Source organism: Aegilops tauschii, chromosome 6, assembly GCF_002575655.3.
Source record: "Aegilops tauschii subsp. strangulata cultivar AL8/78 chromosome 6, Aet v6.0, whole genome shotgun sequence".
Taxonomy (NCBI): Eukaryota; Viridiplantae; Streptophyta; class Magnoliopsida; order Poales; family Poaceae; genus Aegilops; species Aegilops tauschii.
Window position 1 is genome coordinate 478,954,146 of NC_053040.3, and position 71,802 is coordinate 479,025,947.

Consider the following 71,802-nt stretch of genomic DNA (forward strand, 5'->3'; position numbering starts at 1 on the left):
GATTGGTAAGATATACGCAGTGATTCCTCCTGAAGACTGGACGGCAGAATATGGTGGCGGTGGATCCTAGAGCGTGCGTAGGCGGTGCACGTTATGGAACGCCTAGACCAGATGGTCTTCAGACCACTGGATTAGATTGTGTCTGTTATGCGGGCAAGGCACATACGTATACTTATAAGTGTACCGACTTTGTTCGTCTGGAAGGGGGCTTCAGGTTGATCCTTGTATTCATTTTGTCGGAATCTGGTAAATAATTAATAAATATGGCTGTGTGCATCATGAGAGTTTGTCCTCCTTTTTGAAAAAAAAAATAGTTTCAACTCGTTTCGCTTGAAAATTTTTTTTAAAGGAAATATATTAATACCAAGTCGATACCAATTACACCTAGTCTCTGCACCAACAAGATGCCTATAAACATTCAAGATGCACACAACAGAAAAAAGAAAAAGAAAACTTGCCCGATGATCAATCACCCGTAATAGCAGCACTCTAACCATCATCAAAGATAACACCCGGACTAGAAAGAAGGTTCTTCATGCAATGCATATTCAACTAATGCTTCGGTCAACGTATTCAAAACTCTTAATCGGTGAAAAGAGGCGAGCAATATATTTCAGCGATGCACACTTGAAAGTTGAAACTCGGCAAGGAATTGCAAAGGAGGGAGGAACTTACATTGCATAGTACGTACATGAAAACTCGGCGGGTTCTCCTCATAATGCAACTAGACCAAAGCAGGTTAGATGAAAATGGCCCGTCAAAGCGCCACAAGGCCACTTTACAGCCTTACCGAAAACAAAGCTTCCCGCTTGATGCCACTCTCACGTCTTTTCTCTGCCCCTTTTGTGCCCCGGTCCTCCCTACCCGCGGTCAACTTTTGCCTCCCCCCATTCATTCATGAATCCACAAAAGCCCAAGCCCGAAACAATGGAATGCACAAGTTTTCACACCACAAAAACAGCCCCACATGAATTGACGGAAACACTATTTCTCAACTGTTTATCATGCACGCATCTACACGATGAAACCCGGTAGCAACTCCGAAGACACTAGCGCGGGGCTCTCTCTGAGTTAGCTAGGGAGACAGGTTGTTGTTGAGCCGTCTACCGGCCATCAATGTCCGGTGATGATGGTGTCAGATACCCCAGAGATTACTGATGAGTGGTGCTGCTGATAGTACAGCTTTCAACCCTGCCTCCGTCTCCATGATATGGGGCGGCCGGGCGCGGTAAATAAGAGGAGGTGAAGCCACGCCCTGCTCCACCTCCATCCATGCCTTTTGCGCCCACATGCTCCCCTCGTTTCACCTGCGACCAGACCGGGTTTAGACAAAGCCAGTGAGCTAGTGAGAGTGTGTGTGTGAAGCTGTGAAATACTAGTCCCAAACCGGCTTTCGCTCACATGCCGCTACTGCCAGTCCCGTCGATGCACGCTAGCTAGCTTCCTCCCTGCTTCACACACATCCCTCCTTCCCTCCCTCACAGTGCAAGAGCTGCGAGGTGAGGAAGCTCAGTTCACACACACTGATTAGCTCTGGCCTGCTGCATTGCCGGCGCGGCGTTCATGGGCGTCGGTGGAGGCTCGTGAGATCCGGCGGCGACAAGCGAGGAAGGAAGGAAGGCAGGCGAGCTGCTCCTGTTGGTGGATTCTTGCATGGCAACAGCTCGATGCGCGGGAGGATGGAGTGCTCCTGCGCTGCCGCTGCTCCTCCTGTGCGCTCTCCTCTGCGCCATTGCGCTCGTCGCCGCGCCGCTCGCAGCGCCTCCAGGAGAGGGCACGGCGAGGCTGCCTCCTGCGGCGGCGTCGTCGTCGTTCCCGGTGGCGGCAGGTGGCCGGCGCGCTTTCGCGGGGCCGGGGAGGTCCCGTGCCCGGAGATGGAACTCGGCGGGGCTCGCCGACAGCAAGCATGAGGTCCCGAGCGGCCCGAATCCGGACTCCAATAGGTAGTAGATAGCTAGACTCTTCTCCTGCTCCGTGTTGCTCTGCTTCAGCAGTTCAGCTGCGCCTCCTGCTTTCAAGTTTCAATCATGTTTGGCAACGTACGTACGCTCCTCCTGTAACCTTTGCTAGCTCCTCGGCTACCATTTGCTGATCACATCTGATAAGAGAATGGATGGATGTACAAATAGATGAGCACTGGAGTAGTAGATTTTTTTCACTTCAGATTTCTTTGCTGCTGCTGCTGCTGCTCAATGACCATGCACCTTGCACCAGATATCATTGCTGTCAGGTCAGGTATGCATTTCTGCAGCATTCCCCAGCGAGTCCATTCATCAGTGTAAATAAAACCAGAAATATATTCTGCAAAAAAAGAAGGCCGGCCCAAGCAGATTGTTTTGCGCAGAGATTGATAGTATCGTGGGAGATATTCCTGCCGGTACACGACCACATCCACATCCACATCCACAGGTCGCATGCTAATAATTCTGGGCCTGGACCAGGCCATGCTGCGATGCGTGCCGTGCTAGGTGTGATGGAATGATGTGTTTTTACGTACGCGTCGTGTCCGCTTGTGTTTGGTCCGTGCGAGCGCATCATCAGTAACCAGTCTGGTCGCCCTGGCGCATCGCATGCAACCTGCGGCTAGCGGACAACCAGGTTATGACTCGCCACTGACCGACGGCACGTACCGTACCTGCAGCCGTTGGTCGTGCCTTTGCTGTCAAGCTGCAACCAACTCGAGTACTCCACTGCACCACATACGCGATACGCATACGCATGGCTGAAATTTAGCCGCAGATTGTACTCCATACTGAATGTCTGTCCCAATGTTAGTATTGTACAATGAGAATGGAGAGCTTTATCTCTCAAAAAAGAAAAGAATGGAGAGCTTTGGGTGATTTCAATCAAATCTGTCCTGCACATGAATAATAACAAAATAAATGTTAGTGGGCAGGGTATTCAACATTTTCGGGGCTGTCCTCTTCTCATGTGAGGTGAAGGAGATACCCTTACAAAACCGGAGATTCTCTTGAAGCAACGAAAGAACAAACCGTGCCTTTTGTAAGCTTGATTTTGTTTTTACAACAAATGGGACATGCACTACAGCCCGAACATCCTCCACGCCTTGTTTTCCTCCCTGCCACGCCATTGCCCACTCTTGCTTGCGGATGACCATGGACCGAGGAGGCCCGGTTCTTTTAAACTCAACAACTTTTGGACATCATTACCGGGCTTCGAAGAGGTGGTGCTCAATGCATGGAACGAGCACACGGAGCACACCAAGCCTTACCAAGCCCTATTCTACGAGCTCAAGAAGACCGGCAAGTGTCTTACCGAATGGAGTACACGTCTTTTCTCGAGGACCAAACTTCACCTCCATGTTGCCCTTTTGATCATCCTATGCCTTGACGTTGCTCAAGAAGATAGAGAGTTGTCTCCCGACGAACATGATCTTCGCGCTAGGCTTGAAAAGAGATCGGTTAGCTTGGCGGTATTGAATCGTGCTCGAAAGAAGCAATGCGCACGACTTGCTAACCTCAAGGAGGGGGAAGGGGGGCGAACACTAAGTTTTTCCATCGAAGAATCAATGCGGGAAGGAGAACGAATCATATACATCGGATTAGTCACAACCACGGTTGGGTGACCGACCATGCTCCAAAGGAGAGCATCACTCATGATCATTTCTCGGAAGCAATTGGGAGGGGTCACCATAGCACCAAAGGCTTCAATTGGGAGGAGATCAATATGCACACCCACGCCGGTCAAAGCCTTGATGATCCTTTCACTAGGATGAGGTGAAAGCGGCAAGCGACCAAATGCCTAGTTACAAGGCTTCGGGACCAGATGGATACACGTGTGCTTTCTTCAAACATTGTTGGTACATCATCAAGAACAACGTTATGTGTGACATCAGCCTATTCACGAGCCTCCATGCCACCAACCTTCATTGGCTCAACTCCCCCAACGTTGTGGTTTTGCGGAAAAAAAAGATGGGGTGGAGGGCATCTTCGATTATAGGCCAATTAGTTTCATCCATGTCATTGCAAAAATCATTGCGGAGGTTCTTACAGACCGGCATGGCCCACATATGGATGGGCTTGTCTCCAACATCGAAAGTGCCTTTATCAAAAGGCGAAGCATACGTGACAATTTTATGTATGTGCGCGACGTCGCGAGACGGACCCACAAAGAAAACCGTCGTCACTCCTCTTCAAGACCAACAACCCGCAAGGCATTTGACCCAATAAAATGGGATTGCATTCTTGATCTCCTACAACGGAAATGGTTCGCCCAAAACAATAATCATGAGTGGATCACCACTTTACTTGCTACATCTTCATCGAGAGGATTCTCCTCAATGGTGCGCCCCCCCCCCCCCCCATACACACACACATCAAGCATGGCCATGGGCTCTGGCAAGGCGGCCCACTCCTATTTTTCATCGCCATTGACCCCCTTTCAACATATCCTCGACTTGGCCACTCACCATGGCTTGCTTAAGAATATTAGAGGGTGTGGGACTACATTTCACACATCCCTTTTTGTGGATAACGCCACAATTTTTTGTGGCCCCTATCAAGGAGGACATCGACAATCTCTCTTGCATATTACACTGTTGTAGTGATGCCACGGGGATGTCCAACATTTCTTCAAGAGCTCTGTGGTTCCTATTCGGTGTGGGGCAACTTGACCTTATCCTAGCAAACTTCCCGGCTGCCCGAACGACTTTACCTATCAAATATTTTGTCCTTCCCCTTTTGATTTAGCAACTAAAGAGAGTGGATTGCCAATTCTTGAGGATAAATTCGCAGCAAGGCTCACAACATGGGATGGGAAATAAATTAGCATCATGGGCGCAGGGCCCTTGTCAAGTAGGTCCTTACTTCCCCAGCGGTGTACCACTACACCTGCTTGTCATTCTTCCGAGTGCCTCCCACAACCTAAACAAGATCAAGCGCGCCTTCCTATGGGCAAAACCGACAAAGTAGACCGGTGCCAAATGTAAAGTAAATTGGGAGGTCGTTTGCCACCCCCTCGGGCTAGGAGAGCTTGGTATCCTAAATCTCGAAAAGCTCTCTCGGGACCTTAGCTCTGTTGGCTATGGTACGAATGGAAGGATCCATGAAACTTATTGGCGGGAATGAAGAACCCATTTTATGAATCAGACCTCAATGTGTTTTATGCCTCAATAAACATCATTGTGCTAATGGTGATTGCACCCCATTTTGGGACTGGCCTTGGGTCCATGGGAGCAAACCAAAGGAGATCGCCCGGTTATTTTTTTCCTCCACGAGGAAAAGGTGTGGAGGAAAAGGTGGAAGGCTAGAGAGGAAATGAAAGATGATGCATGGAAACTTTTTCTACCACTTGGACTTTGGACTTCATCGGGGAATTTACCACCCTCTCAGTGTGCCTTCGCAACAACCCCTTCCACGAGGATGTTGATGATGACATTGTTTGGAAGCAAACTTCGAGTGGTCACTACTCCACGACCTCCGCCTACCATGTCCAATTCTTGGGACTGATCCACACGCCCAAGAAAACAACAATATGGAAGCTATGGCTGCCTTTGAAGGTCAAGTTTTTTTTCTTGTCTTGCAATCAAAGATAGGATTTGGACCTTCGACCACTTGTCCAATAACGAGTGGCCGCCTTGTGGACTTTGGACCATATGCAAAAGAGGAAACAAAACTGTGTCACACCTTTTCTACATGTGTCGCTTTGCCTTGAGGCTCTGGGGGCTTGTCAAGGATTGGCCTCGACCCTATGCAATCAACATTTCCAGGTGGGTGGTCGAGCGATCCATCAGGGAGTAGTGGATCTCAATCTCGGATTTACGCATACCACACCGCAAGCAACGGCATCGATCGTCGTGCTTGTTTTTCTTTGTTTCTTCACTGGTTTTCTTTGGGTTTTTAGTTTTTCAACATTTCTTCACCGGTTTTCTTTGATTTTTTTTTCCTTTTTAAACACATGTCTATTTTTTTCAGTACACATTTTACATTTTCAGTATCCATGTGGATCATTTTATTGATACACGTTGAACATTTCCCAAATACATGATGCATATTTTTTTCTAATACCTTATTAATATTTTTGAATACATGGTAAACATTTTCTAAAATAAGGTGCTTTTTTATAATGGAAGAATATTTTCAAAACCCCGTAATTTTTTATTTTAAATGTCACGTACATTCTTTTGCATGGTACTTAACACTTCTTTATACTACGAGAACATTTTATTTACATTTCTTAAAATGCCATGGTATATTTTTAAATGCATGAACATTTTTTTCAAAATATAGCATACATTTTTCGAATGGCTTGCAAAAATTTTTTAATATCACGAACATTTTTTGAATGTCACAAACATTTGATTTCAAATGGTATCAGCATTCATTGAATCTTCATTTTTTTAAATGATCACTTAACTTTTTAGGATTTCAATAAAACTATAAATAAATTTACTGTAATAAAACAAAAGAAAACTTGCGCTAGGTTCCCTCACGTGGTGGCCGGCTCATTTTTGTGAGACAAGTGGGCTGGCGAGGAGACAAGTGGGTTCTGATTTCTGAGGCCGTTGAAAAACATCTTGTTCGTGATAAGTGGGCTGGCAAGGAGACAAGTGGGCTGGCGCGCCCGAAGCTGATGGGCCGAAGAATCAGTCCCTGCGAGGCCGTTGAAAGACATCTTGTTCTTGTGCATTCTGATTTCTCTGAAGAAAACAGTAAACGCACCTGGCCACTGATTTCTCTCCAAAAAAGAACTTGTGCCAGTGACGAAGCAGTTCATCCCAAGTAGAAGTAGGAAATAATGTCCACGACAAGCAATCCACCTAAACTAGCCATCCTGAAATCAATCAAGGCAGGACACAGTTTTTCCAAATGCCATCCGAACTTCTTCAGATCTAACGAGGCGCTAGCTTCCTAGATAGGATTACCATTACCACTCCTGTCATTTCTTTTGTAAGTACACCCTCTGTCTCATTATATAAGAGAGTTTTTGACAGTACAAACGCTCTAATATTTTGTTACGGAGAGAGAATACAGGAGTCAATCGGATTGGTGCTACTAATCAATGCACTCACGTAGTAGTAGTAGTACTGTAGTGGGTCTGACCAGTACAGTACTGCACATGCTTAGTTTGACTACCCAGTAAGCACCCCCATGTGGCATAGTACTGTTCACCTTACTCGCACGGTGGGCTTAATTAGTACGTACAGTACTATGATGTTTTGTTAATCCTAAACTGTCGCCATCCTAAAGAAAATCTTACTGCCACTACCAGTGGATCGATCTAGGCAGATGGCGACCGGCGAGAAAGGGAGATGTGTGGCTTTAATTGGTCGCCGCAACGCAGTAACTTGGTCCTGGAGGCAACGTGCACGTCACTTATTCTGGACAAAATTTTGAAATTACCGGGCATATTCTGAAAAAACATGATCATTTTTTAAAATTTCGAATAATTTTTTTCTTAAAATGGAACTCTTTCGAAAATGAAAAAAGAAACCAAAGATAACCGGTTAAATGAACGCAGGAAAAAGAACTTGAAGCTGAACTGGTCAGGAACCTTTTCCTGAAACCGGTTAAAACCGGGCCGGGACCTTGTGAAAGTTCCTACAACAGGTATTGTGCAGATCCCTAAAAAAACCGGGCCAGCTGCTAAATGGGCCAGACTACTTGATGGATTGCGCGTTATTCGTCTTCTCAAGTGGGCGAGAGCCCGAAGCTGATGGGCCGAAGAACCAATCCCTGCGAGGCCGTTGGAAGACATCTTGTGCATTCTGATTTTTCAGAGAAAAAAAAAACAGAAACACACATGGCCACTGACGAAGCAGCTCGTCCCAAGTTGTAGTACGAATCGTAGCATCGAGGTGTTGATCTTGCGGAATGCTTTAACTGCCTCTTTCCTCATACAAGTAAGTTCTATGATCAACCCTGGTCTCGATCTTCTTTCCAGCTAAACCATTTTTCTTTCTGAACAATAATGCTTCTCTCATCACTGCTGCCCCTGCCACAGTTTTCGGCAAGAGCCAGCAATCCTGAAATCGATCAGGCCACATTCTTTTCCAAATGCGGTTCGAGCTTCTCAGATATAACGAGGCGCTAGCGCCTAGCAGGCAAGATCATCAGGCTAGCATCGAGTCAACCGGATTGGTGCTCCTAATCAATGCACTCCAAGAGTAGTTTTTCTCCGGCGAGACCAGTACAGTGCAGTCCTCCTGCTCAGCTTGACTGCCCAGTACGCACCCCCATGTGGCCATGTGTGTCTTAAACAAATTGCAAATTAGTAGTACTGCTAACACTAGAGTACTACCAACACTTGCGTCATTGCGTGCCGCGTGCCTCGGCTCAACCCAAGGAGTAAAAAAATTACTCCTACTAGTGAGCAGCGCCGCGCAAGCTGGTCCTCTCAGCATGCATGTGGAAGGGAAGGGGGAGGGCTGAAAGGGGCTTAATTAGTACGGTACTATGATGTTTTGTTAATCCTAATCTAATCTAATCTGTCGCCTTCCTCAGGAAAATCTTACTGCCACGACCAGTGGATCGGTGGATCGATCTAGGCAGACGGCGACCCGCGAGAAAGGGAGATGTCTGCCTTTAATTGGTCGCGGTAATCCGGTAACTTGGTCCTGGAGGCAACGTGCTCGGCACTTGAGTTGAATGCCGATGGTACGTGACCGAGCGCGACGGTGGCACCGGGTCACCGGGAGGCCTTCCCTTGGCGCGACCTGCACCGACGACGTCCATGAGATGAGATGGCCGGTCGGTTTGTTTGTTTCTTCACCGCTCGCGGTGCCGGTGGCCTCGTTGCTTGCTGGTTGCTAGATTACACCTGCCGGAGCACCACACGCCACCGATTGATCCGTGGTTTCACCGCGCCTGTCAAATCCCAAACCCTCTGCACGGGTAGACTGAAACACGATCTTACCACGCCTAGCACGTAAATTCACAGGTCAAAGCGTACATCGCAGTCGGAATTCCGGATACATACGCCTTTGCCGTCAGCAGCTATCGCCGGCTCCTCCTTTCGCCGGCCGGGAGAACATGTTCTGTGTCAAGCTAGGCCAGTCCACAATTCCCTTCACACGGGCGCACAGTCACACACGCGGGTACACGAGCGACACACGGCCGATCCTCATCTGCGGGCTGGTCTCCATCGGGCTCTCAACAGCGACGCCCCAAGGCCGGTGGGCACGCCGAGTATTTTCCACCCCTGCAACACATTCCTACAGCGACAGCCCTGGTTCGAAACAAAACAAAATTGGTGTCCCCTCTTACCTTGGACGATGTATCACCTAAATTCAATTTTAACGGACTTTTTTGAGAGTATCCGTGAAGTAAACGCTCCATAAAATTTTGGCCGGACCTAACCGATCCTCCATATTTAATGGAGTAAATTTTGTTTTCCTAAACTTTGTTATTCTGGTATAAATTACAACTACATATTAGCACACATATATAGAAACAAACCACATAACTTTGAATGTTCACGCAAATCACCAATATAGTTTGCAAATCGAATTCAAATCTTACAATTCGAATTATTCAAATTTAAACACGCCGTATGGTTCAAATGTAGCAAAGTAGCATGTAATAGAACAACTACGACTCGCTAAGACGCCGCCAGTGATGTTCAACTAGATCTTGTTGGAGCTGAGAATGAACTCGACGCTTCTCGATCTTGCGATGCTCCTCAAGGAATGCCAAGATCCTGTTTGTATCCTGGCTCAACCCGAGTCCCATTCGTGATGCACCGAAATTTCTCAGGCATTTCTCTCTCGTTTTCAACACATTCAAGTCATTGTGAGAGCCAGGCAAACCAAAAAACGAATGTCATACCCAAAGATCCTTCGATGCAACTGCGTCAAGAATGATCGTTGGATCGTTGCAGTGGCCTTTGTACTGGTCCTTCCACCCTGCAGGACAATTCTTCCATGTCCATTGCATACAATCAATTGATCCAAGCATCCCTGGCCTTCCTCTTGCTTCACTCTCAGTCATCAGTCTCTGGGTGTTTTCCTTGGTTGGTGCTCTCAAGTACTCCGGGCCAAAGATAGCGATCACTGCTTTAGTGAATCTTCGAACAGACTCCAAGATTATGTCTTCACCAATGCGGACATAGTCATCGATTGCATCAGCAGAACACCCATATGCCAAGACTCGAATACCCGCAATGCATTTCATCAGAGGGCTTGCACTTATCTCTCCACATGCATTTCTTTGAAGGTTGAACCAATCATCATATCTCTGAATGGTTTTTGCAATGCTGAGAAAAAGACATGTGTGCATCCGAAAGTGACGGCGAAGGTACTTTTCTAGATAGGTTGCCTTTGTGACAAAGTAGTCTCTCATGATCTTCGCCTGACCCTTTGCTCTATCACGATTGATGTGTATGGGGCTAAACTATGATCCTCTCCTCGGCTGCCGAAACATCATCATTGAAAATCATGCCTAAAACAGTGTCAAAGTCATCGTCATCTTCCTCTTCGGATGACAACGAGTCCTCGAAAGCCATCTCCCTCAACCTCTTCATCTACAATTCAAACAACTTGCTTTGATCCAAATGGCTCAGTTCACAAGGAAACGATAAGAAAAACTCACCTAGCCAATTCGTCGGACACTTGCGGTGTGGTGGTGGTGCACCGGTCGGCCGGTCTCATTCTGACCAAATAGGCAGGCGGCAACGAGAGGGAATGACCTACAACGTTGTGCAATCAACGTAAGAAGAAAAGAAGCAATCCGACGAATCAACACCAATGTCGACGGCAGCGGCAGTTCACCTAATTTCAACGACGGGGACGGGGCCCGAAAGAGTTGGACGTCGGGCAGAAGGGCGGCGGAGGGCAGGGGAGTTAACGAGGTACCGGCGGCGGGGCGGGGGGGGGGGGGGGAGGGGAGAGGGTCGCCAGGAGTCGCGTCGGTGAAAGTGCATGTGCAGGGGGTGACGCGAGGGAGTGGCGCGGCTTTTACTCAGTCGCCAATCGACGGAACAAATTTAGGGTGAAGATTTGAGAGAGTGAAATTTTACTCCCTTACGGCGGATAAGGGATTGGCTAAGTGCCGGTTAGAGGAGTAAAACAAAAATTTGACTCCTCTAAATGGTTATAAAGGATCGGTTAGAAACGCTATAACTTTGCACAAATATTTACCTTGGGTCTGAATGCATGGTTTATCTTTCTCTCTTCTCCTGTTCGTGCAACCCAAAAAGGTCGGTCTGAAATCGTTGGAGGCAAATTAGGAGCAGGTTTGGTAGGTGCATGCGCCATTACTCTTCACTACCTTCCAAACAGATTTTTTTAGCATCAGTATAGATACAAGCGTTCATATACACGCGCATACACTCACCCTTATGAACGCACACACGCATATCCTACCCCTATGAGCACCTCCGAGAGATTTACGAAGTCACCGTAGGCGCCTCGTCGTCGACGGGAACGTCTCCTCCCACTGAAAGCGCATCGCCGAAAATTCTAAAATAAATCCAGAAATAATGCGAGCATCGGGATTTGAACCTTGGTGGGTTGGGGATACCCAAACCAACTCAACCACAGGTTGATTCGCTTCCAAACAGAAATTTACTCTTCACTAATCACCGTACTCCTACTAAATTGGGTAAGCAAGATAGTATTTTTTTAGAGATATAGAACAGTGGGTCAGTGGTACTGCGGTGGTACTACTACGGCCCTCCCCATGGTCCATGGATGATGGATGATATGTGATTGACCAGGCTGCTGATAGGCCACCCCGGGTCCTCGGTGGATCGTGGCCACTCAGATAGGATCACACAATTCGTGCACGGCCCGCCCGGAGGGCCCACACTGTTCCTAGCCGACGACACGATGGCCCATTTGAGGATGACGGGATCAGTCCCCCTCCGCTGGATAAACGGAGTAATTGGGCTCGTTTTTTTTTTTGAATTATTATCACGCCGCAAACACGAGGCAAAATGAAAATGGGAAGCTGCAATTTTAATCAAAGCGAAAAAAAATGCTGGATGAACTCTCGAAACGCTCACCGGATAAACGCTCCGTCGGTCGGCGACTTGGCGTCACCGTTTTCCAATTTAAAAAAACGAAAACGGAAAGCATGATCACATATCCAACTTTAGAGGATTAGCACTAGCAAACTTCCGAAACACCTTACTTACTATAGTTGCGCAGCTAATGATGGCGCCGTCGTCACGGCATGAACAACCCCTTTCCTCCACGATTAAAAAGATGATTTGCATAACCTAATCTGACGGCGCTGCCACTTTCCAGCCAGATATGCGGCGTGGCAGTGGCAGAGGATACAATGCATCCATATGGATGGATAGATACAGGTGTTTTCCTGCCCTCCGGCGCCTTTAATCAGAAGGCTCCTAATCATTCTTTAATCCTCCTCCTAATGCATTGCTTAAACAAAGCGATTAACATGCCTCGGACGAACTAAACTAGCATTCTTCTCTGGCGAGTCTCATCCACAGAAACTACCAACAACCGGGCTTTGGTGCCTGCTAACTACCAACTGGCGCTCACATGGCCTCATGCATGTGTTGTTAGTTAATTTAGTTAGTAGTAGTGGTAGTAGGCTAGTGCAAATAATATGGTTACATGCATCTGGGTCAATACTAATCACATTAGTCAGTGAGGTCTGGCCACGCATGTGAAGCATCATTCTTTATCCAAGTATATATGAACTTGTACAATTTCTTTAGAATACTTCACCTGAATAGATATGGGATAGATTGGAGAGATCTATGAATTATTGAAAAGCTTGCAATACACCCGAAACTTCTCTCGCTGGCAACCAACTTGACTTGAGCATTTTTAAAGCCATTAAATTTTGCGTCACTTAGTAGAATCACAGTAAACATTCGTTATATAAGCATCGTGCAACTAATCATATCATTAGCTCGGTTGTTAGTATTATCCGCCGGCGGCTCTACAAAATAAACCCTAGCACAAGCCGGGGGTCCACGCGCTTCCATGAGCCCCATTATTTCAGGCGGGTCCCACATTTCAGCGTGCCAGCCAGCGTAGTTACTCATGGTATCCCAGGGTAGTGCCTTTCTGAGGGCACCCATTAGTGCGCCTAGCAAGCGAGCTTTATTATTATCAGCACAGTGTATGATGAACATTTAAGTATTGACGGGGTCACGGAGCAGCGAGTCGCGTCGTCGCCGGGCGCTCGGCGCCTTTGGCGGCCTCACGTTTGACGGCTGGTTTGGCCGCATGCGCCACCGCGCTGTGCCAGTAGCCTGCAAGATCCACCGTTGATCGCCAGGATGCAGGCGGTGAGTTTTGTCGCCGACGACGACGCGGATCCGGATCGGCAGTGCTCAGTGCTCACGGGAATTCGACAGCGGCAGTAACAAAGATCCGGCCGAGCGCGCCGGCCGGGGCCAGGCAGGCAGGCAGGCAGGCAGACAGGTGGGAGCCAGCGCCTGCGACGCACGATCGCCGTGGCGTGGCCCGGATTTTGACCAGGGGAATCGACTCGACCGGATCTCCTCCGGCGGCGACAGCGCGCCACTGCGGCGGACTGCCTAACACGTTGCCGGAATTAACTCCTCCTGCGCCTGCCCGCGCGGGCGCCGGCGTGGTCCATACCGATCGGCTGACTGCCCTACCTGCCTGCCGCGGCGGCACATGGAAGATCTGCCGCCGCTGCTGCCGGTGGTGGCGCCTCGTGGACGTGGACGTGGCGTCGTCGCGGCCTGCCAGATTTCTACCGCCGCGTGGAGTTACTGTGAGCGCGTTCCGGCCAGCGAGCGTGCGACGCGCCCACCACCACCAGCAGCAGAGAGCTGCCTGCGTGCGTTCATGGTCGTGTGGGTGTGGGTGTGGCCTGTCGGTTGGAACCGGAGCCGCCGTGGGTGCTCCGCCCACGGAAACGCACCGAGCGGGTCGGATCGCGGTGGCGCCAACGGCCAACTGTGTTCACGTAGGCCGAGAGAGATGATGAGCCACACGGTGGTGCAGCTGGCGGCTGGCGCGGCGGGCAGGGCCAAGACATGCATGGATGACGGAGAGCGTGGCGTCGCGTCGACTGTGCGGTGTGGCTCGGCGCCAGGGTGAGCGACGCGCGGCCCAGTTGTCAGCGTCGCGCACCGCGAGGCACGCACGGCACGGCAGCTCCGGAAAAGACAACTGGCCACCGCGAAACGGACGGGGAGATAGAAAAACGGTGCTACTTCAGTCTTCAGGACCGTCGCGAAATCGCTGCGGCCACCAAACTCCTGCCGCGCGCGTCCACGCCGGATCCGGTTACGCCGGGAGAGCGACCCCAGCTCCGATTTTTTAGGTATGGTCGTTGGTGACAAGGGTTTTATTATACTCTTGGATCTGGTGTACGGCTTACTCGCCCTGTTGTGTGAGGACTGAGGAGTCATCCCCTCTATTGTCCCGTCTCATGAATCCATGATTATCATCCTTCACCAAGATACTACGTGTCATTCCATTTTTTTTCCACCAATGATACCACCCATCACCAAAATTCTGTATGCCATTTTTCACAAAAATAAGAACTCTCTCTGTAAACAAATAGAATGTTTAGATCACTAAAGTAGTTATCTAAATGCTCGTATATTTCTTACTATGCTGACCGCTAACCTTCTTCCCTTTTCTTGCCGTCAATACGTCTTTCTAGAGGGAGCGGTGCCGAAAATCCAACTCGGTGACCGGGCTCATCTGCTCCCGAGCTACAGTAAATTCAAAAAAAAAAAACTGAATTTTTTTTAGTGCGTGATGTCCATGCAAAATTTCCTTCCGTTTGGACCTCTGAGGAGCTCGTAGCAAAAAGGAGAAAATTGGTCCAAACAGTGCGTGACACAGTAACCATACTCACAGAGACGAAATTTGTCTTTTTTGTCGCGCGCTCCTCGAATGTCCAAACTCTACCAATTTTTGCACGAAGATCACACACAAAAAAAATTCAAGATTTTATTTTTATTTTTAATGATTTTTTGATTTTGCTCGGGCTTATCTGAGCCCGGGAGCAGAAACGCCGCACTCGAGCGGTGCCCTTACTTGTGTAGATCATGCATTTTCTCTCAAGGGCCATGAACGCAATGCTTGTCATCGCATTTTACTTGATGATTGTTGAAATATATTACCCGCCTCTCCATCAAGTTGGACTTTTGGATGAGTTAGTTGGAGTATACGATATCCGAGTTAAGAGGTCTTGAGTTCAAGACCCTAGACGTGAGGGGGGAGGGTTGTCGAAATATATTGCCCGCCTCTCTCCATCAGTTCAGACTTTTGGATGAGTTGACTAGAGTATGAATTCAATAATGATGATGCTTGGATTTAATTTAATAATGATGATGCTTGGGAGGGGGGGCGTGTAAGCCCTCATGGCCAAAATTGCACACGTACCATCTACGAAATATTTACGAATAAATGCCTCATATACCTACATCCATGATCGATGAAGGTTTTGTGCCTTCTCGTCGACCCCTACTAAGCATAGTGTTCGTCGGAGGTCGTTGCAACAGTTCATTGTGTTATGATTCTCGTCGGTCGATGGTGGTATGGCGTGGTCCTCACCCTTGCCCTTACGCCTTTCGGGGGATGGACATTCATCAATGCATCAACGGACAATTATGTATAAGAATAATCTTCGACGACTCAAGCGACACATTTCACTTGGGGTGGACTTTCGGTAATGTCTCAACGATGTCATCCCATGTCATCAGACACAATCGACCGATAGAGGAGCACCAGTAACACAAGTAGCATCTGTAGAGATCATATTAGGGAATGACTATATCTAAACCTTTAGATCGATGCCCCCCTATGTGAAATCATACACCACTCGCATGAAGCACATCTATATGTCATTCTATTTTTCCACACTTGGACGCTCTCATATTCTTCTCCGGCTGTCTTTTACCGCAAACCGCCTATGGTACAAGAAGACCATTTTTTAGGGTGCACAATTCCTCCTCCTACTTATGTTGGTCATGCATTTTCTCACACAAAAACAACCATCATCTTCCCGTTTATTCGATAACAGACATTCATAATTAAATATTCAAAGGGTGGGGGGTGGCGGTGGGGAGGGCAGTTGGAGGTTGTTAGCCATAATTGGTGGTGCCCTCATACCCAAAATTGTTTGTGTACCATCCACATTTTCTTCATGAATAAATGCCTCCTATACCTACACCCGATAGATGAAGGATTTGTCCTACTCACCGATGCCTAATTTGCTCTCATGGTCATCGGAGGCCACTATAACATAATTCTTCGTGTTATGATCCTTGTGTGTCGATGGTGGTGTGTCAGCGTCCTCATCGTTGCCCGAGAGTATTCCACCAAATGGACGTTCATTGACGTTTTACGAAGTGCCATAATGTGATCCTAGGGTGAACAGTGCTTCGTTGGAGGACAAGCGTGGAGAATGCTGCAAGAACCAGAAAGTTTGAGCGCAAGGGTGCGAAACGTATTTCCCTGATGAAGACTTCCTAAGATCATAGTTAGGAAACCAACCATCGCAGATTTGGGCATCAACGGAACACCTTGTGAATAAGTATCTAAATATTCGACGACGTTTATAGGGAAAAACGTCGAGGGCTCGAGAGGCACATTTCACTCAGTAATATCCTGTTTTCTGTCCCATGATCACCATTCTTCACCAAAATACGACTATTTCATTCCAATTTTTTACCCATGATATCACCCATCATCAAAATTCTACATGCCGTCCAATTTTTTCACCGGCGACAGCTCTCATATCCTTCTCCATGTGGGGCGTAGCGCCTCATACTTATGTAGATCATGCATTTTCCTCTTAAGAAAATGCCACGAACGCAATGATCATCTTCACTTCTTACTTGATAATCTATATGTCATCCAATTTTTTCATGGGCCAACCCTCTCATATTCTTCTTCGGTCGTCTTTTTTTCTACCAGCGACCACTATCCTTCCCCGGTCGTTTAGCCGTCGGTACAACAAGCGCTTTCTTTAGGGGGCACAATGCATCTCATACCTATGTAGTCATGCATTTTGTCGCACGAGGGCATCCGTCGTCATCGCTTTTACTCGACGATAGATGCTCGTAAATATGGCTGGGGGGAGGGGGTTGCGGTAGGGAGGGCAGTTGGAGGTTTTTGGCCACAATTGGTGTCGCCCTCCTACCCAAAATTGTCCGCGTACCATCTGCAAAATCTTTACAAATAAATGCGTCCTATGCCCACACCCGTGACCGACGAAGGCTTTTGGCCTTTTTTATCACCGACGCCTGATTTGCCGCCGTGGTTGTTGGAGGTCACCATAACATAATCCATGGACGTCCGTCGATGTTTGAGTCGGCGAAACATCTTTGGAATAAGTATCTATGTATTAGGTGACCCTTATAGGGAAAAACATCGACGACTCGAGAGGCACATTTGACTCCGGGACAGCCGTTCGTTATACATGCCATCGGGCATAAGTGGTCGATAAAAGAGCGCGGCAACGCAAGTAGTATCAGTGGAGATCATATAGGAGTATGTTAGAGAACGGCAGTATATAGATCTCCCGATCAATACATAGCGTGCTGACCTAGAACTAAAATCAGATACTAGTCGCTTCTTTTCGCAAAAAAAGAAAGAAAGATACCAGTCGCTCGTAGCAAAACAACCATTTGTACCACCTCCACCAGGAGAAGAAAACCATCCCCACCCTAAACGCATCGCATCGCATCGCGCCGCCCCGCCCCACCCCACACGTCCAGGGTACACCCAGCATTTCCGATCCATCGGAGGAAAAAAAGGACGACACAAAAAGAAAAGAAAACGTAGAAACCGAAAAGCAGCGAAAAGTGGCAGCGCGGGCCCCACGGCACCAGCACACGCATTCGCGGCCGCGCCGCAGCGCAGCGCACAGCCGAGCGAGCGCCACCCCCATCCCAACTGTCGCCACGCATCTCCCGACGCAACGCAGCCGGGCCCACAGCCCAACTCCCCCGCCAGTCAACACGGGTGCCCCCCCAAAAGCGGGCCCGCTTCCAGAATCCCAGCCCCCCTAATCGCACCGCACCGCTAATCCCACCCGCATCCCTTATAACGCCTCCCCCCGCCCTCCACGCGCCCCATCCCCCCATCCATCCCCATCGCCGCCACCAACCCTAGGATCCCAGCCGCGCCGCGCCGCCATGGCCGACTCCGGCGACTCCTCCCCCCACTCCGCCGCCGACGACGCGCACCACCACCACCACCCCGACCCCACCACCAACGCCTCCCCGGAGACCATCGCTTCGCAGCCGGCGGCGGCCCCGGCGGTGTCGGCGCCGCCCCCGGTCCCGGCGGTGCCGGCCAAGGTGCGGCTGATGGTGAGCTACGGGGGCCGCATCCAGCCGCGGCCGCACGACAACCAGCTCTCCTACGTCAACGGCGACACCAAGATCCTCTCCATCGACCGCCCGCTCCGCTACCCCGACTTCTACGCGCGCCTCGCCTCCCTCGCCGCCGCCCGCGGCGACCTCTGCGTCAAGTACCAGCTCCCCGGCGAGGACCTCGACGCGCTCGTCTCCGTCACCAACGACGAGGACCTCGACCACCTTGTCATCGAGTACGACCGCCTCCACCTCTTCCGCGCCCCCGCCGCGCCGGGATCTGGCGGCGGGGGCTCGTCGCGGGGCGGCGGGTCCACGCCCAGGCTCCGCGTCTTCCTCTTCCCCGTCGCCCCGCCCCCGCGCCCGGCATCCCCGCCCAAGCAGCAGCAGCAGCAGGAGCTGCAGCGCGAGTGGTACCTCGACCTCAAGTCCGCCAGCCCGCCTCCGCTGCCGCAGGCCCTGCCCCCGCCGCCGCAGATGCAGAGCCAGCAGATGCAGCAGCCGCAGGTGGTGATGAAGCAGGAGGCGGCGCCCGTCCAGTCGCCCCCTCCCGCGGCGCCCATGGCCGTGCCCCAGTCGGTGGTGGTGGCGTCCAAGACCGGCCCCGACTACCTCTTCGGCTTCGACTACGGCTTCATGCCGCCGCCGGCGGTCAAGGTCAAGGACCCGGCCGGCGAGCCGCCCAAGATGAGGGAGAACGTCCCCGTCGAGATCCCGCCCAAAAATGAAGACCGACACCCCAACCCCGCCGCCGACAACAACAACAACGCCATGGTGTCTCCCGCCGTCTCGCCCGCCGAGTTCCCTCGCCAGATCCCGGACCTCGACAAGCTCCAGCTCGCCGACAACGCCACCCAGCAGCAGCAGCAGCCACCACCAGCTCCTGCTCCTGCTCCGGCTCCCCAGGCCGCCCCTGCTCCTGCTCCGGTCGTCCCCCCGGCTGCCCCTGTCCCAGCGCCCTTGTCCAGGAACGGCAGCGACGACTCCCTCACCCGCGCCTACCCTCCAGCCACCGCCACCCCGACCGCCGCTGCAGAGTACTATGTCACCAAGTTCCCGGAGAAGCCCCCAGTCCCGCCCCCTTCATCGGCTCCCCCTGCGGCGGCCTTCCTGCCGGTGCCGGGCAGGTATGGATCTGTTGCCCCTGGCTCTGGCGCTGACCCTGGCCCTTTCTTCTTCATCCCGGCGCCGCCCCACGGTTACTACACCAGCGCCAACCCCGGCGGCACCTCCTACTACGCCGTCCCGCACAACAACGGCAATGCCAACGGGAACGGCACCGCCCCCGCCGTGTCGAGCGCTCAGGGCTTCCCGCAGGTGGCGTACGACAGCAACGGCCGCGCCGTCTACTACACCGGCCTGCTCCCACAGTACCCTTCGGCCGTCAACGGCGGCGGCATGTCGGCTTCCTCGGCAGTGCTTGGCACGGAGCCGTCGAAGCCGGTGGCGGTGAAGCCGACCGTCTCGTGATCGATCGCCAGCCAGCTCAAGCCGCCTACCTAAATTCAGTATGGGTTAACAGAGTCTGTCTGCCAGCCAATTTTCGTTCGTTCGCTCGTTGGATCGTCCAAGTCAATATGGGTTAAATATGTCTAGTTGGAATTCGTTATTGTGTCTAGTAATTCACCTATAATTTTTGCCTTTTTGTTTAGAAGTTTTTGGTTTGGGGTTCGTTCGTTCTGTGATATGCAACTAGGAGTGTGTGCTGCTGCTTGGTGTGCTTAGATGTACATACAATCCTTTGTGGACATAATGGATATTATATTAGCATGTTGGAGAGTTATTTAATTAACTGCATTGTCTCTTGAGTTGCCACTGCTGCTTTGTTTTGTTTAATCCTCTTGAGGTGATTATGTTATTGCCAATGTCAATGTGGCTGAATTGGCCATGTGATCTTTTGTGTTGTTTCGAAGTTATGAATGGGGATGCAAATATCCCAGTGAAGCTCCCAGTACTTGTTTTGTTATTGCCAATGTCATTGTCAGCAGTGCAATGTGGCTAAATTGGCCATGTGATCTTTTGTGTTCTTTTCGAAGCAAGATATGAATTGAGGATGCAAATATCTCAATGAGGCTGGTACTGTATTTGTTAATGTGCATACCAACTAGTAGCTCTGCAGAATGGAAGCTCTCGTCTGATGAGGCACAGTGAGTGGCTTCCTGTGTTCTTCACGGGGAGCTAGGCTGCTGCATTTATGTATGTATATGAGCAGCCGTAAATGCCGGTTGTTGTGTTGGTGTAGCAGCACGGGAGATAACCATATGATTATCTATGTCGGCTGTGGTTTCTGAGTCTCTCAGATTATGAATTGCTGTTTCATCGTTTTTGGTTCATGATAACCATGATTATTCAGGCTGTTGCTTTTGGCTCTCTCATGTTATGAGATGTTGTTTCAGTCGTTTTTGTGAGTTTAGTGCTAGCTTTGGGCAGTGATTATGCTGAAACTTGGTGGAGAGCATATGAAGTGAGCAGAGCACGCTGTTTGTTTTACTGTTTTGCTGATCAAAAATGAATGGAGAAGCTGAGATTTGACGAAATGTCGGCCCATGACCGTGCGTGTTAACTTGTGTCAGGCTGTGTGCTTTAATAATCAGGCAGCTGCTTCTGCAGGTAACACAACATGTCTTGTCTCTGGGCCAGGCCTGATCTTCCTGATGATGCTGTATTATTAAGACACCTGAGCTGTGCAAGACAGTCTTTGTCTCTCTGAAACGAATTCTACCATGTTTTATCACTTGCTTCATCATCCATGTATATGTATGTATGTCCACTGGGACTGGGAGGCAGCATGGTTCTCAAAGCACTAGCTGCTGCCTCCCTGTGCTGGGCAGGGCTGGGCAAAGTGCATCTGCATATCTGAATTACTGGGACTGCTGCTGCATATCCTATTCCTCCTATCTATTCATCCTGTCCTCCACTGCTCCGGTGGAAGTGTGGGGAGGGAGACCGGAAAAACGCGGGAAGAAGCTGCATAGCAAAGAGGATCTTTCGTTCATTCTTTCGAGGTACCATTGGAGGCAGCATCAGTCCACCACCATCATCATCATGCTCATGCTGCTGATACATGCTCATGCCCCCTTTTGGCCAAAGATGTTTTGCTAGCGAGCGAGCGAGGTGGCTTTTTGACCAAAGTGCAGTGTAATCTAATGTGCCCCTGGGTCTGGGTCTATATATTATCTGCTGTTGCCGCTTTTGCTAACCTGGCTCCGGCTGTCTATCATCGGCAGCAGATGCAGATGCAGGGTAGGGGGCATCTCGAGTTGTGACCAGAGTACCAGACCTTGGTCTTGGTCCGGTGGTCGAGCCGGAATCACCTCCCGGCTGCCAGGCACGCTGGCTGCCGCAGCTGCACTGCTAGCTTGGACCTGAAGTTGCTAGCACCAGTATCCAGAGCAGAGGTGAACACCTCTCTAGCCTCCTTCCATGTGGCTTGTTGGCCGAGCAGTGGAAGAAGAGGAGCACTGTTTCCTCGAAGCCGATCGAGCAGCGTTCAGAGCCAGAGGCTGCACTGCTTCTGCATCTGCGTGCCATGGCGTGGCGGCACATGGAGGCTGGCATGGCATGGCATGGCTGCCCATGCCGCCGGCTTGGGGACGGACGGAGATGCCGGTGCTGGTTAGCCAGCGAGCGATAGCTTTCAATGCTCGTGTGCGTGGTTGCTGCGGGTTGCGCCGTATTAATCGTGTGGGCTGCTGGTGATGGTTTGCTCATGTGCATGGTGTGACTTGGCAGCAAACAAACTGACCCGATGGAGTGCGTGAGTGTTCACGGCATGGGTGACACCACACAAAGGTTTTGCCTGCAGGCGGTCGGGGGAGCTGCTACTCTCGCTCTCCGCTCGCTTCATCCGAAAGCGACCATGGCGTCGCGTGGGTGCTTTCGAGTACTGTTACTGTTCAGGTTTCAGCCTAAGTATTATTCAGATTGTTCCTCTGAGTATTATAGTTGGAAGCAAAAGCTCCCGGGCACTGATTAGGGCGGCCTACCACCTGACCTCACCTGGGGAAGGATTGTATTAAAGGAAAGCGTGGTCGCTTTTGAGCTGGTTTGGTTTGTTTTGCGTCTTCTCCTCGGCTTGCTTGTTTCGAATGGCATGATTGTTATCTTCTCCCGCCGGTTGGGTTGTCACCAATCATGGTTATCACCTGGACATGTAATCCTCTGCCTGACACTGCGAGCGTGCCATGTTGAGCACCATTCGCCCGCCCATGGGTTCCGCTCAGCCTGTTTTCGAGGTTGTTTTACTGTGCTAATGCAGCGTTCCAAGGTTGACCATGGCGCATGCTTTGGCCCAAAGGAAAAAGAGTGTTTAGGATTGAGATCGAGAAAGGAACGAGAGACAAACACCAAGATGTAAAAGTAAACTCTTGTTCTTATTGATGATGGGATTACACACATATATATAGCCCCTGAAGGGGTGCGACCGAAGGGATGTGAGGCAACTGCCTCGGTTAGAAAAGCAGGGATTAATAGGATTAATTAAATCCTAACACTCCCCCTAATCCATGCTTGTTAGTGTAAGTATCATCATCTTGAGAAGCTCCTCCAAAAACCCTGTGGGAAAAATACGAGGAGATAGGTGTTCCATATGTTGCTAAAACTCCTTCAAACCCAGTGAGAAAAATAAGGAGAAAATACGGCTCCCCCTAAGCCACCATACGGCTTATTGTTGTCGGTACATATGGTACAACCGACGTAGTGAGATCCTTGTACACAAGGATTACTCCTACAATGATGATTATCCATGTGTTGTGTGTCTGCAATGACGACACATGTAATCATCTAAGTGACGGACTTCAAAATGAAGGATTTGGGTAAACCAAAATACCGCTCGTTACTACAACTTGAGCACCTTCATTCATACATTATGGTATACTATGTTGTCTATATCCAAAATATATTGGAGAATTTCATTGTGGACAAATCTTATCTATCCATAACTCTCATGGTAGTTCATTCTTTAGACGTAGAGAAAGATCTATTAGACCGAGAGATGATGGAAATGAGATATTGGGACTCAACGTTCCATAATGCCATTGGATCCACCAAACACAGTTGGTTGGTACTCAAGAATATCTTTCGATATCTCCAAGGCATGAAACATCTTGTCCTGGTTTTTCAGTTTGTACGGCAGAATTCATGCGTACCATTTTCCACTACTCCCTCCTCCGATCAGGTTTAAAACACACTGCTTGTTTGTCCCAATTCAAACGTTTTTTGACTTTAATCAAATTTATCGAAAAAAAATGTGCGCAGAAGCGTGTTTGGTTGTGAGGCACAAATGAGCTCGTGAAACATCCATTCAGTCACAAATTCACAGTGAACGCGACCAAATTTACTGAGATAAACATCAAAACAGTAAGATGCTAGGGTACCATTTTTTCCTCCTCTGACCAAATTGTGGTGCACGGTCGTTACCATCTGACCCTGGAAATCTATTGGGGTGGATGTCAGGTGTCGCAGCCACGTGCATGTGCTGGTGGTGTCGATCGTGGGCGCCATCCTGGGGATATGGCTAGTTCTGGTTCTATGTTTGTTTTGTAGCCACGTCCAAAACAGTATGAACTCAACCATAAACTTGACTGAATTTATAATGGTCGTTCAGTTCTGGTCTCTGTGTTCTGTGGCCTTTGACAATGCATCGGCATGGTTCTTTAGAATGGTTATTAATATTTGGGTTCAAACTGTTTGTTCACTGAATTTTATGCCCGTTCAAAAAGCCGGAGGTTCACCGACTCTTGTGTTCAACTTACAAGTTCTTCTGGTTCAGACTGTTTGTTTACTCAACTTCTCATGTCTGTCGCATGTTTTTCCCTGCCAGGTCAAGTTGGTGAGCATTGTGACATACTCCTGGATAAGGTCAACAGTCTAAACTCAAGTTGGTCTGTCTGAGCGACAAGTATCTAGATGTATCTGTTCACCATTGTGTTTCTTTGCGTTGAAGCTACAAATTCTTCTGGCATGGTCGGAAACCATGAATACATGTGGGTTCATGACAGCTTGGGCCGATGCGCTCAGCTCGCTCTTCTCCGTTGCACGAATTACAGCGGTCAGACGCGGCAGAGCTGGAAACCTGCAGGTAAGCAATCACGCGCATAATAGACGCCCGTATTACAGTCTGCATTTTACATGGTGCCCTGACAGCCCAAAGCGCCTTCGAGTTCTTCTCGTCTTTAGAGCAAGTCCCAAGGCAAGGCATGGTGTCATATTCCATCTATCTTCCTTCAAAGCTGAAATTACAAATTTGCTTAATGTATGCAAACATAAGAGGGTGATTGAATGGAATAACAAAATACATCTGCTTAATGGAGGAATTCGTCCTTGACAATAGGTAGGTCAACTAAGCGGTAGCTTTCAAACAATATTTTGGGCGTAATGCGTCTTTTGGTGGCCTTTCCAAGTTTGATGTCAAATCCCAGGGCTCAACCCTGGACATGCCATGAAAACTACCAAGCTGGAGTACGGTATGGGTAGAGGAAATTTTAAGTGAAGCGGTGAAGTGCATTGGGATCGGATAGAGCACCAATGACGAAAGCACTCTGCTAGTCCTTTTGGGTTTCATTGACCAAATAGATACGACTTTGGGCTATGGTTAGCTCAGCTCCAATCAAGAATCCCAAGGACTATCGGGACGCGTACTTCGAGAAATGGTTTGCGAATGTTTGTTCCATTCGGCAGTTTTTTGTTCTATTTCTTGCGGAGTAAAAAACTTATCATCAGTAAGAGTCAAGTGAATGATCCCCTGGCCCTGCAATCCGTTGCCACCTCGTGCCTTGCTATCCACAAAGCCAAGGAGAGGAGCCACCACAATCACAATGCCAACCGCACAGTCCACCTCCTAGGGCTGCCATCCGGCATACCCAGAAAACCCTCCAACTACTCATCGATGACAAAATGCCAAGAAGCCACGAGCCAGAGGAGAAGCACACGCCTCCCCCACCCAGATAGTCTCCATCTCAACTTAGACTGGGATGGCCAAGCCAGATGGAAGAGGCCAGCCATGGGGAGGAGTGTAGCTGCTACACCGACGACCAACCGCGCCACCAGCCGCCTATCGGCCCGTGCCGCTGGAAAGAAGGGCATCGATGCCCCATCAGATCTGGTGTCTCCAAATCCAGAGCCCCCAATGGCATCCGGTAATTCCAACCGCCATGGATTTGCATCAACGCCAACCACAGATGTCTCTAGTTCCCCACGCGATCTCGACCACCACTACCCGCCATCGAAAGTCGTTGCCTTTCCCAAATCCCAAGTCCCATGCGTCCATAGATGTTCGAGAACGACCAGTCCCCGAGCGCCTGCACCACCCGACACTGCCAAAGGCCACACAACCAGACGCACTACCACCACCATCGAGAGCCACCGGTTGACCCCATGATGTCACCAACCACCACTGAACGGATCTAGGCAGGAAACCCCAGATCTGCCGCCACCATGCACCACCACACGCCTTAGAGCACATCGGGAGCTGCCATGCCACGGGGCCAATACCGCGCCAGTAGGACTACCATGACGTATGGGGAAGAAAGCCAAAGTCGGGAAAGGAGCACCGCCCCAAACCGTAGATAAGGAGAGCGAGCCCTGCACCGCACCATGCCTGCCAGGGAGGAAGAATGGCCGCACTGCCGCCACCACCACGTGGGCTTTGCCTGGCGGCGCTTGTCTGCCACGTCGAGGGGAGGAGGGGAGGGCCCTAGTCAATGGCGAGGTGAACTCTCCTAAGTCACCCGCGGGGAAGCGACACGGGAGTCCTATATAACATTTTATAGACTCCCGATGTTTACTTTTTAGACATGACACTACTAAAAACCCGTATAACACTGGCCCCTCACACTAACAGGCCATTGGCCAGGCATCACCGATGAATGTCACCACCGACAGGCCAGCGCGGGCGCGTTAGTGATAAGACTACGGTCCGTGCAAGACTATTAACACATATTACCTCCCTCCGAAAATACTTGTTATCAAAAGAAATAAAAGGGATGTATCTAGATGTATATTAGTTCTAGATACATCCTTTTTGTCCATTTTGATGACAAGTATTTTCGGACGAAGGGAGTACCAGTTAAAACTTGGCCAACAAGTGATGTTGTCCTCCTCAACCATTGGGAGGTCGAGCTCATCACAGATGGATGTAAATTTGGCCCATCAGTGCTGTTACCTCATTGACCCACCTTGTTAGTTGCCGGTCATTGTTCTCTATTCAAACTTTGGCCTCCTTTTCCTACGGTAACAAACATCTGGAACTGTTCACTGCTGGAAACGAAATGGCTCATTTGAATTCTGGGAAAGTTCCTTTGATAGTATATCTTCTGTTCTGGGAAAGTTCTATCCCTGGTTTATTTGTTTATTTGTCATCTTGTTCTAAACGACTCATTCATTATTTCTACTTGCCATACCCCCCCCCCCCCCCCCCCCCCCGCCCCCGCGAAAGGCATAGGCTGGCATCATGGCATCATGCACGGGCAACTGTTGATATAGCAGTATTGCTGAGATGATAAGCTGCATGTAGGATAAATAGAATAGTTGGGATGAGCCTCTATGTTCCAAACCCTTTGACCCTATAGTTTTTCCCTTAGATTTGGGACATGCTCATTAATTAGTACAAGACAAGTTTATGTTCCTTTTTTATTGAACACAGTACAGACGTAAGCGCTCATATACACACGCATACACTCACCCCTATGAACGCACACACGCACAGCCTACCCCTATGAGCACCTCCGAAAAACTGAGCCGACATATCATCTTGAACTTTACGAAGTCACCGTAGGCACCTCGTCGTCGACAGGAACGTCTCCTCCCACTCAATGTGCACCGCCGGAAATCCTGAAATAAATGCGAGCACCAAGATTTGAACCCTGGTGGGCTGGGGATACCACAGTCCCTCTAACCATCCAACGACAGGTTGGTTCGCAAGTTTATGTTCCTCTGATTTGACCAGATGGTCAAGAAATACAATCCACAACTAATTTTGAAATGGTGCTCGTGTTTTTAATATATTTCCCCTTTTAACTCTCTCTTCTTTTATCGCCACGCTTTAGCTTAGTGGAGGTACAATCTCTCTTATGTGTAGTTTCATGTCATGTAACAGGACCAGTCGCATGGATGGCATATTATTGGCATCATAATCCATAGTCGAATTTATTTCATGATTGCAATAGCACGTGGACTTATTTTTTTAATATAATATAAATGGTTGTGTGCATCGCTTGATACAGAGGAGGGGTTATCCCCTTTTCAAAAAACAAGTGCTCTTATTTTTGTAAAGGATTTGAAACAACGATTAATCTTCCCGCCTCTATTGTTGTTACTTTTTATTGGTAGGTTAGAGCATCTACAACCACATATGATAAATATATGGCCACTCAAACGCCCTGCGGACACGCTCGGGCGCGTCCGTAGGTAGTGACTGGGCACGCCTCAAATTTCATTTGGTGCATTCGGATATCTCATACTAGATTCTTAAATTCATACAAAGACATGCAAAAGGAAGTAGAACCTACGTACTACGTCGATCCTAGCTAATCCTTGTCGGAGATCACGACGATCTCCATTCCCGGCTTCGACAGCATGGGCTGCAACTGCAGCTCCGGCTGCTCCGCACCGGCCTCCTCCGCCTCTATCTCCGCGTCGAGTTCAGCGAAGAGCGCGTCGGACACCGCCTGCTCCCGTCGGAGGAACGCCCGGTTGGCCTCCACATAGGCCTCATCCTGGATGGACTCCAGGATGGCCTGCTGCTCCGCCATCTCGTCGGACTAGCACTACTAGGAAAAGGCCTACTATTGGCGCACCAATTTTGCCTACTAATGGCGCACTACTGGTGCGCCACTAGTACCACGCCACTAGTATTTTTTACTAACGGCGCACCACTGGTGCGCCATTAGTATCTGGTATACTAATGGCGCACCAGGCAGTGCGCCTTTAGTATAGGCCACGGTGCGCCATTAGTATGCCTCCCAGGGGGCCATATTTACCCATGTGCTTTCCCATACTAATGGCGCACTGCGGGGTGATGCGCCATTAATATCCTTTGGCATACTAATGGCGCACGTTGGTGTGATGCGCCATTAGTATGTATATTAGGGATTTTTTTTCCTGATATTTGCACAGATTACAAAATATATTATTGGACAGAATATAAACAGCACCACACAGCAACAGCAGATTCATCGAATACAATAGAAGATTAGTCTCCGAATACAATTCATCATATTAGTCTCCGAATTCAAAAGACCGAACAAAGATAGAACATTACAAGTCTCGAGACCGCGAGTAGCGAGTTTGTCGAAAGTAATACTAATCCTAACAAGTCCTACTAATCATCATCATACAACTTCTACTCGTTATTAATAACAAGTCATACGATCATCATCCTGATAGTCATCGAACCAACCCTACTTAATTGTTCTTAGCACATGATCATCAGTATTAGGCAGGACCTAAATACCCTATTTAAGGTAAAATAACATAAAACAATATAGACCCTGACTCTCCATTATGGAGAATGGAGATCATCCTGTCTCCAATTCTTGCGCGGCGCTTCCTTTTGCTTCCAAGAACCTCCTTACGACTGTCCATACATTTTTTTCATTCTCTGATTAGCATGTCTCCACTTCTTCTAGAAATCCGGTATGGACAGTTGAGATTCGTAGGATGACCTGGATATAAGTTCAAAACACGAAGGCTGCCATTCTGATACATCAAATGAGGCACACAATCCTCTGGGATTCTCTATTGAAAAACATAGTAATAACTTCATAGTTAGCAATGATGTACTAGTTTTAGAAGTATGCAAAAGATGCACGGATGTCGTAATAGTAAAAAATCTTACCAGGGTATCTCCATGGTAGTTACCGTAGTTTAACACGTGCACTAGTGGCACGTATTGACCATAATGTTGAGGAGTTTGATTGTAGATATTGTAATTCTCAAGATCAGTACAAAATCCGACCAGATGATTTTTCTCCTGATAAGTTAACTCGGAGCCATCGGTGTAGTGGGTTTTGTCTACCATGTTCCGCACATTTTTTGAACAATCAAAATAAGCTGTCAATGGAAATAAGTTGTCAACTATTTTGAAACAAACAATATAAATTAGTTAATAATTAACTATGTTTGAGAAACTCACATAGCGGTAGAACTGGAGGCGTATCAACAAGGACCCAAATGTCCATATTGTCTTGGTCGATGTCAGGATCACCAAGATCCATGGTGACAAGCATACCCTCATCAAAACCGTACATCTTGCAAAATGCTTCCCAATTTTTGCAACCAAAATGGGTTACGCTCTCAGCATTATACATATTTACTTCAAAATCCACATCATGATGTGTCCTTAGGTGAATTTTCTTCGTTTCAAAATTTTCATGATCTTCAAAATCCATCCTCTCCAAGACATAGCGTCTTGCATGGCATGGGATAAACTATACTTGAATTGTAAAAGATGAAATTACACGTTGAAATAGTTGAAGTCATGCTTAATTATGAAAAAAACACTTGTCGTTGTTGCGTACCGTTTCAACTTCGAAGGTCTCCTCGAGCTTAATGCTGAAGCGCCGATCATCGTCCAGGTGAGGCCTGTCGCACAGACCTCGACCGTCGTGGCACCAGTTGCACTCCCCCGGGAGACTTTCGTCGTCCGATGACGACATTTCCTATGTTCATAATTCAAAACTACATCATCTCTATTGGGTCCAATAAGATAATCCACAGTGTGGTGAAAACACGCCCTTCGAACTGGTTTGAGCAATTGGTGAATGGAGATGGTCTAAGATTTTCAGTAGTAAGAAGTGAAGTGGTAATTTTGAGAGCAAATGGTTAGGATGAGTGGTTCCTCTTTCCTGTTTAGCTTTACAATAGAATATTGTTAGTCATGCACACTTGTGCATTTTCAGCCAGGCCCAGTGGAGTTGGCCTAAAAACATTTCTTTCTTTAAGCCTGCTACATCCATCTCAAGTATTTATGGTAAAGGGTTAGCAGGGCCATCCAAATAGAATATGTGGTATGGGCTTTTTTAGTAGGTCATCCTACCAGATTAGGGTTTATCGATGACGAGCAACTGACATTAGTAATAACTATGAGTAGATATCACACTTCTATATGTATAACACAAGAGGCAGTTGATCCTACTTAATTAAGTACTAAGACCCCGGCCCATGCATTAGTCACAAGTACCCCATATGTCCTATTTTTAGCAAAGTCATGCTAAAATTCATGGAAAATTTCAGCATGACCTTTGCTGAAAATAGGACATATGGAGTACCCGAATTTGCCGGAACGGAAGTTAATCGACATTCCAGCAAACTCAAGGGCCTCTCGGGGGTACAGCAGCAGCATCACAAGTTGACAAAATTCCCAAGTAGTACAGTAGCAGCATCACAAGTAGTACCAATGAACATATAGTCCAGCACATTCTGAATTTCGATAAATGACAGCAAGTTAACTCATGCTGACAGCAACAAACTTATAACAACATAAATGAAATTGCAGTTGTACGATCATAAACTTATAACAACATAAACTCATGCTGACAGCAACAAATTGCAATGATCAAGCTATCTGAAAACAGAGTACTTGTTGATTAACTATCAAGCTATCTGAAAACAGAGTACTTGTTTATTAACTGGCAGGGTAGATAAGAGACTACAAATTAAATAGCCATATATCCATCTTCTGAGCTATGATCCATGGACCATCCACCCCATGAACTAGGAGTGTCATGCAGCATAAAAACTGCCAGTGGCCAGAAGAACTTCACCAAAGCAACTGGAGTTTTGCAACTATGTGATAGTGAACAACACAAGAGGTGTTGCTGCTCAGGGCTTCAATTTGAAATACTACTGGAAGATAACTAACTAAAAATATGTGGAAGTGGAGCATTACTACTCTACAGAAAGATAACGCAATGTAACAAAAAGTGGACATGTACAATAGGCTAGGAAAAGCAGGATGGGGAACTGGCAAAAGCCTGTCTACTGAGCAGGGTTACTTTATTAGGTGAGAACCTGCAGATTGTGTATTGGTCCTTGTTTGCTGACCTCTTGTTTGTTTCCTCTGTGCCAAAACTTACTGTCTGGTTCTGAAACTGATACAGTGACAAGGGAAAAAGAAAATGGGCATCAAAACCAAACAATGTGCTAATAGTAGTAGGAGTACTAACATGACTAAAGTCACTTCTGCAAAAAAAGGGAAAGGAGCTCTTGCCCCCATTGCCAAGAATCTTTGGTGCTTGAGGGGGAAGCTTGGTCACTTTACAAAACTAAACCCCCCACACCACCAGTAGAACACAACCATTCTTAAAGCTAAAGTTTTTATGCTTAAAACCTTCTTAAATAGCAGTGCTTAGAACAAGATAGTCCCAAGTCCATGCCACCTCCCCCTCCCTAGTTACACCACAACATCCATCCAGACTCAAGTATTCTGACAAAGCAAAATGTGATTTCAAGGTGGGGTAGAAGTAGGAGCGTGAGAGTAACTGTTTTCATTTTCTTCCTTTTTCGTGTTTGTTGTGTGTTGACACTTATCACAGTACCCAAGTGTGTATCAAAGAAGAGAATGCAGCTTGTGGAAAGGATGCCATTGCTTTCTTCAGTTTCAGTTCAGAAGGTTGGTTTCTATCTGAATCTGTGTGTTTCTTTTGCAGGCTCCCAATGCAATGGTGGATCAGATGGGGCTAACAGTGGTATCATCGGCATATGATTCGTGCAAGGGAAAATGAGCAGGGATTTTGATAAACAAAGAGAAGTGAATTTGGGTGGAGGGGTGAGACCTGGAGCACTGGAGGCCGGAGGGGGTCGAAGCAGAGGTTGAGTACGCGAAGCTTCGTCAGTTCCCGGAGACCCTCGACGTTGGCGATCTTGTTCCTGACAAACTGCACACACGCACGCATGAGATGCGGGAGACGAAGAAGAAAACTAGAAAGGGAAGAAGAGAAGGGGAAGATGGACAACTGCGGGGTGGTGCTGCTGGAGATGCTGCTGGGCGGCGGGCGCTGGACAAGAAGGAGGAAGGAGGAAGGAGGAGAGGGACCTGGGCGGGCGCGGCCGGTCGCCGGAGGGGTCGGGGTCGGGGTTGGGGTCGGGGTAAGCGGCGGCGGCGGCGTCGAAGGGATGGCTCGAGGGCGTCCGAGCTCGTCCGGGTCCTCGTAGTCGAAGAGGAAGACGACGGCGGTCCTCTTGGGCGCCTCGGTTGGTCGTGGGGAGGCCGGCGGCCACGTGCTTCGCGGGTCGGCGCGGGGGCGGCGACGCGGGGGAGCTGCAGTGGTGGGGGCGCGGGGGCGTGGGGGCGGCGGCGCGGGGGAGCTGCAGTGGTGGGGGGCGCGGGGGCGGCGGGGGTGGAGTCCGGCGGGGGTCGGGGAGTTACTGGCGAGGGAGAGGGACGAAGGGGATTTGGCGAGGGAGAGGGAGGAATTAGCTAGGGGGGAAACTTACTAATGGCGCACCCCGAAGCGGTGCGCCATTAGAATGTTTTTTTAGATAGCAATGGCGCACCCACGGTTGGTGCGCCATTAGTAATCTTTTTTTTATATAGCAATGGCGCACCGGCCAGAGGTGCGCCATTAGTAATCTTTTTTTATATAGCAATGGCGCACCAGCCAGAGGTGCGCCATAAGTAAATTTATTATTATTATTTTTTGTTGCATCTAATCATTTAAAAAAATGAATATGAATATGAATATGAAACAGTAATAATTTTTTATAAAAACAGTAATAATTTTTTATAAAAACTATAATAATTTTTTGTGACGGTGGAGCGGGCCGGGGAGGGTGCGGGGGAGGGTGCGGGGGGTCGTCGTCGGCGGTGGAGCGGGACGGGGAGGTGTTGGGGATCGTAGCAGAAATTTAAAATTTTCTACGTATCACCAAGATCAATCTATGGAGTCATCTAGCAACGAGAGAGAGGGGAGTGCATCTACATACCCTTGTAGATCGCGTGCGAAATCGTTCAAGAGAACGGGGTTGATGGAGTCGTACTCGTCGTGATCCAAATCACCGATGATCCTAGCGCCGAACGGACGGCACCTCCGCGTTCAACACACGTACAGAGCGGGGGCGTCTCCTCCTTCTTGATCCAGCAAGGGGGGAGGAGAAGTTGATGGAGATCCAGCAGCACGACGGCGTGGTGGTGGAAGTAGCGGGATCCCGGCAGGGCTTCGCCAAGCGCAAGCGGGGAGGAAGAGGTGTCACGGGAGGGAGGGAGGCGCCAGGGCTTGGGGTGCTGCTCCCATGCGCCTCCCCACTATATATAGGGGTGGAGGGGGCTGGTTTCTTGCCCTCCAAGTCCATTGGGGCGTTGGCAAAGGTGGGGGAAAGAAATCCCATCATTTCCCTTCCCCACCGATTGTTATCCCCCTTTTTAGGGATCTTGATCTTATCCCTTCGGGATATGATCTTATTCCTTCTAAGGTGGGATCTTGGTGCGCCTTGACCAGGGGTGTGGGGCCTTGCCCGCACTACCCACGTTCATGTGGGTCCCCCCATGCAGGTGGGCCCCACTTCGGAACCTTCTAGAACCTTTCCGGTACAATACCGAAAAATCCCGAACATTTTCCGGTGGCCAAAATAGGACTTCCCATATATAAATCTTTACCTCCGGACCATTCCGGAACTCCTCGTGACGTCCGGGATCTCATCCGGGACTCCGAACAACTTTCAGATTTCCGCATACTAATATCTCTACAACCCTAGCGTCACCGAACCTTAAGTGTGTAGACCCTACGGGTTCGGGAGACATGCAGACATGACCGAGACGACTCTCCGGTCAATAACCAACAGCGGGATCTGGATACCCATGTTGGCTCCCACATGTTTCACGATGATCTCATCGGATGAACCACGATGTTGAGGATTCAATCAATCCCGTATACAATTCCCTTTGTCAATCCGTACGTTACTTGCCCGAGACTCGATCGTCGGTATCCCAATACCTTGTTCCATCTCGTTACCGGCAAGTCACTTTACTCGTACCGTAATGCATGATCCCGTGACCAAACACTTGGTCACATTGAGCTCATTATGATGATGCATTACCGAGTGGGCCCGGAGATACCTCTCCGTCATACGGAGTGACAAATCCCAGTCTCGATTCATGACAACCCAATAGACACATTCAGAGATACCCGTAGTGCACCTTTATAGCCACCCAGTTACGTTGTGACGTTTGGCACACCCAAAGCACTCCTATGGTATCCGGGGGTTGCACAATCTCATAGTCTAAGGAAATGATACTTGACATTTGGAAAAGCTCTAGCAAACGAACTACACGATCTTGTGCTATGCTTAGGATTGGGTCTTGTCCATCACATCATTCTCCTAATGATGTGATCCCGTTATCAATGACATCCAATGTCCATAGTCAGGAAACCATGACTATCTGTTGATCAACGAGCTAGTCAACTAGAGGCTCACTAGGGACATGTTGTGGTCTATGTATTCACACATGTATTACGATTTCCGGATAACACAATTATAGCATGAACAATAGACAATTATCATGAACAAGGAAATATAATAATAACCATTTTATTATTGCCTCTAGGGCATATTTCCAACAGTCTCCCACTTGCACTAGAGTCAATAATCTAGTTACATTGTGATGAATCGAACACCCATAGAGTTCTGGTGTTGATCATGTTTTGCTCTAGGGAGAGGTTTAGTCAACGGATCTGCTACATTCAGGTCCGTATGTACTTTACAAATATCTATGTCTCCATTTTGAACATTTTCACGAATGGAGTTGAAGCGACGCTTGATATGCCTGGTCTTCTTGTGAAACCTGGGCTCCTTGGCAAGGGCAATAGCTCCAGTGTTGTCACAGAAGAGAGTCATCGGGCCCGACGCATTGGGAATAACTGCTAGGTCGGTAATGAACTCCTTCACCCAGGTTGCTTCTTGTGCTGCCTCTGAGGCCGCCATGTATTTCGCTTCACATGTAGATCCCGTCACAACGCTTTGCTTGCAACTGCATCAGCTTACTGCCCCACCATTCAAAATATACACGTATCCGGTTTGTGACTTAGAGTCATCCAGATCTGTGTCGAAACTAGCATCGACGTAACCCTTTACGACGAGCTCTTCGTCACCTCCATAAACGAGAAACATATCCTTAGTCCTCTTCAGGTACTTCAGGATATTCTTGACCGTTGTCCAGTGTTCCATGCCGGGATTACTTTGGTACCTTCCTACCAAACTTACGGCAAGGTTTACATCAGGTCTGGTACACAACATGGCATACATAATAGACCCTATGGCCGAGGCATAGGGGACGACACTCATCTTTTCTCTATCTTCTGCCGTGGTCGGGCATTGAGCCGTGCTCAATTTCACACCTTGCAATACAGGCAAGAACCCCTTCTTGGACTGATCCATATTGAACTTCTTCAATATCTTGTCAAGGTACGTACTTTGTGAAAGACCAATGAGGCGTCTTGATCTATCTCTATAGATCTTGATGCCTAATATATAAGCAGCTTCTCCAAGGTCCTTCATTGAAAAACACTTGTTCAAGTAGGCCTTTATGCTTCCCAAGAATCTATATCATTTCCCATCAACAGTATGTCATCCACATATAATATGAGAAATGCTAGAGAGCTCCCACTCACTTTCTTGTAAACACAGGCTTCTCCATAAGTCTGTGTAAACCCAAACGCTTTGATCATCTCATCAAATCGAATGTTCCAACTCCGAGATGCTTGCACCAGCCCATATATGGAGCGCTGGAGCTTGCATACCTTGTTAGCATTCTTAGGATCGACAAAACCTTCTGGCTGCATCATATACAATTCTTCCTTAAGAAAGCCGTTAAGGAATTCTGTTTTGACGTCCATTTGCCATATCTCATAATCATAGAATGCGGCAATTGCTAACATGATTTGGACGGACTTCAGCTTCGCTACGGGTGAGAAAGTCTCATCGTAGTCAACCCCTTGAACTTGTCGATAACCCTTAGCGACAAGTCGAGCCTTATAGATGGTCACATTACCATCCGCGTCTGTCTTCTTCTTAAAGATCCATTTATTTTCTATGGCTCGCCGATCATCGGGCAAGTCAGTCAAAGTCCATACTTCGTTTTCATCCAGGACAGGGTTGCCATACCACTCTGGTGCGGAACGTGTCCTTGTGGACCTACGAAGTTCAGTAGTAACTTGATCCGAAGTACCTTGATCATCATCATTAGCTTCCTCTCTAGTCAGTGCAGGCACCACATGAACATCTTCCTGAGCTGCGCTACTTTCCGGTTCAAGAGGTAGTACTTCATCAAGTTCCACTTTCCTCCCACTTACTTCTTTCGAGAGAAACTCTTTCTCCAGAAAGGACCCGTTCTTGGCAACAAAGATCTTGCCTTCGGATCTGAGGTAGAAGGTATACCCAATGTTTTCCTTAGGGTATCCTATGAAGACGCATTTTTCTGACTTGGGTTCGAGCTTTTTAGGTTGAACTTTCTTGACATAAGCATCGCATCCCCAAACTTTTAGAAACGACAGCTTAGGTTTCTTCCCAAACCATAATTCATACGGTGTCATCTCAACGGATTTCGATGGAGCCCTATTTAAAGTGAATGCGGCAGTCTCTAAAGCATAGCCCCAAAATGAGAGCGGTAGATCGGTAAGAGACATCATAGATCGCACCATATCCAATAGAGTGCGATTACGACGTTCGGACACACCATTTCGCTGAGGTGTTCCAGGCGGCGTGAGTTGTGAAACTATTCCATATTTCCTTAATTGTGTGACAAATTCGTGACTCAAATATTCCCCTCCACGATCTGATCGTAAGAATTTTATTTTCCTGTCACGTTGATTCTCAACCTCACTCTGAAATTCCTTGAACTTTTCAAAGGTCTCAGACTTGTGTTTCATTAGGTAGACATACCCATATCTACTCAAGTCATCAGTGAGAGTGAGAACATAACGATAGCCACCGCGAGCCTCAACACTCATTGGACCGCACACATCAGTATGTATGATTTCCAATAAGTTGGTTGCTCGCTCCATTGTTCCGGAGAACGGAGTCTTGGTCATCTTACCCATGAGGCATGGTTCGCACGTGTCAAATGATTCGTAATCAAGAGACTCTAAAAGTCCATCAACATGGAGCTTCTTCATGCGCTTGACACCAATGTGACCAAGACGGCAGTGCCACAAGTATGTGGGACTATCATTATCAACCTTACATCTTTTGGTACTCACACTATGAATATGTGTAACACTACGTTCGAGATTCATTAAGAATAAACCATTAACCAGCGGGGCATGACCATAAAACATATCTCTCATATAAATAGAACAACCATTATTCTCGGATTTAAATGAGTAGCCATCCCGAATTAAACGAGATCCTGATACAATGTTCATGCTCAAAGCTGGCACTAAATAACAATTATTGAGGTTTAAAACTAATCCCGTAGGTAAATGTAGAGGTAGCATGCCGACGGCGATCACATCGACCTTGGAACCATTCCCGACGCGCATCGTCACCTCGTCCTTTGCCAGTCTCCGTTTATTCCGCAGCTCCTGCTTTGAGTTACAAATATGAGCAACCGCACCGGTATCAAATACCCAGGAGCTACTACGAGTGCTGGTAAGGTACACATCAATAACATGTATATCACATATACCTTTGGTGTTGCCGGCCTTCTTGTCCGCTAAGTACTTGGGGCAGTTCCGCTTCCAGTGACCACTTCCCTTGCAATAAAAGCACTCAGTCTCAGGCTTGGGTCCATTCTTTCGCTTCTTCCCGGCAACTGGCTTACGAGGCGCGGCAACTCCCTTGCCGTCCTTCTTGAAGTTCTTCTTACCCTTGCCTTTCTTGAACTTAGTGGTTTTATTCACCATCAACACTTGATGTTCCTTTTTGATCTCCACCTCCGCTGATTTCAGCATTGAATATACCTCAGGAATGGTCTTTTCCATCCCCTGCATATTGAAGTTCATCACAAAGCTCTTGTAGCTTGGTGGAAGCGACTGAAGGATTCTGTCAATGACCGCGTCATCCGGGAGATTAACTCCCAGCCGAGTCAAGCGGTTGTGTAACCCAGACATTTTGAGTATGTGCTCACTGACAGAACTATTTTCCTTCATCTTACAACTGAAGAACTTGTCGGAGACTTCATATCTCTCGACCCGGGCATGAGCTTGGAAAACCATTTTCAGCTCTTCGAACATCTCATATGCTCCGTGTTGCTCAAAACGCTTTTGGAGCCCCGGTTCTAAGCTGTAAAGCATGCCGCACTGAACGAGGGAGTAATCATCAGCACGCTGCTGCCAAGCGTTCATAACGTCTTGGTTCTCTGGGATGGGTGCGTCACCTAGCGGTGCTTCTAGGACATAATCTTTCTTGGAAGCTATGAGGATGATCCACAGGTTCTGGACCCAGTCCGTATAGTTGCTGCCATCATCTTTCAGCTTGGTTTTCTCTAGGAACGCGTTGAAGTTGAGGGCAACATTAGCGTGGGCCATTTGATCTACAAGACATATTGTAAAGATTTTAGACTAAGTTCATGATAATTAAGTTCATCTAATCAAATTATTCAGTAAACTCCCACTCAGATAGACATCCCTCTAGTCATCTAAGTGAAACATGATCCGAGTCAACTAGGCCGTGTCCGATCATCACGTGAGACGGACTAGTCAACATCGGTGAACATCTTCATGTTGATCGTATCTTCTATACGACTCATGCTCGACCTTTCGGTCTTCCGTGTTCCGAGGCCATGTCTGTACATGCTAGGCTCGTCAATACCCGCTGTATGCGAACGTTAGAATCTATCACACCCGATCATCACGTGGTGCTTTGAAACAATGAACCTTCGCAACGGTGCACAGTTAGGGGGAACACTTTCTTGAAGTTATTGCGAGGGATCATCTTATTTAAGCTACCGTCGTTCTAAGCAAATAAGATGTAAAACATGATAAACATCACATGCAATCAAATAGTGACATGATATGGCCAATATCATTTTGCTCCTTTTGATCTCCATCTTCGGGGCGCCATGATCATCTTCGTCATCGGCATGACACCATGATCTCCATCATCATGATCTCCATCATCGTGTCTTCATGAAGTTGTCACGCCAACGATTACTTCTACTTCTATGGCTAACGTGTTTAGCAATAAAGTAAAGTAATTTACATGGCGTTATTCAATGACACGCAGGTCATACAAAAAATAAAGACAACTCCTATGGCTCCTGCCGGTTGTCATACTCATCGACATGCAAGTCGTGATTCCTATTACAAGAACGTGATCAATCTCATACATCACATATATCATTCATCACATCCTTTTGGCCATATCACATCACACGGCATATGCTGCAAAAACAAGTTAGACGTCCTCTAATTGTTGTTGCATGTTTTTACGTGGCTGCTATAGGTTTCTAGCAAGAACGTTTCTTACCTACGTAAAACCACAACGTGATATGCCAATTTATATTTACCTTTCATAAGGACCCTTTTCATCGAATCCGATCCGACTAAAGTGGGAGAGACAGACACCCGCTAGCCACCTTATGCAACTAGTGCATGTCAGTCGGTGGAACCTGTCTCACGTAAGCGTACGTGTAAGGTCGGTCCGGGCCGCTTCATCCCACGATGCCGCCGAAACAAGATAAGACTAGTAGTGGCAAGAAAATTGACAACATCTACGCCCACAACAAGTTTGTGTTCTACTCGTGCATAGAAACTACACATAGACCTAGCTTATGATGCCACTGTTGGGGATCGTAGCAGAAATTTAAAATTTTGTACGTATCACCAAGATCAATCTATGGAGTCATCTAGCAACGAGAGAGAGGGGAGTGTATCTACATACCCTTGTAGATCGCGCGCGGAAGCGTTCAAGAGAACGGGGTTGATGGAGTCGTACTCGTCGTGATCCAAATCACCGATGATCCTAGCGCCGAACGGACGGCACCTCCGCGTTCAACACACGTACGGAGCGGGGACGTCTCCTCCTTCTTGATCCAGCAAGGGGGGAGGAGAATTTGATGGAGATCCAGCAGCACGACGGCGTGGTGGTGGAAGTAGCGGGATCCCGGCAGGGCTTCGCCAAGCGCAAGCGGGGAGGAAGAGGTGTCACGGGAGGGAGGGAGGCGCCAGGGCTTGGGGTGCTGCTCCCATGCGCCTCCCCACTATATATAGGGGTGGAGGGGGCTGGTTTCTTGCCCTCCAAGTCCAATGGGGCGTTGGCAAAGGTGGGGGAAAGAAATCCCATCATTTCCCTTCCCCACCGATTGTTATCCCCCCTTTTTAGGGATCTTGATCTTATCCCTTCGGGATATGATCTTATTCCTTCTAAGGTGGGATCTTGGTGCGCCTTGACCAGGGTGTGGGGCCTTGCCCCCACTACCCACGTTCATGTGGGTCCCCCCATGCAGGTGGGCCCCACTTCGGAACCTTCTAGAACCTTTCCGGTACAATACCGAAAAATCCTGAACATTTTCCGGTGGCCAAAATAGGACTTCCCATATATAAATCTTTACCTCCGGACCATTCCGGAACTCCTCGTGACGTCCGGGATCTCATCCGGGACTCCGAACAACTTTCGGATTTCCGCATACTAATATCTCTACAACCCTAGCGTCACCGAACCTTAAGTGTGTAGACCCTACGGGTTCGGGAGACATGCAGACATGACCGAGACGACTCTCCGGTCAATAACCAACAGCGGGATCTGGATACCCATGTTGGCTCCCACATGTTCCACGATGATCTCATTGGATGAACCACGATGTCGAGGATTCAATCAATCCCGTATACAATTCCCTTTGTCAATCGGTACGTTACTTGCCCGAGATTCGATCGTCGGTATCCCAATACCTTGTTCCATCTCGTTACCGGCAAGTCACTTTACTCGTACCGTAATGCATGATCCCGTGACCAAACACTTGGTCACATTGAGCTCAATATGATGATGCATTACCGAGTGGGCCCAGAGATACCTCTCCCTCATACGGAGTGACAAATCCCAGTGTCGATTCGTGCCAACCCAACAGACACTTTCGGAGATACCCGTAGTGCACCTTTATAGCCACCCAGTTACGTTGTGACGTTTGGCACACCCAAAGCACTCCTATGGTATCCGGGAGTTGCACAATCTCATGGTCTAAGGAAATGATACTTGACATTTGGAAAAGCTCTAGCAAACGAACTACACGATCTTGTGCTATGCTTAGGATTGGGTCTTGTCCATCACATCATTCTCCTAATGATGTGATCCCGTTATCAATGACATCCAATGTCCATAGTCAGGAAACCATGACTATCTGTTGATCAACGAGCTAGTCAACTAGAGGCTCACTAGGGACATGTTGTGGTCTATGTATTCACACATGTATTACGATTTCCGGATAACACAATTATAGCATGAACAATAGACAATTATCATGAACAAGGAAATATAATAATAACCATTTTATTATTGCCTCTAGGGCATATTTCCAACAGTCTCCCACTTGCACTAGAGTCAATAATCTAGTTACATTGTGATGAATCGAACACCCATAGAGTTCTGGTGTTGATCATGTTTTGCTCTAGGGAGAGGTTTAGTCAACGGATCTGCTACATTCAGGTCCGTATGTACTTTACAAATATCTATGTCTCCATTTTGAACATTTTCACGAATGGAGTTGAAGCGACGCTTGATATGCCTGGTCTTCTTGTGAAACCTGGGCTCCTTGGCAAGGGCAATAGCTCCAGTGTTGTCACAGAAGAGAGTCATCGGGCCCGACGCATTGGGAATAACTGCTAGGTCGGTAATGAACTCCTTCACCCAGGTTGCTTCTTGTGCTGCCTCTGAGGCCGCCATGTATCTTGTGGAGGAGGGGAGGTCCTCCGCTCGATTTGGATGGGCAGGCCACGCAGCGGCGACGGCATGGGGTCCCTCACGAAGGTGTTCTCCTTGCAGCAGAGCTTCCATCTGAACTGCCTCACCAGGTGGTGCATCGTCACCAGCGTCTCGATCCGGGAAAACTCTATCCCGGGGCATATCCTGGGGCCGCCCCTGAAGGCGACGAAGGAGCACGGCGGCGCCGCCGACGCGGCCTGGTTCTCGAACCGGGACGGGTCGAACCTCGCCGGCTCGTGGAAGATGCTCGCGTCCATGTGCGTCACGTTCGCCGTCCAGAACACCTGAAAGCTTTCAGATCAGGTAATTTGTCGGCCTCCGACGACTGTGCTAGCTAGGCTTAGGCTCGTGGAGGTGAGTTGACTTGCAGCAAATGACCTGCCATCCTTTTGGGATGAGGTAGCCGTCGAACTCCACGTCCTCCAGCGCTCTTCTGAAGCTGCCGAAGATCGGAGGGACGACTCGTAGGATCTCCTGCGCGACTCGCCATGTGAGCTTCATCTTCGTCAGATCTTCCCAGGCGAGAGCCTCTCCGTCGCCTTTGCTCCTGGCGATCTCTTCATGCTCTGTGTCACGAAACAAAGCACACATCATGAGTGACCATGGCAGGTTGGAACGATTGATTCACTGGCCAGTGGCCACTTGCCTTGGACCATGGCGGCGAGGGTGGCGGACCATGAACGTCATGAGGATGGACGACGTGTCGTGGCCGGCGATGAGGGCGACCATGGCGTTGTCCACGATCTCCTCGTCCCTCAGCAGCCGCTCGCCATGGCCGTCCGTCAGGCCGAGCAGGCAGGTTATGAGGTCGTTGCTCCGCGACGGCGCCTTGCCGTGCTCCGGCTGGCACCGCCTGGCCTTCTTCTCCCGCGTGATCCCCGCGAGCACCCGACGGGCTCTGCCGCTGGCCTTGAGGCTCCGGCTGAACGCCGTGAACGGCAGGTTCGCCGGGACGGCCCACATGCCCTCGACCATGCGCGCGAAGTCGCCGGCCAGCGCGTCCCGCACGGCGCCCCTCTCGAGCCCGAAGAGCAGCGCCGAGATGATGTCGAACGTCAGCCGCTTCATCAGCGGCAGCACCGTCACGGTCCCGCGGCCGGCCCAGTTCTCCTCGACGTGGCGCCGCACCTCGGCGTCGATCCTGCCCACGTACATCTTGAGCATGTCCGGCTTGAGGAACTCGAGCAGAGCGCCGCGGACGCGCCCGTGGTCGGCGCCGTGGAGGCCCAGGATGCTGTTCTCTCCGAGTATCCGCTGCACGGACCGGGGCTGCCGCGTCGAGAGCGCGCTACTGAAGAAGAGGAACTTGTTGGCCGCCGCCCAAAATCCAAACTGAAAGCATGCTTAGCGAGGCTATGTGCCTCAAGATTGGTAACTCTACCTTCAAAGATGAAGGTGCAGTCATCGATGGTTCTTGCCGTCTCTACAATTTCCTTCACAATGCTTGCGTATATCCCTCCCTCCTGTTTGTGAATGTCCTTGACCACTTCTTGGCAATCAGAGGCGATGATCACATGTGATAAGGCTAGTTCCGTAGCCAGAGCAAGCGCTTCACGACATGCTAGGGCTTCCAGTGTTGGTGGATCAGTGATGCCCTTATTCTAATTGCTGAAGAACCCAAGTATAGCCCCGAGGCATCCCTGCACACCCCGCTGAAAGATCCTTCATTTTGATTTATGGAGACTGCCCCATCTACTCTTATCTTTACAGATCCGAGCAGAGGTGGGATCCATCTCGGAGATGCTTGTTGTTGGTTTTGTCCAGCAGGTGTTGAAACCCTCTTTGGCCTACACCCTTCCAGATCCCGTATATACCTTCGAATGAAGTGTTGTGTAGATACTGGACTTTGGAATATATCCTCATGCAATGCTTGTCTCCTCGAGAACCAGAGTGCCCAGAGAATAACTGCAACCTGAATAAATTATGTAGTCGACAGCATATCAATTACAGCAAACAACCATCTTTTGGCGCCAGGTTCTCTTATGTTGTTTAGGGCTTCGACCAGATCAACATCCTCTAAAGCCCAGACACACCGAGCCACCGTGTAGTGAAGCAGCGAGTGTTGCCACGAATCCTCAGCGCCGCACAAGCCACATGTCGAACTAGACATGTTCCGATGATGGCGCACATCGGCCGTTGGAATTGATTGATGTGCAAGTCTCCATAAGAAAATCTTAACTTTTGACGGCACCTCAACTTTCCATTATTTTGGTAATGATCCTAGCTAGAGTAATCTGTTTGATCGTTTATTTATTAGTGGATGCATGGGAAACACATATGGTTATTGGTTGGAAAGACGGGTGGAAAATGAGATGGAGAAAATGGTACTCCCTCCGTCTAGGTGTGTAAGTCATCTTACAAAATCAAATAATCCCAAAACACTTAGGCACGGTACATTAACTCCCTCCTTGTTTCTTGTTTCGTGACATATCAACCAATAAGAGACGTGGGCCGTACATGCTTTTAATGACTTGAGACTTTCAAACATGACATGCAGTGGTTAATTCATTGCATGCAATGCTATTAGCTTGCAAAAAAACATTAAGTTCTCTCGTTTTCCCCTCCGCCTTGGTCGCGATGCACAACCTAAAATGACTTATACACCTAGACGAAGGAAGTAGGGAAAATTAGATTTTATACAAGTCATTATTACTAGCTATGACTTCCTCTTTCATTACTTAATTCTTTCCATATCCCTCTCCCCTGTTCATCCGGCCAGGACAAAAAGCCTATGCAATTTTCTTTTTTACTCCACTAAGTTTAGGGGATCGGCTAGGTCGGCCATCTATAGAGGAGTAAAAATTTACTCCACTACAGCCGGATACTCCTCTGAAATAGGGGATCGGCTAGAGTTGCTCTAACGAGAGGATGTTGGAATAAATCTTGTTATTAGTGCAAAAAGTAGTTGATTAGATCATGTTTTATTCTGTAGTTGGGTCACACACTAGAGGTTGAGGCTGGGTACACATGTATAGACGTGTTCACGTGTGTGCATATGCAAAGCTTTTAGTGTGTGCATGCAAAATTGGCCAAGTCGTCGAATTGGTTAGTGGCCGGGAGAAATGGCCGTAGAGTTAGCCCATGCATTCGTTAGTTATTGGACTAGCTGTGCATGGTGGGCATGGCGTGAGTTTAGGATTGGTTGGTATAGTGAAGATGCTCTTGTTATGGCTATTTAAGTTGAGTGAGTAAATGAAAGCCATGAGGGCTGAGGTAAACATGTAGCTCTTGTGTCATCTGGTCTCCCTTGGTACATGTGTCATGTGTGTTTCTTCTTGTTTTATATGTTCTTGAGAGAAATCATGTGAGAAGATAGAGTTGTGAGGAAGAAGAGCGGCGCTAGGAGGAGGCGGGGGCTAACAGAGGACAATGTTAGAAGGGAATAGAGAGGATGGTCGGTGGAATTGTTGTTTATTGCTTGAGCCTCGTGGGCATATATACATGAGTACAATGACCAACTTGAAATACAAGACAAGGGGAACAAATCTAGTCCATCATATACTTCCTAATAATCATAATACTCAACACCCCCCCTCGCAGTCATAACGGTAGCGACATAGACGGTGAAATTGGAGAAGAATCCGAAGGTAAGCCGACGGACCCCCCCCCCCCCACCACCATAGTCGTTGCTGGAGTGGAAACCGACGAGGTTGTTCAAGCAAGGCGGTAGCCCTTTGTGCCGTTTGTCGAGGTAGCCAAGAGCGTGGGTGGTGTAGCCGTGGTCGAGGTGGAGGGGCGTGTTGTACTCGAGACAGTCTTCACGGGAACTTCGGAGCCACGCGCAACCGACGGGCTAGATCGGTCACACGTTGTAGATGAGGAGGAGCGCGGGCGGGCGGTGATCAATCCGATCGCGCGCGTTGGGGACGCCGCTCGGTGAAGGCGGCGTGGCGAGGAGTCCGAGATGAAGTCGGTGACGACGGCACAGCCGGCCCAAGGTAGCCGACAAGGCCGATGCAGCCGGCGAGCCCGAGGCATAGGAAGAGCGGCCGTATAGACGTTGTGAAGACGGGGGATGATGAAGAAGTCCCGGTTGAAGCAAGGCGGCGATGGCCGGCACAGGGCGATGGGCGGCAAACGCGCGAAGAGCACACCGGGAGGGCTGAGGTGTCGCGCGAGGCCGCCGGGTCGGAGTGGAGGCCGGTTAGACACGCCGATGTCGGAGTAGAGGCATGCGAGGGTTGACAGCGGGCGACGCAAACCGAACGCCGATCAAGACGACCGGCGAGAGAGAAAAAACCGAAGCAAGAGCTTGGGAAAAGACTCTTTAGGGCATCCGATCAACACGACCGATGGACGAACCCTAGGTACGGGCAGCACGGCCCCCGGCGGCGGTCATGGAGGCCGACCGTCCCAGAGGCGGCGCGCGGCGGCTAGGGTTTGGATCGGTTAGGATGATACCGAAGGGATTAGATAGGGATTGGTGCAAACTGAATTAAAAAAATGAACTTAAATCAAGAGTATTCCTTTTGTCTTCTACCGTGAGAGCATCTCAGCATTTTCAAGTTCGTGTGCAATGCAAAGATTCTTTCTTTCTTCTTTGATGAAATACCGGGCGCGTGATCTTGATTGTTTATTATACCTATGGCTGCGGATTCCCTGTCATTTAAGCGGGATCCTCTGCTTCAAGTAGTAGAATCATCATCGTCTTAACAACCATCATTCTCCAATGGATAATTTGGCCATAGTCGTGGCACTCGTTGTCGCCGCCTCGTCCATTGCCATCCACCTCCTCACCAGGGCCAGGAAAAGACGGCCGGCCAACGTGCCCCCGGGCTCCCTCGGCCTGCCGGTGATCGGCCAGAGCCTCGGCCTCCTCCGTGCCATGCGCGGCGGCGACGGCGGCAGCCGGTGGGTACAGGACCGGATCGACATGTACGGGCCCGTGTCGAAGCTGTCGCTGTTCGGCACGCCGACGGTGCTCCTGGCCGGACCGGCGGCCAACAAGTTCCTCTTCTTCAGCAGCGCGCTTTCGACGCGGCAGCCCCGGTCCGTGCAGCGTATACTCGGAGAGAACAGCATCCTGGACCTCCATGGTGCCGACCACCGGCGCGTCCGCGGCGCTCTACTCGAGTTCCTCAGGCCGGACATGCTCAAGAGGTACGTGGGCGGGATCGACGCCGAGGTGCGGCGCCACGTCGAGGAGAACTGGGCTGGCCGCGGGAGCGTGACGGTGCTGCCGCTGATGAAGCGGCTGACGTTCGACATCATCTCCGCGCTGCTCTTCGGCTTGGAGAGGGGCGCCGTGCGGGACGCGCTGGCCGGCGACTTCGCGCACATGATGAAGGGCATGTGGGCCATCCCGGTGAACCTGCCGTTCACGGCGTTCAGCCGGAGCCTCAAGGCCAGCGGCAGAGCCCGTCGGGTGCTGGCGGAGATCACGCGGGAGAAGAAGGCCAGCCGGTGCCAGCCGGAGCACGGCAAGGCGCCGCGGAGCAACGACCTCATAACCTGCCTGCTCGGCCTGACGGACGGCCATGGCGAGCGGCTGCTGACAGACGAGGAGATCGTGGACAACGCCATGGTTGCCCTCATCGCCGGCCACGACACGTCGTCCATCCTGATGACGTTCATGGTCCGCCACCTCGCCAACGATGACGCCACCCTGGCCGCCATGGTCCAAGGCAAGTCGCCAGTGAATCAATCATTCCAACCTGCAATGGTCATGATGTTGTGTGTTTCTGTTTCATGACCAGAGCATGAGGAGATCGCCATGAACAAAGGCGACGGAGAGGCTCTCACCTGGGAAGATCTGACGAAGATGAAGCTCACATGGCGAGTCGCGCAGGAGATCCTACGAGTCGTCCCTCCGATCTTCGGCAGCTTCAGAAGAGCGCTGGAGGACGTGGAGTTCGACGGCTACCTCATCCCAAAAGGATGGCAGGTCATTTGCTGCAAGTCAACTCACCTCCACGAGCCTAAGCCTAGCTAGCACAGTCGTCGGAGGCCGACAAATTACCTGATCTGAAAGCTTTCAGGTGTTCTGGACGGCGAACGTGACGCACATGGACGCGAGCATCTTCCACGAGCCGGCGAGGTTCGACCCGTCCCGGTTCGAGAACCAGGCCGCGTCGGCGGCGCCGCCGTGCTCCTTCGTCGCCTTCGGGGGCGGCCCCAGGATATGCCCCGGGATAGAGTTTTCCCGGATCGAGACGCTGGTGACGATGCACCACCTGGTGAGGCAGTTCAGATGGAAGCTCTGCTGCAAGGAGAACACCTTCGTGAGGGACCCCATGCCGTCGCCGCTGCGTGGCCTGCCCATCCAAATCGAGCGGAGGACCTCCCCTCCTCCACCGTGACCAAGCTTCTTCACGGCAATCTCAGTAGCATCGTCGTTCGCATTGCATTAGAAAAAGTAGCTTGCTGCTGCTGCTGCAAGTGTATTGGCCATGAGTAATAAATCAACGTATTTGTTAATTATTGTCGGGATAAAAACTACTACATCATTTAATTAATCGAAAAAAGAAAAGAAAATCCGCACGAATCTTTACGTAAATACTCAAAATGTTTGGTGTTCTAGACATAGGTAACGTGTGCACCGGCAGACCTGAGTTTCTTTGTGTGTGTGTGTTTGATAAAAGGCGATTTTTATTCCAACAAAAAAAGTGATTTTTATGGGCTCGCTACACTATGTCAGTTGTTTGAAAAAAAATTGGGTCAGTCGATATTTCAATTGTCCGATGCGAAATCAAGGGTTCGATCTCCTTCCTCAATCTCCCATTGTTCCTCTTCTTCCTTCGAACCGCCCCGCCGCCACCGGCCTAGCCGCCTGCTTCCACCACCCACGCCCAGGGGCGTTGCCGCGACCGCCTCGCTGCACCGCCCTCCCTTGAACCACCCCCACTGCCGGTCTTGCCACCACCCTCGGCTATCCCCTTTAAGCCAGGCGACCACCAAAACAATTTCCAAAGAAGCAACACCCCACCTGCCACCCTAAGATAGATAGTGGGGGTGCTTCTTCGGCGAATCTGCACCCGCCACCCTAAGATAGATAGTGGGGTTGTTCTTCCCCGGTGCCGGTGGCCTCGCTGTCTCCTTCATCTCAGGCGCTTTCTTCCTTCTCAAAATTGACTGACCTAAATCCGAATGTCAGTCGACTGACATTTAGCTATTGAGGATTTTTGTTAATTGACAATGTACTAACAATGGGATACAAACACAAATAGGTATGCACCTGGTCTCTGCACGATTAGAATACGCACAAAAGAGTTTTAGAAACACACATGCCATCACACCGATAAAAAGCAAAGTCCGAAGCTATGCATGCGCGATTAAGAAACAAAAAATATATATAAAGAGTAATGACGATCTATGCTAAACAACTATTGTGCCAAGATAGATGATGCAAACGAACATGAACTGAAATCCATGCACACGCCAGACAAGTAACCCAACCGCCACAGGACGACTGTCGGCTAGGATAGGAGGGGGCGACGCTCATCCGGCCGACGGCGGCATACCAAAACCACGGCGTACAGTAGGCAACGCGTATGGCGGGGACAACAGATAGACCTACGGCTCGACTTCGTCATCTCCTTCTAGGCTCTAGTGCCGCCCGCGATAGCCGCCGTTGATGGCGAGCATGCGGCGTCGCGAAATGACCAGCCTTGGAGATGGTGCGATGCCCAGCCTTCGGTTAGGATGAACAATGATATACCAAAAATGCCGCTGACCACAGAATATACTACCGAAAATTCTGTTGTAGTATTGCCTTATGTGGGCCGTCCAAGCATAAAAATAAATGGCCCATATTTACCTGATGTACTGTAAAAGGACCGATCAAGACGTTTTTTTTTTGAGGGAAAAAGCAGAGCTTTTATAACTTAACGTTGCTTAGACAAATCGCCCATCGCACAGGCAGCCACATTGGCTGGAACATCGGACTCCCACAATACACTGTGGTTTGGTTCGCACGCACAACCCATATTAGCAAGTTCGTGTGCAACATTATTGGCACTACGCCTACAAAAAGAAATAACATGTTTCGAAAACCAAAGCTTGAGCTGAAGCTTGATGTCTTCAATGACAGCTGAATATGCGGATGAGTCAACTCTCCATAAGTCCAGTGCCTCGGAGAGGAGCTGCGAGTCTGTTTCAAACACGACGCGAATCATTCCCATCTCAGCTGCAAGGGATACCGCATGTGCCATAGCATGCACCTCTGCTGCAAAAGCGTCCTGGACATTTTCTTGCCGCCCTGCTTGGGCACAAATAATATCTCCTTCTGCTGTCCGTGCCACTACACCCCAGCCGGCGTGCGTCTCACCCGGCAGGAAGGACCCATCCATATTGATTTTGATCATGTCGTCACACGGGGGGCACCATTTGTCAGTATTCTTCCTTGCCAGCGGAAGGCCGAAGATCTGCTGATATTCAAGGACACAGCAGCGAGCACGCCTTGCTATCTCCTCCGTTGCTACCGGCAGCTCGCCTTCCCGCAGTTTATTACGGTTGCTCCACCAGAGCCACCAGAAGGTTAGGATGTGTAGACGCTTGTTTTCAGTTAGGCCCCAGAGGAAGTCTAGCATCTCATGCACGGACAGTATTTTCTCAAGCTCCATCCTTTCTTTCTCCAAGGCTAACTCCCTCCAGACCTCTTTCTTTCAAATTATTGTACTACTCGACGTACTTGGCGGTTATGTTGTACTGAGGAAAGAGGTCGCCGAGGAGCTGAAGGAAGTGCGCGCGGTGCAGCACGGCCCCGATGCAGAGGTACCGGCCGCGGGCATCAGGGTGCTCGTAGACGAGGACGTGCGCGCGGGCGACATCACGGACGTCGGTGTAGGCGGCGACCGCATTGGGGTAGGTGGGCTTGACGCCGGTGAGGTAGCGGGCCACGTGGCTGCTGCTGAAGTTGAGCGACTGCTGTAGCATGGGGCCCATGGTCATGGACGGCACCACCACCGCCAGCTCTAGACCCCTCTTGGAGGCCTCCTCCGTCGCCGTGATCTCAGCCATCATCTTGGCGCAGCAATACAGGTTCTGCACGGCATGGTGGATTGGTGGCTGATGACCACGGTGGTCAGCCGATCGATGTGCGGATGCAAGCTTGCTTCTTACTAACAAACTACACGGGCTAGTGCCTAGCGGTACGAGTTTGCGTTTGGTTATGCTGCTGCTGATCAGTGGATCGAGAGCTTGTGTGTTCTGTCCGGTTAACGTAACGTGCTCCACTATTTATACTGAAAAAGCAGCGGCACAGTCGCACGACAGCACAACAAAACTGCGATGCAATACTACTCGAGTGGGTGCGCGGGAAGTCAAGGGGAGGCTGTAGCTTGTTTTGTTTTGTTTATGGCGTGATACAGCCAGCCATCCAGCCAACGACTGAATATTCAGCGGCGCGGCCGGGTGCATGGGTTCGGGGCTCGGCCGACATTTGAGCACGGCTGATTCCGTTTCCGCGAAGCGAATCCTTCCTACTGCCACGGAAAGGTCCACGACCTCGCGCGTTAGCGTTGCATGACAAAAGCTATGCTGGTTTTACTCTATAACCATATATTTTTTTCATCTAAAAGCATCTTCAACAGGCGCGCTTCGCCTAGGCATGGCATAATTCTTTTATAACGCAAAATAGTCCTTTTGCGCGCGGGAGCGACGAATTTTTTTTCAGATGGATAAAAACACGGCGCTCAATCCGGCGGCCCCACCAACAGCAGCCCAGATTTTGCAGCGCGCGCGAGCGGTTGCACCAAATACCCAGGACGATGCAATTTTCCCTAGCGCTGAATCTTGTTGACTGCACGCGGGATTATAGCGCGGCTGCTGGAGCGTTACTTTGGGTTGCGCGCGCTATATAGCCGTTTTATCGAGCGCTCGGCTTATTTAGCGCATCTGTTAGAGATTGCTGGCAACACCGATGCGTACCTTCGTCCATGACGTGTCCCGAGTCTGGCAAGCCTGGTGCGGCCCTTCGTCAATTTCGTCTTCTTCTCTCTACAGATGCCCGGTGCTGGCAGCACCGACACGTGCCTTCGTCGATGGCATGTCCCCGGGTTTGGCAAACCCAGCGCGACGCCTCGTCAACATCGTCTTCTTTCCGGCGCACCACTACCTCGACATCACTGCGCACATGACTAACTGAGCACCTCTTTGCGTATACGGCTCCACGATGACTTATTCGACACCGGCCACCCCGACTCGACATCAACCACCACATTCTTCGCACGGCTATCTTGACCACGACTACACCACCCACGCTCTCGGCTACCTCGACAATAGCACAAAGGGCTATCACCTCGCTTGAGCAACTCATCGGTTTCCTCTACAGTCCATGTGTCCGCGACGCGACACCGTCCCCGATGCTCCTGCTACGACTGCGGGGGGATGTCAGCTGGTCGGCTGCTATTCTCTCCAGTCTGACCGTCTGCGATACTCCTGTTGTCTGCAACGCTACCACTAAGACTGTGGGGGGTGTTAGAGATATATTTGAGTTACATGTATTTGGTAGTTTAGGATTTGTAATCCGTCTTCTACCTTATCTGTAGGAGAGGCTTATTGCCCTCCAAGTTTGTACTCCTATATATATTCGCCCGCGAGGCTCAATACAACATCCATCATATTCCGCCAATCATCCCTTTCTATCCCTTCTAACAATTCCAATCGGTGTCGAGTTGGACCAAATAGAGAGCCTTTGGTGATTTCACAAATCTAACGTTTACACGAATAAAAATAAAAGAAATGTTAGGGCATCTTCAACGCCAACCATCAAACGCTACGCATACGTCCGGACGGAAGCCATCCAATACGGACCTGCATCGATCCACAGGGCGATCCGGACGCACTTTCTCCCGCAAATTGGAGACTAACGTGGTGGGCTTTGCGGGCGTCTGGACAGCACCCACGGCCGCTTCTGACCACTTGGCCCACCCATAACCCCTCCTTCCTCCCTTGCGCGCGGGCAAGAAACGCACCACACCTCCGCTCTCCATTTCCTCCTTGAATTTTTTTATCTGTGGCATCCGGTGAGCAAGAAGAAGAGTTCTCCGGCATAAAAGCCGGCTGGGTGGCCTGTCGAGCCTGCCGTTCACGAGCCATGCAATTGTCTGTTCCACCTCCATCGATGCTCCAGGCCGCTGTAGAGCATCTCGCGGAGGCTAAAGCTCCAAGCCAGAAAGTAGTTTAGCTCGCTGAGGAGTGGCAAGTTTCTCCAGGCCGCACGGTGGCATGAGCATCGTGGCTCATGGACGACGCCGTGTCGTACCACGCCTCCCATGCGTGCGACCGTGCCGACCAACGTCAACGCGCGTAACTGCGCCTTGCCGAAAGAGAAAGATGCCGGCCACGCGGACATCGACGACGCGATGGCCACCATGTCCGCGTCTGTCTCCATCATCGGGAGAAATAGAACATGGAGTTCACCGCTGCTTGGGCCCCATAAAGGCCACCACAGAGGCGAAGCTGGCGTACACAACTAGTGTCTCGTCCTCCCCCTGCCCCAAAACCAACTCTAATACATGTTAATTATTATTTTATATTTTTTCACATCAACTATACTTCAGGTAAGAATGAATGTTGAGCTAATTATTTCGTTGATTTCATTTATGACACCCCAGGACGCTTTTGCAATATATGTGTTTCCTCGTGTGGAATGATAATTTTTTTCAAAGCCTTTTTTACTTTTATTTTAGGGAGAAACTAAAGCCCATTGTACCGTGTGTACTTGAGTGTATCCGGTGCACTTGAGCATCTGGTGTGCACCCAATCTCCATGAATTTCATTAAAAACGTTGAAAGACTATGAAATTTTATGAGGATATAAGTACAATATGTATCTAGCATGGTATACTTTTCTGGATCTAAATTCGAAATGCTTATCTAGAAAAGAGAAAAATAAATAAATCATGGTGTAAGTAGTTGCAAATGCGGATTGAGCTTGGATACGGCCCTCTTTTCATCGTAAATGAATTTTATCATTTTCATTTCTTGTACTATATTTCAAATGGGAAAAGAATATATGTCAGGTGACCGATCACTTGCTCCCGTCGAGCGCCTCGACGCCAGGTCACTACTAGAAAAAGGCTAATTAGTGGCGCACTACAGGTGCGCCACTATTATCATGCCATTAGTAACAAAATAGTAATGGCGCACCAGAACGCCAGGTCACTACTAGAAAAAGGCTAATTAGTGGCGCACATGTTTTTGTCATTAATGGCGCACCAGAACGCCAGGTCAATATGCTTAATCTCAAGTCAAATCGCACTCCGTTATCAACCTTCCCAAAAGGTCACCCATCCTCACACTACTCCAGCCCAAGCACGCTTAACTTCGCAGTTCTATCCAACCCCAGCACCAGCTCATTCACAGGCACTTGTTGATATATCTATCATATCAATCCTATTAAACCTTGTTGATGTCTAGGACTTTGTTCATTTTCATGAGTGTGATGAAATTTTGAAAAAATATTTCAAACTTCCCGGTCATATTACGTATCATATTTTGAAAAAAAAATCTAAATTTTTTTTTGAAACCTACTTTTTGCGCCACTAGTAAGTTTGAATTTTTTTCATTTTCCCCCCTCTAGATCTTAAAAGCCCTGTATCTTTCGTTCTGTTAGGTTTTTGGGGATTTTGAAGATGTTGAACGGGGTTCCCCAGTTCAATTCGGATGTAACTTTTCGAGTAGATGAATTTTCATATAAAAACTTTTTAATCCGAATTCGTATGCAAAAGTTATGCCCATTTTACTAAATTCCAGAGAGATTTTGCAAATAAAGTCGAAATTCATATTTGTAAATTTTCCCAACAACTAGACCACATATCACATGAGAAACTTATTTTCTTTTATTTTTTTGACATTTCCATCATTTTTTTATTTTTTTAAAATTGAAAAGGCGGTCCAGGAGGGGGGTGCATTTAGCACCAGGGTTACTAATGGCGCACCTGGTGTGGTGCGCCATTAGTAGTTTTGAAAAAAAAATATTTGTTAGTAGTGGCGCACCATGGGATAGTGCGCAATTACTAGTTAAAACTAGTAATGGCGCACTGTCCACGGGTGCGCCACTACTAACATTTTATTTTTATTTTTAGTAATGGCGCACTATCCCATGGTGCGCCACTACTAACAATTTTTTTTTCAAAACTACTAATGGCGCATGGTGGGTGTGATGCGCCATTACTATGTCAACTAGTAATGGCGCACTATCCCCTGGTGTGCCACTGCTAACAATTTTTTTTAATTTTTTGTCAAAACTACTAATGACGCATCACACACCAGGCGCGCCATTAGTAATATGTCAATAATGGCGCACCTGTATCTGGTGCACCACTACTATATAGCAGTGGCGCATCACATACATGGTGCGTCATTAATGTCCATATCAGCTATAGGCCTTTTCCTAGTAGTGGGTGGCCCACGCTTTCTTCTCTCTCTCTCTCCTCCATCTACTTCGGGGCTCTCCTCCTATGGCCCGACAAGGGCAGATGTTGGTCTTCAGCTCCCTCTCTCGATCTTTCCACCATGCACGGGTCATTTCAATAGTGCCGATGAGGAGTAGTGTTGCAAGACGTAGATGCTTCGATGTCGAGAGACACTGGATCAAGGAATGTTGCAATGGCTTGCACGATTGCGGTGAATTGGGGTGCTGTGACTATAGTGACCGTGCACTGCGAGGACGGCCGTCACATGCTCGAACAGGCTAGCGGTGATGCCGTTTGCGGGAGCACGCGATATTGGAACCGGTTGGTGATGATGTTGTGACTTCCGCGTGCCGGAGCTAGTCGACGGTGATGCTGCTTATAGGGGCGCGTGATACTGGAACCGGCTGGCGGCGATGTTGCGTGCCCGCCATCGGGGCATGCCATGAGCATGCTGTTAAGTTGTTGCGAGCTCGCCGGCAAGCGGCGAGCGCGACCCTTAGTTGCTGCGAGCGATCGGGCACTCTCCTGCGAGTAGGGATGTAAGTGGCAAATAAATGGCGTCCACAATCCCGTTTAGTTAGTTTTTGCTAGCTTGATAGTTCATTTTCCTCAAACAAACAAAAAATCTTTTTGAACTATCATATCATAAATGGATTTTAAACGGGATTAAATGGGACCCGGTTGACATCCCTACCTGCGAGTGACGACTCATGGTGCTGCGAGCCAGCAACAAGGAAGAAACACACACGTCAATGCTGCAATTCGCCGATGGTCGGCGACTAGGACGACAGGAGGGGCACGCCATGTCAGCGACATGAACGGTACAAGGAGGGCACATGCGACGGCCCAATGCTACATGTGCACTTTTAGCCGGTGTCTGTTTGTGTGTAGAGGATGATGCAAGGCGAGGGAACGACAACACAATCCAACGATCACTAGTGTGTTAATCCTATGACCCATGAGAGCCCGATCCTGGGATGGTATCGGTCGATCAACGCGTAGCAATACCCTTTCAAATTTGGGTCTAAAATTTGGTAGCACAATGGTTTCTCTTTTTGTTTTAGAATTAATTTTAAATCGGCTGCTTTCTTTAACATAGTACAAACGCAAATGCCCATACATACGCGCATATACTCACCCCTATGAACGCACACGCGCATACCCTATCCCTATGAGCATCTTCGAAAAATTAAGCCGGCATATCATCTTGAGATTTACGAAGTCACCGTAGGCGCCTCGTCGTCGACGGGAACATCTCCTCCCAGTGAAAGCGCATCGCCGAAAATCTTGAAATAAATTCAGGAATAATGCGAGCACCAGTATTTGAACTATGTTGGGCTAGATATACACTATCCCTCTAACCATTCAACCACAGGTTTGTTCGAATTTTTTAAATCGGCTACTGGTTACCGTCACATGCCCACCCGTGCACGTACGCGTGGTGGACTTGAGTTGTGCCCGCAGAAAAAAAAAATCGGCAGGAAGGAGCTACCGACAGAAGAAAAAAAATCGGCAGGTAACAGCCCACGGGAGCTATAGCCCTCGGGGGAGGAGCACCACGAGTTTCGTCTCGCTTCTCCGCTGACGCGAGCAAAAGAGGCCGTCAAAGCACCTTCAGCTAACTTTCCGCCTTCCGGTACGTACGTTCTACAATCTCAAACATGGGGTAGTACCATCACGATACCAGCCGGTTCCCGCCAGGCTCCCCAGCGTATGCCGCCTGCCGGAGGTCAGCTAGTCAACTCGACTCGTGAATATGCTGCGTATCGGTGTCATCTTTTTGATAAAAATTCTTCTAGAATACCTCTTTTAAAAGCTTTGGATCCTCGCTTTCTGATGTGTGTAGACAAGATGCAAGGTGATGCCCGAGGTTCAAAAATATCTGGACATCAAGAAAAAAATGGAACAGATGGACAATAGAAGTCCGAACATAATCGTCAAATGATCCCGACCAATCCTTACATATTTTTTTACAAATCATTGACGCAACATGCCGATCCTATCTAACATAAATAAGAAAATGCAAAATTAGGGTAAAACCATATTAAAAAGTCTTTAAAATCTGATATTTCGATAGAAGTTTCACTAAATGGGGTAATATGTGTGACGAATGTACAACTACAGGGTAAAAAACGAAATTTATTCATAATTAAAAATTATATCCAGATCCATAGAACACCTAGTGACGACTACAAGCACTGACACGAGCTGAAGGTGCGCCGTTGTCATCGCCCCTCCCTCGCTGGAGCCAGACAAAACTTGTTGTAGTAGATAGTCAGAAAGTCGTTGTGTTAAGGTCACATAGTACCAGCGCACCAGAACACCAACCGTCGCCGATGAAAGATAGTGTAGATTGGAAGGATCTAGCCCAAAGACACACGAACGTAGAAGAACGGCGAATAGATCCAAACAAATCCATCAAAGACGATACGTCGGAGACATACCTCCACCAAAACCTAAACCATAATTGTTTTTAAACCGCCTATTTTAAACCCCGTCCCTCCCCCTACACACACGCCCCACTAGACGACATCCACGTCTTTTCAGCAGGGAGATGAGTCGATGGGCTACCAGACGTCATTCGGCTCGTTCGACCATAACGCGATCGGACGCCAGAGGCCTAAGTGCCAGTAGATTTATCCTGAATTTGTGCTAATAATCTAATGCGGCGACTTTTGTTGCCCCCAAAAAGGATGACATACAGTTTTTAGCCTCCACCCTTCATTCCTTCGGCGAGGTCACCGGTCTTGTCACCAATTGTCAAAAGAGCAGTGTGGCGCCAATCCGATGTGGGGGATTGGACCTTGACGACATCCTTCGGGCTTTCCCTGCCACTAGAGCAACCTTCCCCATGAGATATCTAGGCCTGCCGCTTTCGGTCACCCGCCTTAAGGCGATCCATTTTCAACCCCTCAAAGACAAAGCTGCTGGGAAGCTAGCTCCTTGGCTCGGAAAGCATGTTGCCTCTGCTGGCCGTTGTGTTCTAGTCAAGGCGGTTCTCACCGCTATCGCCATCTACCATATGACATCACTTGAACTTCCAGTGGAGGTCCTGGAATATGTTGACAAGCTTCGTTGTGCTTATCTCTGGGCTGGTTGTGACAAGGTGTCGGGAGGCAAGTGCAAAGTTAATTGGGAGCAAGTTTGTAAGCCTAAATCACTCGGGAGGCTGGGCATCCTCAACCTTCATAAGTTTGCTTCTGCTCTTCGACTCCGGTGGTTTGGTTTGCATGGTCTGATCCGCCTAAGGCATGGTTCGGCCTTGGGTCACCATGCCACAAGCGGGACATATACCTTTTTGCTGCTGCCACGATTGTCTCCTTGGCAATGGTGCGACGACCCTTTTTTGGGAGTCCTCATGGCTGAATGGCCTGCAACCCAAAGATATTGCTCCCAAGATTTTTGACTGCTCTAAAAATAAAAATTCTCTGGTTCAAGCGGCCTTGCATAACAACTCTTGGGTGAGTCAAATAAACACCCATCAAGGCCTCTCCTTGGAGCACATCTAGCAGTTTGTCTGCCTCTGGGAGATGCTTACTCACATCCAGCTAGACACGGACGCCCCTGACAAGATCTCCTGAAAGTTCACTTCGGATGGTGTGTACTCCACGTCCTCGGCCTATAAAGCACAATTTGAGGGACACACCATTTCGCCTATGTTTGTTGTTGTCTGTAAAGCTTGGACGCCACCAAAATGTAAACTCTTCGCGTGGCTTGTCTTTCAAAACAGGGTTTGGACTGCCGATAGGCTCCACCGTCGAGGATGGCCCAACTGTGGCCTCTGCCCTCTATGTAAGCAAACCCAGGAGACCTCGATCCATCTCCTCTGCCACTGTCGCTTCTCTGTGAGAGTTTGGTGTGACATCGTTTCCTGGCTTCGCCTCCCGGATGTCAACCCCCGAGATTGGACCGTGATGGGTTCGGTCAGCGAGTGGTGGATTGGAGTCGTCCAAGCTATAGGCCACTCGAAAAAGCTGATGTTGATCTCTTGGGAGCTCTGGAAGGAAAGTAATGTGAGGGTCTTCCGTAACGACGCGACCCCCTCCACGGTGATCGTGCGTAACATCAAAGAAGAGATTAGCTTGTGGGTGTTAGCGGGCGCTAACCATCTGGGTTCTGTAATGCCGCGAGAGTAACGGCCTTTTTCTTTTTTGCCCTTTGTTGGGCTCTGTCACAAACATTATCCCTTATTTAATGGAATGGCAAATCTTTTGCCTTGTTTAAAAAAAAGGAAGATGAAAAATGCGTTCGTTTTGAGGTGCTAAAACTCTGATGTTAGCTTTATTCATTTTTTGAATAGATACTGACCTGCGTATACATGGAACCCAAACGCCCCTGAAACTAAAACTAAACGCAAGCTTTCAGTTTCAGCAAAGCCCTTTCCAGTTGCCACCACTATGCCAGTCGCTAGCCTCACGAGTCACGAGTCACGCGTGGCACCTGACATGACCTGACCTTCCTCACACACATAGCGAACATGCAAACGCCTGGCAGGAAAGCGACAATCTCCCCACGTGGTAACATAACGCGCTGCGGGAAAGCGCCACCACGCCACATGTCAACATTTCAGGTAGCGACCTAACAACACGTGACCTCAGATGGCGGCTACGAGCAGGGAAGCTACATCAAGCCGCGTCTTATCCGCTGGAGTGCACACAATGCGGCGTAAGCTGCGTTTCCAAAGCGCGTCTTGCCATATGGCGACAGGACGCGATGCAGCAACGCGGCTAAGGAAACAGCTGTCATCTTATTGTTACACGTATAAATGCGCGCACTCACGAGCACGACACTAAGCAACACTCTCACTCGAGCACAAGCCTCAAGCTAGCTACCACCACCGAGCTATCGACCGGCAGCCGGCCAGCAGCCATGGACATGAGCCTCGAGCACTCGAGCTCTGCCTCCTCCTCGTCCACGACCGAGCGCAGCGGGACGGCGTGGCCGTGGCCGCCGAAGCGCCCCGCGGGCCGCACCAAGTTCCGGGAGACGCGGCACCCCGTGTTCCGCGGCGTGCGGCGCCGTGGGAACGCCGGCCGGTGGGTGTGCGAGGTGCGCGTCCCCGGGGACCGCGGCACGCGCCTCTGGCTCGGGACGTACTTCACCGCCGAGGCGGCCGCGCGCGCGCACGACGCCGCCATGCTCATGCTGCGCGGCCGTTCCGCCGCGTGCCTCAACTTCCGGGACTCCGCGTGGCTGCTTTCGGTGCCGCCCGCCTTCTCCAACCTCTCTGATGTCCGGCGTGCGGCCGTCCAGGCCGTCGCGGACTTCCTGCGCCGTCCGGAGGCCACCGGTGCCGCCGCTGGGGCGACCCAGGAAGTCACGTCCAGCGTGGCCGTCCCGTCGTCGGCGGCGTGCAGCATCCCCTCGTCCGAGACGCCGCAGACTTCCGGTGATGCCACTTTTGAAGAGCCATCCGCATTAAGCATGGACATGTTCGACCTCGACTGCCTGTTTGGGGAGACGGACTCGGACACGTACTACTATGCGAACCTTGCGCAGGGCCTGCTCATGGAGCCACCGCCTACCATGGCCACCGGTCAATACTGGGACAATGGAGACTGCGCCGACGGCGGAGCCGGAGGTGATGTCGCGCTCTGGAGTTACTAGGACTTGGTATATGTTGGGAGAGATATTGTAAGCAACATCTAGTGTGCAAAAATAGAAAAAATCAGTGACATCCATCGGATTTTGAATGGATGTCTCTGATTCAATGTACGGGAGTTGGTGGAGCTTCTGTGCGTTTATGAAAACCCCCTTGACTAACAGTTATGTATAAAAAGATCCCTCCACCATGTTTGGCTCTTCTTCGTTCCGAGAGTCTCCTTCCTTCCTTGTCGATCCCTTTGCTATATCCTTAGTTAGAACCAAGTGGTAGCCCAGTAGAATCGATGCGATGCATCCCCTTGATTTTTTTTTGCGGGTGCATCACCTTGATTTTAGATTTAGACTAATTAAACTAACGTTGTAGCCCTCTTAGAGACAGATATATTCATAAACTTGTAACACTGAGATTTATTTTGCCCATAAACATATGCCTATTATGAGATATTGTTGATTATATGTTATATTAAATTAAATTTGTTGTGTGTGTGTGCGCACGCGCAAAATATGAAAACAGTACCTAAATTTAGAAAACATCTCTACTCCTCTTCCTCTTATTATTAGGTAACTATTACTATAAAATCAATCCGATCCAAGAGAATGCATATAAATTTAAGTTTAGCACTTTCAATATCTACTGTAGTAAAGATTTACAGAATGTTAATTATGCTATTTTCTTTGATTTCGAAAGATGGTTTTTAATAGTTAATGTAGCAATGTCTAGCAACTTGAAACTACTACACTATGTCATTTGTTCGATAATTTTTATGTCTTGGTGTTTTGTAAACATAAATCTATACCAAAGGAACACTTCCACACGGATAATTTTAAAATGTGTATAACGGGAAAAAAATCAATGTGTAGACCTAAATATTAGATATGCTTTTGTTCTATAACATAGATAGTCAAAGCATGAAATTATGATGGTCAAACTACACCTTATGCTTTCGAATGGAATGAGTATTAAAAATTGGCCACTCCATTCTTTGGTAGATGATATGTAAGCGTGAGTGTGTGTTTGCACTTTTAAGCATGTTAAAAAACACATTGTTTTCAAATTTTCAGGAGTTTTTCTGTAATGAAATATCATTTATGTTCACTCTTCATTGGCATTTCTGTGCCGAACATGCATATGCACAGGCTTGTTAGTGGTCTTGAAATACTCTATCCTCTCCATATTGAAATGGTAGATGTTTTCCTGTGGTTTGTGAAGCCGGTTGTTGGACCATTTTTCCAGTAAAGGAAGACGCTAAAGTTGAAGTGAATTGTGTGTTTTTTTGTTCCTCGTGTTATTTTTTCTTTCAGCCGATCATAGAGATGGAGGTTCAAGCTGATGGTCATCATAAATGAATTCCCTAACTAACCAATGGCCATAAGTCCCCCCCCCCTCTCGATTTACTACAATAAATCTGACCTTGTGGCCAAAAATGGAAGAAAGTTTAAATAACATGTAAGGGAGACAGAAGCATGTGTTTTGTAGAGTCGAATGGTAGAGTTGCCGAGTAGGCCACTTCTCTCAGAGGATGTTGTGGCTCAGCGTCATGTTATTTGGCGGCTTTGCACTGCTTCTTGATTTTCACATTCTATTGATACCATTTTTTTCACTTCTTGGCCATCAATTAATTTCATAAGTTTTATGAGTAATTTATATGTTCACTTCAACCACGCTAGCTTCCCAATTATTTATAGTATGAAGTAATTCAAAATACATGATCACATAGAGCTTAGAGTAATCACTACTGAGTATAAAGAGTACACGGTCGTAGTTTATAGTACACCTAAAGAAATTTTACTGCAAATGTTTAGAGCAACATCCGAATTGTGATGATGGTGTTGTATCAAACTTAGAGGACTTACAGGCTCCCCTTAGTTGCATTAGCCATTGTAACTCCATGGAGCTAGCATTTCTCATGACTCATCTTATAACACTTGTTGGTATTTTTCAATAATGGTGGAGCAATTGAGCAACGGATTGAAAATATTTAGTTGACGAGTTGTGTCTCCGACCATACTGTTCTCACCAGTCTTAAGCTCCCACGTTTTTGAGTGTACTACTCATACAACTCCTTAAAACATATCAGGCTAGTCCAACTCTCCAAGATGTTGTCTTCTACTATATCATTATTGGAGACATGGAGGAGACTATATCATTATTGGAGACATGGAGGAGGTTTACTTTTTTTTCAAAGTTTTTTTTATTGATTTATGTCTATTTATTATTTTTGATATTGTGTAGTAAATCAACAAGTACATATCGATGTTCTAAAAGGAAGAAAGAAGAATAGCTCGATATGGTAATTTAGGTAGTTATCCCCTGATTCTGTGTTAGAGGGCTTTCAAATTTGATTTTGATAGATCAAGAGGTGTTGCAAAGACCAAGTCTCTAATGCACAATGTCAAGGATGAGAGTACGCACAAGAAATTATGCAAATTCGGGCCCTCGACGTTGGAGGTACCACTACAGGAATCAGCTATTTTGCCGTCTGCCACGGCGGACGGCAAAGGCCTTTGCCGTCAGCAGCGGACGGCAAAAGGCTCCGGCAAAGTAGGCTACGGTAAAGAGCTACTTTGCCGTCTGCTTCCGGGCGGCTGACGGCAAAGGGCCTTCGCCGTCTGCAGCGGACGGCAAAGAGAGCAGACGACAATAATTGCGCTGGCAGTCCGTTAAGTGGCTAACGACAGGCCTTTGCCGTCCGCCGCTGACGGCAAACTTTCTAGTGTCTTTGCCGTCTGCCACTGTAGGCAAACTTTCTAGTGTCTTTGCCGTCTGCCACTGTAGGCAAACTGACCAAATGGGTCAGCTCCCAGGAAGCACAGTTGGCTGCCACGTGGCTTCTTTGCCATCTGCGGCTGACGGCAAAGAGCCCGTTGCCGTCGGTGGCAGACGGCAAAGAGCCTGCATATTGGCTCTTTTTTCTGTTTTTTATTAAATCCAACAATTTTCACAGCAAATATATATGACATATATAGATATATTTCACAGGCCTATTTAACAGCAAACATATCACATATATCCAGCACATAAGTTCCATCCATTCATACATAAGCAAGTTCCATCCATTCATACATAAGCAAGTTCCATCCATACATATTACATAAGCAAGTTCCATCCATCCATTCATACATAAGCAAGTTCCATCCATACATAAACAAGCACTCCATAGCAAGCTAGCTTCCATGAAGTGAATGAAATCTGCAAAATGGTAAAATAAGAAAGTTAGAAATAGGTGACTAGAATAAGAAGACTAGAACAAGAAGAGTAGAACAAGAAGAAGACTAGAACAAGAAGAGTAGAACAAGAAGAAGACTAGAACAAGAAGTATATGTCATTTATGAGCTAACTTACGTGAAATGGATCATATATGAGCTAACTAAGTTGAAATGGGTCGTTTATGAGCTAGCTAAGGTGAAATGGATCATTTATGAGCTAACTTAGTTGAAATGGGTCGTTTATGAGCTAACTAAGGTCAAATGGATCGTTTTTGAGGTAACTAAGATGAAATGGATCGTTTTTAGCTAACGTAGGTGAAATGGATCATTTATGAGCTAACTTAGTTGAAATGGATCGTTTTTGAGCTAACTTGGTGAAATGGATCGTTTATGAGCTAAATTAGTTGAAATGGATCATTTATGAGATAACCTAGGTAAGATGGGTCATTTTGGAGCTAACCTAGGTGAAATGGGTCATTTTAAAGCTAACATAGGTAAAATGGATCATTTAGGAGCTAATCTAGGTAAAATGGGTCATTTTTGAGCTAACTTGGATGAACTGGATCATTTATAAGCTAACCAAGGTAAAATGGGTCATTTTAGAGCTAACTTAGGTAAAATGGATCGTTTATGAGCTAACTAAGCTAATTATGCAATTTTTGACATAAGTAAGCTAAGTACAGATCGTTTTAGAGCTAACTTAGGTAAAATGGATGGTTTTGAAGGTCAGTAAGCTTATTAAGTCATTTTGGAGGAGAAGAAGCTAAGTCTAGGTCATTATGGTAAGCATTGGAGGAAATAAAGCTAAGTCTAGGTCTTTATGCATGTGTTAAGCAAAACACTAGATAAACTTACCATGATCCAGGAGGTGTAGGAGCGGGCTGGCTCGTGTCGGTAGCTGGAGAAGGATTGTGCGATGCTTGTCTGGAGTTACGCTGCACCAAAGATCATTTCCAATGTCTTGTTAGCATGATGACACTCAAATGTTAAGACTAGCAAGTAATGTCCCTTCAAATTAAACTCACCGTGGTCCCAGGAGCAATCACTGGCATCGGCGGAGCGGTCTGACCGGTCTTCTCGCACACAGACTGCACATTTGGTTTTGACGACTCAGTCATACTAGTTAGTAATGAGACAAACACTACATGAATGTTTTGGCTAATCTGCAGAAGAAACTTACCACAAGGAGCTCGTACATGGCCCTTGCCTGCATGTCATTCCGTGCCCTCTCCTCCTCCAACATCTTTGTCGTCCTCTCCTCCAACTCCCGCTGCCTCTCCGCCGCCTCCGCCAGAAGTTTCTCCGTTCTATCTCTCTCACTCTGTATAGCAGCCTGCAACACCACTCACATGATCATTTGTAATCATTGATGGAAGCGCACACAATGTAATGGAGAAAGATAGCTGAGTACGTATCACTAACCTTGATGGCGAGTTGGACTGGCCGTTCACGAGGACTTATCTCAGGAGGGGAGCTCGACTGGCGCGCCTTGATCTCCGGGAGAGTGCTAGGACAACGGATACGTCCATCTCCAATGGCTATGGAGCCATGGGACCTCCCGCCACCAGATATCATCACCAGCTCTGGATCAATGGGACCCTGGCTCGGGTTAAAGTCCTCCCCTTTCCTCGCCTTCCCCTCATCTCTATATCTCACGAGCTTGTTGTGGGAGGAGATGTTGGTGAAGTTGTTTGCATCATCGAGGTCAGACGGAGAGAATGCCTTGACTTTCTTGAAAGAGGCAGTGTGGGCCATGGCATACAGGTCGTACACCTCTGGCACCTTATCCACCTTATTGTAGCGTGCCTGAAAGAGAGAAACAATGTAAATTAGTAATTAAAGGGCTCAAGCTAGCATGATGAATGAATTGCATGAATCATGAAGCAAACCACATACCCAGTTCCGCCCGAACTGATATAAGTTGGAGCTGCCTTGATGGTGTGGCACACCTTCCATTTGGGCACGTTTGTCCTTAGCCTCGTTGTGGAGGGCTAGACATTCTTTTGAGCACCACTCATTGACCAACACCTCCCAACAATCCATCCGATCCGCACACCATCTCGGAGGCGCCTAAGTTAGCAAATAGAAACTTGAGCGCTACGGCTAAGAATTACTAAATGAAGGAACTTAAGTAGAAGGCCTTAAGAATTACCTTCATGTACTGCTCCTTACTCAGGAACTTATCGCGGCACGCCGGCTTGGTCTTCTTGATACCACGCAAGGCGTAGTAGTCTCGAACAGCCTGCACCCGATTTTGGTCTGTGTCTTCTCACCCATACCGTTGTCTACCACAACATACCTGGAAGACTTGCAAATGGGACAATAGTTCAAGTTCGCATAGTCAAGCCTAAACAAGACACATCCTTTCTCACAGGCATGTATCTTCTCATAGGGCATCTTCAGTGCACGGAGGATTTTGTCCGACTGGTACAGGTTTGCAGGCATTACATGGCCTTTGGGTAGAAAGCGTCCAAATACTGTCATCATTGCATCGTAGCATTCTCTGCCCAAGTTGAACTGAGCCTTCAGAGCCATTACTTGTGAGATGGCATCCAACTGACAAAGCTCAGTGTGCTCATGGAGCGGACGTTTTGAAGACTCCAACATTTCATTGAAGGCCTTTGCAGATTCCTCCATCTCCTCGTCCGAATCCCGAGCATCATCGAAGTCTTGCACCATGTTTTCCATCCCGGTACCATGCTCGTCGGTGCGACGACGATCCACCTCAGCTCGGTCACGTTGGGCAGACTCACCATGAAATGTCCACACCGTATAATCGGGCGTAAAACCACTCTTCTGCAGGTGTTTGCCCATTTCAGCCTCTGTCCTCTCTTCCCAATTGCCGCACCGTAAACAGGGGCACCAGGTTTTCCTCTGGCCATTTGCAAATGCGGCTTGCACAAACCCCTTGGTTTTTGTGAACCATTCAGTGCTCCATTTGTTCTGACCAGTGTGACCGGTGTACATCCACGCACGATCACTCATCTTGACTTTCAGAGCTACTAGACACACAACAAATATATATATATATAATTCAGCATGTATATATTCATCAGTTGATCTACTTTGTCAATTTTATTACGTCCATGCAACCTACACTCTAATAGGTAATGATAGGTCCTAATCCCACCCGAGTATGTTTAGATTGGGTTCATTTTCCCATGCTATGCTCCGGATCCTACGCAAAATTTCGGCAGCACCTCCCCGCTGTTCTCCTGATACACGTCTCTGCAATAAACAGAGAGGATGTGTACCCGGAGAACAACAGGGGAGGCACTGACGAAACTTATGCGTCAGATCCGGAGCAAAGCATATGGGAAAACGAACCCAATCTAAACATACTCGGGCTGTCCATGGATAGCGTTGGACAATTCGAAAGAATCAAGGTTATAAATATGCAAATGCATGCATATTTATAACTATGACGCTTTCGAACGGGAGACACATATTGGTTACGCATACTGATGATTCAAGACACATATATAGCTAGCTATCAAGTTTCATCGGCACGAACACCGGAGCAGAGCAAATAATTAACGGGGGAGGAGGACATGTCATTTGTGCTCACCCACGAACGAAGGGGCAGAGCTCGTCAAACGCACGGCGAGGTCGTCGACCACCAAACCTCGCGGCGATGAAACAACTGCACATTTAAATCTACCCGATCAACACAATTATATATGATGTTTTCATAACAAAATCGAAAAAGATATGACCTAACTAATAATTCACAAATATATGACCCCATCGGCCTCTGCAAGGCCAAAGAACACCTTTTCGGGAGGTGTCGAGGGTCGGGGTGTCGTCTCGGTGTCGGGGTGCCGTGTCGGGGTCGGGGTGCTGTTTCGGTGTCGGGGGGTCGGGGTGTCGTGTCGGGGTCAGGGGGTTAGGGGGTCGGGTGTCGGGGTGGAGTCGGGGTCGGGGTCGGGTGTCGGGGTGTGGTGTCGGGGTTGGGGGGTCAGGGGGTCAGGGGGTCGGGTGTCGGGGTGTCGTGTCGGGGTCGGGGTGTCGGGGTGTGGTGTCGGAGTCGGGGTGTCGGGGTCAGGGGGTTAGGGGGTCGGGGGGTCGGGTGTCGGGGTGTGGTGTCGGAGTCGAGGTGTCGGCGTCAGGGGGTCGGGGTGTCGTGTCGGGGTCGGGGTGTCGTGTCGGTGTCGGGGTCGGGGTGTCGGGGTCAGGGGTCAGGGGGTCGGGGTGTCGGGGTCAAGGGGTCGGGGTGTTTCCTTCTATCCTTCTTCTTCTTCTTCTTCTTCTTTCTTTCTCTTCTTCTTCTTCTTCTTCTTCTTCTTCTTCTTTCCTTTCTTCTTCTTCTTCTTTCATCTTTTTCTACTTTTTTACTTCTTTTCGTTTCTTCCTTTCTTCTTCTTCTACTTCTTTTCTTCTTCTTCTTTTTACATCTTTTTTGTACTTCTTTTCTTTTCTTCATTTCTTCTTCTTCTACTTCTTTTCTTCTTTTTCTTTTTTCATCTTTTTTCTACTTCTTCTCTTTTCTTCTTCTTCTACTACTTCTACTTCTTCTCATTCTTTTCTAACACTAACACAATCTGGCACTAACAATTAAACAGAAAAAAATGAAAAAACAGAAAAAAAAGAAGTAGTCCCTCACCGGAGCAATGGGACGGTCGCCGGGGGCGGTGGCGGGGGGGGGGGGGGGGGCGGGCGGCGGGTGGCGGGGGACGGGGCGTCGGGGGCGGTGCCGGGCGGCGGGTGGCGGGGCGACGGGGCGTCGGCGGGTGGGGTGGGGGCAGAGGGGTGGGGGCGACGGGGCGGAAGGGGCAACGGGGCGGCGCCGGGCGGCGGGTGGCGGGGCGACGGGGCGGCGGCGGGCGGCGGCGGCGTTGGGTGGGATCTGGTGGCGGGGCGCGTCGGGGAGGAGAGAGGGAGAGAAGAGAGAGTAACGGGCGGGGGGGGGGGGGTGGGGGCCGTTAGTTAGTCTGCTCTTTGCCGTCCGCTAATCTTTGCCGTCCGCCTTTATGTCTCTTTGCCCTCTGCTAGCAGACGGCAAAGAGGTCGGCGTTAAGTTTTTCTAAACGGGCGGGGGGGGGGGGGGACCACCTCTCTCTTTGCCGTCAGCCAGCGGATGGCAAAGATTCTTTGGCGTCTGCTGGCTGACGGCAAAGAGCCGGCAGATGGCAAAGGCCTGTTTTGTCGTCTGCCATTTCTTTGCCGTCTGCTTTTCGGTAGCTGATGGCAAAGAGCTTCTTTGCCGTCAGCTAGCAGACGGCAAAGAGCTGGCAGATGGCAAATTAGCTGATTCCAGTAGTGTACCCTACTCATGTGTGGTGATCTTGTGCTTGGCATAGGTACAATGCGAGAGAGTTCAACCCTCAGCCTGATGCCCCCCTCCCGGATTATATAGAGTGCGCTAGGAGGGGGTGCCATAACTGCCTGGTATTAAAGCTATTAACGGTCACATGCATGACTGACTATATGTTGCATTTCTTACTTGTGACTGTCGTATTTAACTAGGTTACACCACCTTTGTGTAATGGTAGTAATGATTGCATCGTGGGGGTCATTGTATCCTATGGCACACCCGATAGTAAGCTTCCCGACTGTTGTTGTCTTGGTGACTACCGATTGTTGGGTCTTATCCATCAAGGGTGGAGGATCTGATTGTTGGGCTATGGATCCCCCTTGTGTTTGATATCTTGGGCTATGGCTCCAATGGGTCGGAAATGTTGCCCCTGTTGGGGAACGTAGCAGAAATTCAAAATTTTCTACGCATCACCAAGATCAATCTATGGAGTACTCTAGCAACGAGGGGAAGGGGAGTGCATCTACATACCCTTGTAGATCGCGAGCGGAAGCGTTCAAGAGAACGGGGTTGATGGAGTCGTACTCGTCGTGATCCAAATCACCGATGATCCTAGCGCCGAACGGACGGCACCTCCGCGTTGAACACACGTACAGAGCAGCGACATCTCCTCCTTCTTGATCCAGCAAGGGGGAAGGAGAGGTTGATGGAGATCCAGCAGCACGACGGCGTGGTGGTGGAAGTAGCGGGATCCCGGCAGGGCTTCGCCAAGCGCAAGCGGGGAGGAAGAGGTGTCACGGGAGGGAGAGGGAGGCGCCAGGGCTTGGATTGCTGCCCTCCCTTCCCCCCACTATATATAGGGCCAAGGGAGAGGGGGGGCAGCCTTGGCCCTTCCTCCAAGGAAGGGTGCGGCCAGGGAGGAGTCCTTCCCCCCCAAGGCACCTCGGAGGTGCCTTCCCCCTTTAGGACTCTCCCTTTTCCTTATCTCTTGGCGCATGGGCCTCTTGGGGCTGGTGCCCTTGGCCCATATAGGCCAAGGCACACCCCCTACAGCCCATGTGCCCCCCCCCCCCGGGGCTGGTGGACCCCCTTGGTGGACCCCCGGACCCCTTTCGGCACTCCCGGTACAATACCGATAAAGTGCGAAACTTTTCCGGCGACCAAAATAAGACTTCCCATATATAAATCTTTACCTCCGGACCATTCCGGAACTCCTCGTGATGTCCGGGATCTCATCCGGGACTCCGAACAACTTTCGGGTTACCGCATACTAATATCTCTATAACCCTAGCGTCACCGAACCTTAAGTGTGTAGACCCTGCGGGTTCGGGAGACATGCAGACATGACCGAGACGACTCTCCGGTCAATAACCAACAACGGGATCTGGATACCCATGTTGGCTCCCACATGCTCCTCGATGATCTCATCGGATGAACCACGATGTTGAGGATTCAATCAATCCCGTATACAATTCCCTTTGTCTATCGGTATGTTACTTGCCCGAGATTCGATCGTCGGTATCCCGATACCTTGTTCAATCTCGTTACCGGCAAGTCTCTTTACTCGTTCCGTAACACATCATCCCGTGATCAACTCCTTGGTCACATTGTGTACATTATGATGATGTCCTACCGAGTGGGCCCAGAGATACCTCTCCGTTTACACGGAGTGACAAATCCCAGTCTCGATTCGTGCCAACCCAACAGACACTTTCGGAGATACCTGTAGTGCACCTTTATAGCCACCCAGTTACGTTGTGACGTTTGGTACACCCAAAGCATTCCTACGGTATCCGGGAATTGCACAATCTCATGGTCTAAGGAAATGATACTTGACATTAGAAAAGCTCTGAGCAAACGAACTACACGATCTTGTGCTAGGCTTAGGATTGGGTCTTGTCCATCACATCATTCTCCTAATGATGTGATCCCGTTATCAACGACATCCAATGTCCATGGTCAGGAAACCGTAACCATCTATTGATCAACGAGCTAGTCTCCTAGAGGCTTACTAGGGACATGGTGTTGTCTATGTATCCACACATGCATCTGAGTTTCCTATCAATACAATTCTAGCATGGATAATAAACGATTATCATGAACAAGGAAATATAATAATAACCAATTTATTATTGCCTCTAGGGCATATTTCCAACAGTCTCCCACTTGCACTAGAGTCAATAATCTAGTTCACATCACCATGTGATTAACACTCACTGGTCACATCACCATGTGACCAACATCTAAAGAGTTTACTAGAGTCAACAATCTAGTTCACATCACTATGTGA

The 71,802-nt window shown here is 48.9% G+C and overlaps 4 protein-coding genes and 1 pseudogene across 4 annotated transcripts; 3 read left to right on the forward strand and 2 right to left on the reverse strand.

Moving 5' to 3' along the window:
* The first annotated feature begins 17,992 nt into the window (after positions 1-17,992).
* Positions 17,993-20,035, forward strand: LOC109768973 (uncharacterized). The gene has a single exon (XM_020327712.4). The coding sequence runs from the start codon at positions 18,064-18,066 to the stop codon at positions 19,711-19,713; it is 1,650 nt and encodes a 549-aa protein (XP_020183301.1). The 5' UTR covers positions 17,993-18,063; the 3' UTR covers positions 19,714-20,035.
* A 21,747-nt stretch (positions 20,036-41,782) lies between these two features.
* LOC109768975 (cytochrome P450 716B1-like) lies at positions 41,783-43,495 on the reverse strand (annotated as a pseudogene).
* A 3,182-nt stretch (positions 43,496-46,677) lies between these two features.
* LOC109768979 (cytochrome P450 716B1-like) lies at positions 46,678-48,507 on the forward strand. Its single transcript, XM_020327716.4, has 3 exons — positions 46,678-47,714; positions 47,787-47,974; positions 48,069-48,507. The coding sequence occupies exons 1-3, from the start codon at positions 46,760-46,762 to the stop codon at positions 48,387-48,389; spliced, it is 1,464 nt and encodes a 487-aa protein (XP_020183305.1). The 5' UTR covers positions 46,678-46,759; the 3' UTR covers positions 48,390-48,507.
* A 1,375-nt stretch (positions 48,508-49,882) lies between these two features.
* On the reverse strand, positions 49,883-51,141 carry LOC109768974 (cinnamoyl-CoA reductase 1-like). The gene has a single exon (XM_073500722.1). It carries the CDS (start codon positions 51,049-51,051, stop codon positions 50,707-50,709), a length of 345 nt encoding a protein of 114 aa, XP_073356823.1. The 5' UTR covers positions 51,052-51,141; the 3' UTR covers positions 49,883-50,706.
* A 9,125-nt stretch (positions 51,142-60,266) lies between these two features.
* LOC109768978 (dehydration-responsive element-binding protein 1H-like) lies at positions 60,267-61,589 on the forward strand. The gene has a single exon (XM_020327715.4). The coding sequence runs from the start codon at positions 60,317-60,319 to the stop codon at positions 61,052-61,054; it is 738 nt and encodes a 245-aa protein (XP_020183304.1). The 5' UTR covers positions 60,267-60,316; the 3' UTR covers positions 61,055-61,589.
* Positions 61,590-71,802: the final 10,213 nt, after the last annotated feature.

What these genes read in the sequence shown, in the direction of transcription:
- LOC109768973 (XM_020327712.4), top strand. Translation starts at nt 18,064, where the DNA reads ATGGCCGACTCCGGCGACTCCTCCCCCCACTCCGCCGCCGACGACGCG.
- LOC109768979 (XM_020327716.4), top strand. Translation starts at nt 46,760, where the DNA reads ATGGATAATTTGGCCATAGTCGTGGCACTCGTTGTCGCCGCCTCGTCC. An exon ending in CCTGGCCGCCATGGTCCAAG is followed by an intron (nt 47,715 to 47,786) that starts GCAAGTCGCCAG and finishes TTTCATGACCAG; the next exon opens with AGCATGAGGAGATCGCCATG. An exon ending in TCATCCCAAAAGGATGGCAG is followed by an intron (nt 47,975 to 48,068) that starts GTCATTTGCTGC and finishes GAAAGCTTTCAG; the next exon opens with GTGTTCTGGACGGCGAACGT.
- LOC109768974 (XM_073500722.1), bottom strand. Translation starts at nt 51,051, where the DNA reads ATGATGGCTGAGATCACGGCGACGGAGGAGGCCTCCAAGAGGGGTCTA.
- LOC109768978 (XM_020327715.4), top strand. Translation starts at nt 60,317, where the DNA reads ATGGACATGAGCCTCGAGCACTCGAGCTCTGCCTCCTCCTCGTCCACG.